The sequence below is a fragment of the Telopea speciosissima genome, chromosome 5, assembly GCF_018873765.1.
Source record: "Telopea speciosissima isolate NSW1024214 ecotype Mountain lineage chromosome 5, Tspe_v1, whole genome shotgun sequence".
Taxonomy (NCBI): domain Eukaryota; kingdom Viridiplantae; phylum Streptophyta; class Magnoliopsida; order Proteales; family Proteaceae; genus Telopea; species Telopea speciosissima.
Genome location: NC_057920.1, coordinates 11397625 through 11469713, shown reverse-complemented (window position 1 = coordinate 11469713; position 72089 = coordinate 11397625). Strand labels below are relative to the sequence as shown.

At 38.8% G+C, this 72089-nt stretch overlaps 3 protein-coding genes and 2 pseudogenes across 4 annotated transcripts; 2 read left to right on the top strand and 3 right to left on the bottom strand.

Moving 5' to 3' along the window:
• Nucleotides 1-27292: 27292 nt before the first annotated feature.
• LOC122661468 (salicylic acid-binding protein 2-like) lies at nucleotides 27293-46587 on the top strand. Of its 2 annotated transcripts, none has more exons than XM_043856860.1 (4): nucleotides 27293-27337; nucleotides 42623-43001; nucleotides 46041-46178; nucleotides 46288-46587. In XM_043856860.1, the coding sequence occupies exons 2-4, from the start codon at nucleotides 42645-42647 to the stop codon at nucleotides 46567-46569; spliced, it is 777 nt and encodes a 258-aa protein (XP_043712795.1). In that variant the 5' UTR covers nucleotides 27293-27337; nucleotides 42623-42644; the 3' UTR covers nucleotides 46570-46587. The 2 variants fall into 2 exon arrangements, with proteins under 2 accessions (XP_043712795.1, XP_043712796.1); XM_043856861.1 differs by lacking the exon at nucleotides 27293-27337 and adding an exon at nucleotides 33184-33195.
• Nucleotides 38743-39708, bottom strand: LOC122661467 (annotated as a pseudogene).
• A 2068-nt stretch (nucleotides 46588-48655) lies between the features above and the next one.
• On the bottom strand, nucleotides 48656-58001 carry LOC122662776 (annotated as a pseudogene).
• Nucleotides 58002-58351: 350 nt separating this feature from the next.
• On the top strand, nucleotides 58352-59655 carry LOC122661466 (protein DMR6-LIKE OXYGENASE 1-like). The gene is made up of 3 exons (XM_043856858.1): nucleotides 58352-58851; nucleotides 58954-59281; nucleotides 59392-59655. Exons 1-3 carry the CDS (start codon nucleotides 58367-58369, stop codon nucleotides 59653-59655), a joined length of 1077 nt encoding a protein of 358 aa, XP_043712793.1. The 5' UTR covers nucleotides 58352-58366.
• A 7550-nt stretch (nucleotides 59656-67205) lies between these two features.
• On the bottom strand, nucleotides 67206-69646 carry LOC122661469 (salicylic acid-binding protein 2-like). The gene is made up of 3 exons (XM_043856862.1): nucleotides 69297-69646; nucleotides 67568-67705; nucleotides 67206-67490 (listed from the first exon to the last, which is right to left on the bottom strand). Exons 2-3 carry the CDS (start codon nucleotides 67691-67693, stop codon nucleotides 67206-67208), a joined length of 411 nt encoding a protein of 136 aa, XP_043712797.1. The 5' UTR covers nucleotides 67694-67705; nucleotides 69297-69646.
• Between the last annotated feature and the right edge of the window lie 2443 nt (nucleotides 69647-72089).

Genomic DNA, 72089 nt, shown 5'->3' with positions numbered 1-72089 from the left:
TTCCTCCCCATGGTTTTCCCATCTTACATTTTGACCTCTTATGGCTAAAAATCCTCTGCAATACCGGCGGGGCGGCAGTGCACATCCGACGGTACAGCAGAGGCCATGTGTGCCATGTGTGTCACCTGGCCTCTGCTGTGCCATTGGATGTGCACTGCCACCCTGCCGGTATTGTAGAGGATCCTGGTCCTGACGGTGTTAGGGTGCTGTTAGTTAATGGTTTGAAAAGACAATATTACCCTTATTCTAAAACACCACAAGTAGAATTACAATGATACCCTTTTCATCATCAACCTTAAAACACACATTTCTTTCCTCGTCCACCGCCACCGCCACCACTACCTTCACTATCGCCACTGCCTCCTCCCCCGCCACCACTGTCGTCGCCGCCTCCTCCTCGAACTGTTATTCCCTAAAACTTTAAATTCACGTTCTGCAAAGATTGAAAAGTAGATGGGTTCATCATCATTGCTTCCATTACTGCGTGAAGAACGCAACAGAAGGTGTTGATTTCAATCTTCCAGTGCTGCAGCTCTGCTTGAACACGCTGGAGCGACTGGGTAACTGTACTCTCATGTGATGTGTGTGAGTGAGGTTTTTGGTTGAATGGTTGGTGGACATGTTGCTTGGCTCTGCTAGCATTCTAGAAATTAGGTTAGTTTTACTCATTTTTTTCACCGCTCCAAGTTACCTCCTCTAGCTGCAGCACGAACAGCTGTTCACCATCTCCCACCTAAAAACCGAAGGAACCTCCTTTGGATACTGCTCCGTTTCTCATTTGCATATGATCAAACCCTAATTTAGGATTGAGCGATGAGCACCCAGAATCGCCAAATGCAAACCCACATTCTTGAACCCCCAATTTCCATATATAAATACCCTTTTGAAAGAAAAGAAACAGAGGACCTGTAGCTTGGATTGATTGTTTAATTTCTGTGAGCTAGCTAGCTTTAAATCAAACCATGGCGGTCGTGGGAGTAGCTCTAGTCCGAGTGAGTAGTAATAGTAGTAAGGTTCATGTGTCTTGCCCGGTTTCTCTTCGCTGCCCGAAGCTCTTGTCGTCATTCGCAGGGAAGCACAAAGCAATAAGGATACGGACGGAGGCATCAATCGCAGAATCGTCAGTGGAGAAGATCCCGATCTCATCATCTCTCCTCCGATTCAGTTTTAGACAACGGGAGTAGCGTATTAGGAAGTTTGGATAAGAAGAATATGGATTATGAAATAAAAGCAGACCTCTTGCAGCAGTTGGGACAGTTACAGAATCTCCAGATCTTGAAATTGATGGAGAAATCTTATGTGGGATACACATTGTGCCTGAATAACCCAAAAGAAGGGTAATAAAAATGTGAATTTATCCATGATGAGGTGGGTGGGGGCAGGTGGGATTGTAGCATGAAGAAGAAAAAGGGTATTGTTGGGTTCAGAAAAGTCTGATTCAATGTCAAAATCAGAGGTTGCAGGAGCATGGTGGGGACGAAGTTGAAAGAGGTGGAAGAAGAAGAAGGGTAAAAGGGTCATCTCACAATGACCAAGGGTTATTTTGGGCATTATAAAAAATCTAACTACGCCACGTCAGCACTTAACAGATAGATGCTAACGATGGAGAAGGAATTAGTAATTTTTCGAAAACCACAGGGGAATCGTATGTAAGGTGGGAAAACCAAGGGGAGGAACGTGTAATTAGCGCAAAGTACAGGGGAGGGGTATGTAATTTTCCCTTTTTTATTTTTATTTTATCAAAAATAAATAAATTAAGTTAATCCATTCAATCAAGTTGTGGGGGTTGGGGCTCACAACCTTACATTTGTATAAATAAAGAAATAAAATAAAACAGAAAAGAAATTTTCCAATGCATGAGCAACAATAGGAGTGGCATGGATTGATCTAACTACCTAAACACTAACCCAAATATATAAGAAAATTCTCTTTCTATCACAAACCAAAAAACATAAGATTCCTATACTGACTTATAAACTAAACTGGACCTGTGATTTTGTTTTGGTTGAAAACTGGACGTGTGATTGGAGTATACTAATTCACGTAAACGTACACTTGAATAATTAATAAGAGAATCACACCTGTCTTCGTTGTGTATATCCGCCATTCTACGGTCCTAAAAGTCGGTTAACCTTTTGGGATTGGTGTGTGGTTTGTGTGATTACATTTTCATCAAAAATATAAAAAAGAGAGGGTTGTTTGGGTTTAGGAATTTTTATCACCCGCGGTTCTCCTGTCTGGTACGGTTCCCTAGTGCTTCTAATAAAAGGGGGGTGGATCCCACCCAGACAGTGTGTTTGGTCAGGGGCGGAATGGTCATTTCATCCTCCTATGAGAGGAACTGCACAACCGTACCGATCAGCAAACCTCAGGGGATAAGGTCCGTGGGTTTAGTCCCACATCGGGTGTATGTGTGGTGTGTGTTGCATTTGTCCGTCATTCCATAGCCCTAAAAGTCGATTAACCTTTTGGAATTGGCGTGTGGTTTGTGTGGTTACACTTTCATAAAAAACAAAAAAAAACACACTTGTCAAAGAATTGGTCAACAACCGATCTCTAAGAAATCCCTAACGTCTCTATCTAATGTCTATCTTGTATAACTTGATTTCCTTATCGAAAGGAACCACTCACCATAACGTATTTTGTATAACTTGGTTTCCTTATCCAAAGAAACCACTCACTGTAACGTCACTGACGTCTCTCAGTTGTGTTTATCATATGTAAACTACTCAGCTGTTTTGGTAGAGTTAGAACTCTCTCCAGCTCTTGTATAAATCCATACGGATACATCAATACAAAATACACTTTTGAATATCCTAATTCTTTAGTCTTTTAATAATAAATAAAACCTAAAACCCAAATTTAGAAAGAAGACTTCGTCCTCGAAGACCTTGTTTGGGTGTCCTAAAGAGATCAAATAACTGAAAATAAAATTCAACTCAGATATTGAATTTATATTATGTTATTTCAACCTTTGCAGTAATATTCTAATAATAGAGAAAAAAAATGTTGTGTGTTGTTTCTGCGCCCAAACACAAGAGCACATAAAATTACCAGTTACCACCCCCATTGCGTGCGGTCTCTTAAAGACAGGGACAACGAATAGAACTATGGTAATTAATGGGAGATGCCCACCACCATGCTGTTCTTCTTGTTCTAAGCATCAAGGGTTATCAGTTGTTTCATCTTGTATGAAACCGATAAATTGCAGGTGACAACGGGGTTGGGGTGGGCATAGGAAGCCGTAAGGGAGCGGAGAGGTGTAGGAGGGAGGGACGGAGGGGGATAGGGAGCCGGACAGCCGAACCCTGGTGAGGGAGGGGAGTTGGAGATGGAGAAGAAGGAGAGAGAGAACAAGAGGGAGAGAAACATTATAAAAAAACACAGGATCTTAAGATGTAGGTAAACAGTGTGGGGGTGGGTAAATAAGTCCAGTTACAACAATGTATTGTAAAAAGGAAAGGTAATTTCTTGACCATCTTTGTAATCACTTGTTATTTCTTTTGGTTTAATCGAAACCAATGTGTTTAATCTTTTACTAAACCTAACCTCCAGAGAATTTTACAGAATGAATATAAATGAAGCCGTTTTTGAAAGCTCTCTTGATCATTCCCATGATTCCCCACCAACTCCCCTCTTTTGTTGTATTTCTCTCTTTTTTTAAGAAAAAGAACTCAAGCTGAGCAAGCTCACACAATGATTAATAAGACAATGACTTTTCTAACTCAAACAATAATTAATAGAGCTCAAGCTGATTTTTTTTTTTTATCAAAAATAAATAAATTAATTTAATCCATTCAATCAAGTTGTAGGGGTTGGGGCTCACAACCTTACATTGGTATAAATAAAGAAATAAAATAAAACCGAAAAGAAAATTTTCAATGCATGAGCAACAATAGGAGTGGCATGGATTGATTCTAACTACCTAAACACTAACCCAAATATATAAGAAAATTCTCTTCCTATCACAAAACAAAAAAAAAAAAAAAAGATTCCTATAGTGACTTATAAACTAAACTGGACCTGTGATTGAAGTATATACTAATTTACCTAAACCTAAATATCTCAAAAAATGATGGAACCCACATCAACCGCTCCTTTCTTCTTCAACACCACCAGCCCATCCCTGTTCTACCTTCCAAGTCCCAACCCACCGCGGCGCCGGCACTGCCCCATTCGCCATCCTCAGCTTTGTTAATTTTCTTATGAAGAGATAAATAACTATAAATTTATAAAATAAAATTTTTAAATATTTTAATCTATAGAAAATATATAGATAGAATTCGAAATACAAAGACAAACTTAAGAAAAAAAAAATGCAATTCCAATTATCTTATTTGATTATTAAATTTTATTTTAATTTAATTGAAATTTCTTTATATTTAGTTTTTTAGTTTATTATTTAGAAAATATTTTATTTGTATGATAACGACAGAATTTTATTTGTACAAGAACGGGAGATGGAGGTCTTTATAGATAAAAACAACGTATTTATAAGATGAATTAAATATTTCATAATTCATAAATTGAATATTTTAAAGGGTTTTACTAATTGACTAAGAAAGTAAAACATTTTTTGGTAGCTTTCTTAACTGATTTATAGAAGAAAAAGGAGGGAAGGGAATGGTTTTAGTGCACAGCTTCGGTACGGGTATTGGTCAATTCAAAAATGGATATGGTAGATGGTTTTAGTGCATGGCATCGGTATGGGTATCGATCAATTCAAAAATGGGTATGGTATAGAATCAGAATCGACATAGATTGGCCGTCTTGGATAAATTTGCCCTTGATTCTCTTTTTAAAATGATTTTTTTTTTTTGACTATTTTATCCCGTGTTCTTACCATGTTATCGATATGGTATTGACACGTTATCAGGATCGATCACGTGCAAAACTGGTATGTATTTATCGCCCGATATGGTTGATACGAAATCGATACCTCAAACCAGGGAGGAAGATGAGGAGGAGGAGCGGTTGATGTGGGTCCCATCAGTTTTTTTTATATAGAAAAAAAAAATGAAAAAAAACCAACCAGGTGAATATCCAGGGGAGAGGAATCGGAGTCGCACGTTTTATGTATATCTAATAATATCTTCCACTCTTTACCCAAAAAAAAATGTCTTCCATAAAAGTCAATTATATTTTGTATTTCAATTATTTCTTTCCTATAATTATATAAGAGAGAAGAAGAAGAAGGAGAAGAAGAAGAAGAAGAAACAGGCCAAGAAAAGAACAGGAGGAGAAAGAGAACAAGAACAAGAACGTACACGCAGAGAAGAGGGAGAGCAGTGAGAAGATAGAAACAAGGGAATCGCCATCACAATCAAGACCAAGTTGGTTAACACCAAGCAGAAGAAGAAGAAGAAGGAAAATTGCAGGAATAAATGATGATGATGATACAAAAGTTGGAAATTTGCAAGGAATTAGTGGAGTTGGGAATAGATTTCATCTTGGGTTTTGCTCAAGTTTTGCAGTTTGTTTTTCATCGTGATGCCTCCAGCTCCTTATTTGCATTCTTTTCCAGCGTCGCCACCACCCCTGCCCTCATTTATTATCCGATATAGATTCCCTTCCATTCTTGGACTCTCCATATCGCCTCTCACATGCGATATGGATCGTGTCGGGTCTCTTATAGAAACCCATTTTCTCTTATATATAAATTCTATATTTTATGTAATCTCTTTTCTTCTCTTATCTTGTATAGTTTGATTAGGATTCCCCCATGTAATCTCTATATAATCTCTTTTGGAGAATTGGTTCAATCAAGGAAAATATTATACAATAACATGGTATACTGAGCCTCTTAATATTCCAACGAGTTCTTTTTTTTTTCCGAACTTGGCTTCTTCTCTTTCAATGGGCAACATCACCACTGGTACTGATCTTCTCACTGCTATACTGCCTTCCACCTTGAGGGAGTGTAACAACCTTGAGGGACAAGCTGAGTATTCGGTCAATCAAATCTCCACCTTGAGGGAGTGTAACAACCGAGAGATATCCTCTCTCCCTATTTTCTCTCTAACAACCAAGAGCTGACCGAGATAATCCCTTGCCAGCATAGTCTTCCACGGTTCCTTGGTGAAGTGGATCTTACCTAATTGGTTATTATCACATGTGGTGCATTATAGTTTTTTGATTATATTATTATCACATGTGGTGCATTATAATTTTCTAGTGTATATGAATCTCTAGTTTCCTACTGCATGTGAATCTCTAAAAATCTCACATGATGTAACTTCCTATCCCATTGGAATCTCTTGTGTTCTCTTATTATATAAATCACTATTATTGTGGAGACAATTAAGATTAATGATCGAAATCAATCACAATTCAAATCTTATCAAATCTGAACATTAGTGATAACTCAATTAATCAGATCAAATAAAACCAGACCAAACCAACTTAAACCAAACCAACTATGGTCATGCATGCATTAAGTGGACTATTCACATACAGACACAGACTGGATGATTATCCTTTCCTTATCTCTTTAGGCCACACCTGGTCTAACCACAACTGGCCACCTCTCTTCAAAGGATGATCATGAGGATAATGAATTTGGTGTGGAGACAGACATTCGACAACACACGTCTCATGTGAAGATCCAGGGGGGAGGAATCTATTTTTTTAGTTGAAGGAGGGGGGAGGAATCGGATTCCCACGTTTTATATATATATTTAATAATGTCAATAGACGTCGTTGATGGCTAGTTTTTTTGTGTCTTTTTTTATTTAAAAATTACTATCTTTTGAAGTTTGAACATCTTTGGATGAGTATTTCCAAAGAACATCACTTTCCTATAGAATGCTACATCCTATATACCATTGAGAGATGTTTTTAAGCTGTTTTTGCCCCCAAACTCTCTTTCAATGAAAATGCCATTTTTTGGAGTTTATCTCCTTGATGCTATGCTCTCATTTTGATATTGATTATTAAACGAAATTTATCACTCATTGAAGGGGGTGGATGGAGGGATCCACATTCACTTGCAACAAAAAGAAGAAAAAAAACAAAAACTCTCTCATAGATTGGGTCCTTTGGCTCTTTGGTCGTCGACGAAAGTGATAGAAAGAGATCAAAAATCCCCCAGTGGACGCAACTCCTATGAAAAAGACCATAGCCATTAAAATGATACTTTGAAGATGAACTATATAAGGACGACTCTGCCACCTGAAAATATCAAAGTGATAGGAAGCGATCAAATATCCATTGCCGTGGACGTAACTCTCTTGATATGTTGCATTTGTCGTCTAGGACACCTGTACGAGCGTCTTCTCCGTCATATGTTGAAATTTAATGGTTTACCTTATGTTTTGTCTCGTCTTAGTGATTTTTGTACGACTTGTCAATTATGCAAAGCCAGTCGTTTAACTTTACCAGTTACTGCTAGTCGTAGTTTGTTTCTTTTTTTATCTTATTTTTAGTGATGTTTGGGGCCTTGTCCCCATCCCGTCTTTATCTGGTTATCATTTTTATGTAATCGATCTTAGTGGATGATAATACTAAATTTATTTGGTTTTACCCCCTTATGCGTAAGTCTGGTGTGCTTCATATTTTTCTTCAATTCCAACCACTTGTTGAATGTCATTTTGGGCACAAAATTAAAGCCCTCCAAACTGACTGGGGTGGGGAATTTCACATCCTTCCTGCTTTCTTTCATAAACTTGGTATTTCTCATAGGCTTTCTTCTCCTCATACTCATGAGCAACAAGGGGCAGTTGAACGTCGTCATCGCCATATAGTTGACACTGGCCTATCCCTTCTTGCTCATGGGTTTGTTCCCAAACATTACTGGAATTTTGCTTTTGAAACGACAGTCTAATTAATTAATCGCATGCCTTCATCCGTCTCACATGGTGTTTCTCCATTTCAACTTGTCTTTCATAAATCCCCGGATTATTCCTTTCTTAAAGTCTTTGGGTGTTAGTGTTTTCCATACCTACGACCATATAATCAACATAAGATGGAATTTCGCTCTCTTCTGTGTGTGTTCCAAGGCTATAGTCCTTCTCACATTGGCTATCATTGTTTACATATCCCCACTAATCGTTTTTATATTGCTCGTCATGTTCGTTTTGACGAAACTCGATTTCCTTTTTCCCGGTCTATCTTGGGTTCTCCCCCTTCGCCTCCTTCACTTTTGCCTATTCCGTGGGCCAGTTCCCCCATTCAGGTTTCTTCTTCACCCTCACTTCCATCACATGATTTGCCCTTACCAGTGTCACCTGTAGCTGTGCCACAAGTTAGCACCTCCTCTACCCATTCCCCGGTACCCTTGGGAGATGCTTTACCATCCCCTACTTCAACCCCGACTTCCCCTACCCGAACCACACCCTCTCCTCCACCAAAAACCAGATCTCTTCATGACATATACTCCAACACCTCTGCTGCCCCTTGGGCTTCTGCCCCAAACCCGCCCTCCACTCACCCTATGCGCCTTTGGCCTCACCCTCATGCTTTAATTGCTACTAATGATTTGGTTGAGCCTATACTTGATGCAACACTTTCACAGTTATAGGACAGAGAAGTTGGTGGATTGTAACTAAAAGAATTCAATTGGGTTGTAGTTTGGAGAACATTGATAGCACAATTGTAAATACAATGAAATTTATAAGGACGGTGGCAAAATTATAATTATGGCAAGTGCAACAACTAACACAAAAGGGAATGGAATCTCACATATAAGGTGAAGAGCAAATTGGGAAGTGGGTGAATAAAAGGATAAAACAGAATTAATAAAAGACTAAGGGGTAGTCCCAGGCTTCGAAAAGTTCAGAATGGTGTGTTGCAATGGTGGATGAATTTAATGCTTTGGTCCGTAACGGGACATGGTCCTTAGTTCCAAGGTTACCTACTATGAATCTAATTGGTTATAAATGGGTGTATCGCATCAAACGCAAAGCTGATGGTACTCTTGAGCGCTATAAGGTGCGATTGGTTGCTAAGGGGTTTCACCAACAACATGGTCTTGATTATGGGGAGACTTTCAGCCCTGTCATTAAACCCACCACTATTTGGTGTGTTCTTTCCATTGTTGTCTCTCAAGGCTGGCCGGTTCGTCAGTTGGATATTAGTAATGCTTTTCTTCACGGACGTCTCCAGGAGGAGGTCTATATGTCCCAACCCCCTAGTTTTATTGATTCAGCTCACCTGCATCATGTTTGCCGCTTCATAATTCACTTTATGGTCTTAAACAGGCGCCCAGGGCTTGGTTTCATAGGCTTTCAAAGTTTCTTCTGCAGATCGGTTTCATTGGCTCTAAAATCGATACCTCTCTATTTATTTGTCGTGCTGGTTCTGATGTAAGTTACATATTGATTTACGTTGATGATATCCTTATTACCAGCAATGATTCCTTTATGGTTTCATCTCTACTTCAATAGTTATCTGGTGAATTTTCTCTAAACGATCTTGACCCTTTACATTTTTTCCTGGGCATTGAGGCCATACCACATTCCAAGGGTTTGCTACTCTGCCAATCATGTTATATATTTGATCTATTACGGCGTACCGGAATGGTTGACTGCAAACCTGTGACCACTCCCATGGCAACTACTACCAAGCCATCGGTTTCAGGGGGTGCGCCTATGTTTGAACCAACTGAGTATCGGTCCGTTGTGGGTGCTTTCCAATATGTCACACTGACCGGCCCTGATGTTGCCTTTGCAGTTAACTGTGTGTGCCAGTTCATGCATGCTACCACTACTGACCATTGGCAGCTTGTTAAGCGCATACTTCGTTACTTGAAGAGTACATGCAATCATGGTTTACTTCTTGAGCATTCGCCTTCCCGTTCCCTTCAAGCCTTTTCTGATGCAGATTGGGTAGGTGATGGTTTCGATCGCAAGTCCACTGGTAGCTTCACAATTTTTCTCGGTTCAAATCTTGTTTCTTGGACATCCCGCAAGCAAAAAACAGTAGTGCAGTCTTCTACTGAGGTTGAGTACAAGGCCTTAGTTGACGCAGCAATCAAACTTATTCGGTTGGACTGGTTATTTGGTGAATTGGGTTATCCTCTACATGATTCCCTTATCTTGTGGTGTTACAACATTGGTGCTACCTAACTTTCTACAAATCCGGTTTTCCATGCTCAAACTAAGCATGTGAAAATCGATTTTCACTTTGTTCGTGACCGTGTTGCAAAGAAACAGTTGCAAGTTCAATTTATTTCCACCCATGATCAGCTCGTTGATACATTCACAAAGGCTCTTGGCACTATTCGTTATCATTGGGTCGCCCGATTCTCCACCTTGAGGGGGTGTATTATCCGATATAGGTTCCCTTCCATTCTTGGACTTTCCATATCGCCTCTCACATGCAATATGGATCGCGTCTCTTATAGAAACCCTTTTTTCTCTTATATGTAAATTCTATATTCTATGTAATCTCTTTTCTTCTCTTACATTGTATAGTTGATTAGGATTCTCTCATGTAATCTCTATATAATCTCCTTTGGAGAATTGGTTAAATCAAGAAAATTATTATACAATAACACTATTCCTCTTGTCGGCATTGTTCCTTGATATTCCTCACGTTGTTATTTTGTATTGGTTCATTACTTTTGTTTTGAAGAGATCTAAGAGATCTTGCCTTTTGCTTTGCTAAATGTCATCTCATCTATTTATGCAATTGTGCACATCAAGGGTTGAGGAGAGAGAGAGAGAGAGAGAATTTCTTGTAATATAATTGGTAAGCTCATCTGTACAGTAAATTTTTTCTGATCATGTTGTACCCTGAATTGCCAAGATTACATGTAATAAGTGAACCTTTCATGATTCATTCTTGGTAGAATAGAACTGTATAGTTTACATGCTCCCATTGAAATGGTTAATTAAAGCTTGGATGAGCGTTCTCTGTGGGGGAGCATGGCCCTTGCGCCCAAACACAGGGGCACACGAAATGATCATCGTGCCCCTATCCCCCTAGTCGATGCCCAGTGCACTCTTATTGGCTGGGGTAGAGGTGCATGAGCCATGCTCCTAGACAGGCTCCTTTCTCCCTTAAGCTTATATATCCTTCGACCTTGTTCATGGAGTGTTGGATGACTATGGGTAAGACTATGGGTAAGAGATTGCTGCTTGGTCATGTAACCCTGAATTAGTGTGAGAGACAATGAGAACATATGCAGGGGCATCAACATAGATGTGATTTTTTATTTCAAGAAGGATGGACAGTAATTTCACACTTTCCTCGCTATATTTAGCTGTAGGAACCACACAAGCAAGCAACACATTCTTTTTTCCCTAAATAGACAGATGATCAATTCTCACCAATAATTAAATAGACAAATAGATGCATATAGTGAATCTGGCTGGCAAGTCGCAACAAATGTTTGCTCCACCTCACTTTGTTTTTGAGATAGGTTCCTTTTGAAATATTTTATTTTATTGGTGTAAGTAAAATACAGAATATTACTTATGTCGACATTAAGGTTGTACTAGACAAATTTTTTTCTTCTCAGGTTCGTTGCTCAGTATGGTTGTGCGGTGTCTCTAATAAGAAGGGGGTGGACCCCACCTGGGAGGGGGTTAGGTCATCATTTTCGCCCCCTATGAGAAGAACTGGACAACTGTACCAGATAGGGAAACTGAGAGGATAATGATACTGCACTAGACATTGGACAGCCGCCAATGACTAGTTTTTTGTGTCTTTTTCATCCAAAAGTTACATCTTTTGAATGCCTTTGGATGAGTATTTCCAAAGGACGTCACTTTTCTATAGAATGCTACATCCTACCGTCGAGAGATGTTTTCAAGCTCTTTTGCCCCTAAACTCTCTTGCGTCGGGCTCCTCTACTACTGAGCTGCCCGTACTATCGTGTGCGCCCCAGGCACAGTAAGGCAGCAAAAAGACCACCTTACCCTTGCCTGAGCGCCTTCCTCGAACAGGGGTAAAGTGGTCTTTTCTGCCTTGCTAGGTGTGGGGCGCACGAAAATAGGGGCAGCTCGGAAGTAGAGGATCCAGATCCAACTCTCTTTCAATAAAAGTTCTACTGTTGCCATTTTCTAGAATTTATCTCCTTAATGATGTGGTCTCATTTTGCCATTTCTCCCTATTTTCTTTCTAACAACCAAGAGCTGGCCGAGATAATACCTTGCCACAGTTCCTTGGTGAAGTGGATCTTACCTAATTGGTTATTATCACATGTGGTGCATTATAGTTTTCTTTTATATTATTATCACATGTGATGAATTATATATAGTTTTTTATTATATTATTATCACATGTGGGGCATTATAGTTTTCTATTATATGATTATCACATGTGATGAATTATATATAGTTTCTTATTATATTATTATCACATGTGGTGCATTATAGTTTCCTATTGTATTTGAATCTCTAAAAATCTCACAAGATGTAACTTCCTATCCGATTGGGATCTCTTGTGTTCTCATATATATATATATATATATCACTATTATTGTGGAGACAATCAAGATTAATGAAATCAATCACAATTCAAATCTGAACATTAGTGATAACTCAATTAATCAAATCAAATTAAACCAGACCAAACCAACTATGGTCATGCATTAAGTGGACTATTCACATACATTATCCTTTCCTCATCTCTTTTGACCACACCTGGTCTGACCACAACTGGCCACCTCTCTTCAAAGTTCAAACTTCTTTTTATTTATGCCCTTTTTTTTAAATATATAAAAAAAAAATGATGGAAGCCGCATCAACCACCCCTTTCTTCTTCAACACCACCTGCCCATCCCTGTTATACTTCACAAGTTCCAACCCATTGCGGCGCCGGCACCGCCCCCATTCGTCATCCTCAGCTTTGTTAACTTCCTTATGAAGAGATCTTAACCGATTTGTAGAAGAAAAAGGAGGAGGGAATGGTTTTAGTGCACGGCATTGGTACGGGTATCCATTAATTCAGAAATAGATATGGTATAGAATTAGAATTAGAATCAGCATGGATTGGTCGTCTCCGATAAATTTACCCTTAATTCTCTTCTAAAAATAGATTTTTTAAATTATTTTACTTCTTATTTTTACCATGTCATTGATACGATATCGGCATGTTATCAGGATCGGTCATATGCAAAACTGGTATGTATGCATCGTCTAATATGGTTGATATGATACCGATACCAATACTTCAAACTAGGGAGGAGCGGTTGATGTGGTCCCACCAATTTTTTTGATATCGAAAAAGAAATTAAAATAAAAAAAATAACCAGGTGTCCGCTAAAGAGATAAAAGGATGATGAGTCTCGAGACTGACATTCGACAACATACGTCTTATGTGGGGAGGAATCTAATAATGTCTTCCACTAAATCAATTATATTTTATATTTCAATTATTTCTTTCCTATAATTATATGAGAGGGAGAAGAAGAAGAAGCAGGCCAAGAAGAAGAAGCAGAACAAGAACAGGAGGAGAAAGAGAAGAAGATCACGCAGAGAAGAGGGAGAGCAGTGAGAAGATAGAAACAAGGGAATCGCCGCCGCCGCCGTCGCAATCAAGACCAAGTAGAAGAAGCAGAAAATTGCAGGAATAAAAAGATGATGATACAAAAGTTGGAAATTTGCAAAGAACTAGTGAATTTGGCACTAGATTTCATCTTGGGTTTTGCTCAAGTTTTAGAGTTTGTTTTTCGTCGTGATGACTCCAACTCCTTATTAGCAATTCTTCCCAGCTTCGCCACCACCGTCCCTGTAGCCATTCCTCTTTATGGCGTTGGTCCTTATTAACAATCACTTTTGTTCTCAAGAGATCTAAAAGATCTTAATTATTGCCTTTTGCTTTATGCTAAATGTCTACTATCTCATCTATTATGCAATTGTAACACATCAAGTGTTGGGGAGACACAGATCGAGAGAGAGTGTGTTTCTTGTAATATAATTGGTAAGCTGATCTGTGAAGTAAATCATGTTCTACCCTGAATTAATGCCAAGATTACATGTTATAAGTGAACCTTTCATGATTCATTCCTGCATTGAAATGGTTAATTAAAGCTTGGATGAGTGCGTTCCCATTACAAAGAAATGCTTCCACTACACTACAGTTGCTCAGTTCATTGATTCTTCTTCAAATTCTTGAAACAGAGACTGGATCTTTCATTAATGGTGGCCTCCTGATTCGGCTGATAATTCCAACGGCTGTTTTTCAGTTGCTTTAGCTTACAGTATTGCTATCAATGGGGTTCAAAGAAAATTTGGGTTCACTGTGGTTGAACATTTGGCACCTCCCTACAGTTCCCAAGATCCATCATTTAATTTGAAAGATTATTCACCATATATAGATTCCCTCTTCCCGATCTACTTATTGGTAGAGGAATCAACCTAAACCCTCTCTGTTTTTCTGCAATCAAGAATTGCAATCAGCTAATCATCTTTTCTTTGAATGCCCTATCATTTTTCACCTGTGGTTTCAATCGGGACTTCTTCACCTGGCCTATTTCTGCTACATCATTTGGTTCATCTGGACGGGTTATTGGGATTTCATTTTCAGAAATCAAGACTTTAAATCTGATTCGTTCACAAGATCGGCAAGCTTCGAGATTTATTAAATGGATCTCTCCTCCCTCTCCCTATGGCAAGTTCAATGTAGATGACGCCAGCAAGGGGAACCCAGGGAATGCCGGTATTGGTGGCATCTGCCGTTCTTCTGCTGCTTCGTTATTGGAGTTGGGTGGAATTTTGCTCTAGTTGTAGAAGCTCTTGCCGTGCGCGATGTGATCTTGATGGCCTCTACTTTAAACATCCAGAAAATCATTGAGAGCGACAATCTGTTGGTCATCAACATTCTCAACAAGGTCACAGATGCCCTTGCTTGGAAGATTGCTCAGGTCATGTCAGATTATTTTCATTTGGCTACTCTTTTGAGGACATCTAGTTTAGGCATACCTTCGAGATCAACGAATTTTTATCTCTATTCTTGACACCTTAGGCATACCACTTACCCACTTGGAACATTTCCAAGGCAATGGGTAAGGTCATTTCCTCCATGTGAGGGATTATAGGGAATTGGAGGGTGTCAGAATTGTAGATGATAATGATCCGAGAGGCAATTGCATTGCTGATTGCTTAGCCTCTCTTGGAGCTAGTGTTCAGGAAGGATTGGACGGTAATTTCACATGTTCCTAGTTATATTTAGTTGTAGGAAGTACACGAGCAAGCAACACTTTCTATTTTCCCTAAATAGACAGATGATCAGTTCTCTCACCAATAATTAAATAGACAAATAGATGCATACATTGAATCTGGATGGCAAGTAGCAATAAATGTTTACTCCACCCAACTTTGTTTTTGAGATATATAGGTTCTTTTTGAAATATTTTATGGTACTGGTTTAAATAAAATACAGAATATTACTTATGTTGACGTTAAGATTGCACTAGAAATTGGACAGCCGCCAATAGACATCGCTGATGACTTAGTTTTCTGTGTCTTTTTTATTCCAAAATTATATCTTAATTTTGAACACCTTTAGATGAGTTTTTCCAAAGGACGTCACTTTTCTATAGAATGATGAAAGTTCTACTGTTGCCATTTTCTAGTGTTTATCTCCTTCATGCTATGACCTCATTTTGATATTGATTACTCATTAAAGGGGTGGGTGAAGAGATTCACATTCACTTGTAATCAAAAGAAAAAAAATAAAAGGATAAATTACATATCACCTCTTGGTTTTCAAACGAAACTCAGATCACCTTCTGATTTTTGAAAAAATTCAAATCACCCCTTCTACAGTAACAGTGTTAGTTTGCTGTTAGTTATTGATGTGAAAAAACCATTTTACCCTTATACTAAGATATTAGAATTAAATTTATAATACTATTTTTCTTTCATCTTCAACATTGTTCAAGGGTAGTTTAGAGATTCAAATTTATTTAACTAACTGACATCATCACTTAATAGTATAAAACTAATGGTAGGGACTAATTATCATATTAGGGTCAAAATCAGGGGTATTTTAAGGTTTTTCAAAAATTAAGGGGTGATTTGAGTTTCATTTGAAAACCAAAGGATGACGTGTAATTTACTAAAAAAAAAAAAAAAAAAAAAAAAAAACAAAAGACGTTCTAAAAAGTTTTGCTAGCGCCACAAAACTTTCATAGATTGGGTCCGATGGCTCTTTGGTCTTCGACGAAAGTGACAGAAAACGATCAAAAATCCCACAAAGCCACTTGTTAGTGGTTTGTTATGTTAGGCATATACTGTAAGACAAAGCAGATATACATAAATAGAGAAATACCTGTTATTGCACACCAGTTGCAGAGTGAAACGAACCAGAAAAGAAGAAGCACGGACAATCGAGTTGAGTCGTATCTGTAAGATACTTTCCTTAAGGATTTAGATGCCCCCTCTTCTGCAACGGGGTTGACCTTGCACCTTACCCTCCAAGATAAATACAACTCCTAAACGTATAGGTTGCGTAACCTAATACGAGTACCAGGGATATCAAACGGCTATACGACCCTCTTAATACTTAAACAAAAATACAAGATTCTGCCTCTGGAACGGATCGTGGCAGGGGACAATACGCTCTGCTTTTCTATATCAAAACAGGCATGACATGGTGTATATATATAATAATCGAGTACCCTTTCATGAAGGGATACATCCGTATGAATACAGGTGATATACGTACAGGGGTGTACCCTTTCATGAAGGGATACATCCGTATGAATACAGGTGATATACATACAGGGGTGTACCCTTTCATGAGAGGTGTGACCGTATGTATACCTCCACGTACAGGGAGGGGGGTGTAACTATTCATATACGAATAGACAAGTGTGGTTCAACCGTATGGATGAACCAAATCGAGTTTTAAACAAAACATTAAAACTCCTATAAGGTTTTGTCCACACCCACACCCACACCCACACCCACACCCCGACCCCGACCCCGACCTCGGCCCGGCCCGGCCCGGCGCGCGCGCGCGCGATTCAAAAGCACCCCAAGGACCCCCCCACACACTAGAGAGTAGGGTGTCTTCCTCTCCAAAAGGCTCACACCTTAAGGAAACAATCCTATATATATACCCCTCAAGTAACTCTCCCACAACCAATGTGGGACTATTCTTGAGCTCAATTCTAGCCTCTTGCACACAAGAGAGTACAACCAATTTCAAACAAAATAGAGGAGGGAAACAAAAAAAGGAGGGAATGAAACAAAACACAATTTTGAAACTTTGACACACACTTGAAAAAGTGCTTTTTGAAACAAGTGCTTTGACCCAAAAGTGCTTCTATAAAATAATAATACAACAATTCCCCCACAAGTTTCAAAATAGTGATACATATCGAGTGATAAGTATATTAGACATAGTAGGACACATCGTTGCAGGTGTCTTCAGACTTGAACCTACACTAGGTCCGATGAACTACGCCACGAGTACAGTGAAGTCGACTTCTTGAACCTTTCCTCATCGGTGTAGCCGACTAGTTCACCAGCCACATCCTACTAGTCGACCGTTTGTGATATCCCTTTTATAAAGATGGACATTTTTTAACTGGCCTTGTCCCCTATCCTGGTCTCATAGATGTTTAGAGAATTCGCCTATAAAATTCTCATCGGTAGACGGCCTCACCTCCTACATCTATTTAGGTCAGTCCATAGTGTGCACCATAGTTAACACACCCCCACTTTACATGAGATCCGACTAGATTAAGAGTCTATAAGACTCATCCTCCTTCCTTTGTGGTGGTACTACTTTTCCTATCTACCTAGAATGAGCAAAAAATGTAGTAGTACTAGACAGGTCATCCAGTGATTTCGTTTGTACCCTTTGAACCTAATTCAGGAATTTACCTCTTCACATAGGTTGGGTGTCCATCACATGACCTATATCACAGGCCTTAAGCTCATTCCCTTAGATGAATCATGAATTATTTTTGTAGGCAACGGTTTTGTGAAAACATCAGCTAAGTTGCTTTCAGATTTCACAAAATCAATAGCTATTGTCCCTTCATTAATATACTGCCGTACAAAATTATGTCTTAGGCAGATGTGGCGCTTCTTTCCATTGTACATTTTATTCTTAGCTTTAGCTATTGCCGCTTGATTATCACAATGAAGTGATATCGAAGGCAATGGTTTTGGCCACAATGGAATATCTCGCCATCAAAGTTCTCGAGCCACTCGCTCAGCCTTCCCGCCTTTTCCAAAGCTATAAACTCAGCTTCCATGGTGGATCCTGTACCACAGGATTGCTTTACCGATTTCCACGAAATCGCTCCACCGCCTAGTGTGAAAACATATCCACTAGTTGCTAATGTTTCCTTGGTATCTCAAATCCAATTAGCATCACAATAGCCCTCTAACACGGCTGGTCTTCCATCAGAGTGAAGGCCATAGGCTATCGCTCCTTTAAATATCGCAATAATCTTGTCATAGCATGCCAATGCTCTATACTTGGATTATGAGTGTATTGACTCAATTTCCCAACCGCTAAAGCGATACCGTCCGGTGCGCTTCATTAGATATGTAATCAACCAATGATTTGTGAGTATTTCTTTTGGGAGACAGGTTCCCCCAAATTCTTTTGTAAAAAACAATTAATGTCCAAAGGTGTTTTAACCGATGATAAATCATTATAACCATACTTCTTTAGTATGGTTTCAACATAATGGGATTGGGATAATATAATCTCTTTTTCTTTTCTGATGATCTTAATTCCAAGAATTACATCAGCCTCCCCCATGTCCTTTGTTTCAAACTTAGACATTAAGAAACCTTTAGTTTGCTTTACAATGTCTAAACTCGTTCCCATTATCAACATGTCATCTACATAAAGTACGATGAACACACCTTTGCCTTTATTGAACTTACTATACAAGCACCTATCAGCATCATTTATGAGAAAACCATTCGACACAAGTACCGAATCAAGTTTTTCATGCCACTGTTTTGGAGCTTGTTTGAGTCCATAAAGTGATCTAACCAACTTACATACCTTGTGTTCTTGTCCAGGCACAACATAACCTTCAGGTTGCTTAATGTATATTTCTTCTACCAAGTCGCCATTTAGAAACGCTGTTTTCACGTCCATTTGGTGTATAACCAAATTATACATAGATGCAACAGCCATCATTACTCGTATAGTAGTTATTCTTGCTACTGGAGCAAATGTGTCAAAGTAATCTATATTCTTCTTTTGTCTAAAGCCTTTTACTACTAACCGGGCTTTAAACTTATCTAGTGATCCATCTGGTTTCAATTTCTTTCGAAATATCCACTTAGTGTCCAACACTTTGGAACCTTTAGGTAAGTCAACTAATATCCATGTGTGATTGGCTAAAATGGAATCTAGTTCACTTTTGATGGCCTCTTTCCAAAACACGGCATCTAAAGATGTCACCGCTTCTTTATATGATAAAGGATCATTGTCTAAAAGATAGACAACCCAATCACCATCCGAAAAAGTAGCTTTCTTTTGCCTTTTACTCTTCCGTAATTGACTTGAATCACTAGATATAGGTTCAATATTCTTTGACACTTCTTGGCCAAAAGATGATACACTACTATCAACCTTCCTTTCTAATAGGTTAGACTTAAGAGGAAATACATTCTCAAAGAATTCTGCATCCCTTGACTCAATGATATCATTTTCGTCAAACACATCATCTATGGTTTTAATAACCATAAATCGATATGCAGTACTGTGAACTGCATATCCAACAAAAACACAATCACATGTCTTTGGTCCTAGTTTCCTTTTCTTTGGTTCTGGTATAGCCACTTTGGCTAGACAACCCCATACCCTTAAATGCTTTATAGTAGGTTTTCTTCCATACCATAATTCAAAGGGTAACAATCCGGTTTTCTTGTGCGGAACTCTATTTAAAATATAACATGCCGATAACATGGCATCCCCCCCACATGTCTAGGGGTAACCCCGAGCTTATGAGCATTGAATTCATCATTTCCTTCAATGTTCGATTCTTCCTTTCTGCCACCCCATTAGACTCAAAGTTGATAAGGGGCGGTGGTCTCATGAATAATACCATGGTCCTCACAAAACCGAGAAAGATTAGAGTATTCAGACTTATCGTTCTAAGCCTTTTCACTTTCCTCCCTAATTGATTTTCCACCTCGCCTTATAGGATATAAAAGCATTACTTGCTTCATCCTTGGACTTAAGAAGGTAAACCATGGTAAATCTAGAGTGGTCATCTATGAATGTAACAACATATTTTTTACCTCCTCTAGATTCAAGTGACTTATAGTCACAAAGATCACTATGCACCAAATCAAGAAGGCCACTTTGTCGTTCCATTGACCTATGTGGTCTTTTAGTGAATTTTGCCTCCACACATGTGGGGCACTTTGTCAATGGTTGCTTAATATGATTGTCTATTAAGCCTTTCTTATGCATATAAGAAATATAAGATGCATTGCGTTGACCTAATCTACCATGCCATAAATCATAATAATCAATAAAGTAAGCGTAAGAAGCACTAGGCTTTTCTTTTATTATCTCGAAACACTTAGTACAAATAAACCATCGCTAAGATACCCCTTGCCCACAAATACATCATTTTTCGAACTACAAGTTTGTCGACTCAAAAAGTAACTTCATTCCTGCCTTGTTGAGAAGCGGCCCGAAATAAGATTGCGTCTTATTTCCGGCACATGCAAAGACATTGTCCAAAACAAGTGTCTTTCCCAAGAGAGCTTCAAAGTAATTTTCCTTTGCCGATAACCTTGGTTGATCGAGAGTTGCCCATATAGACCTTATCATCTAAAATAGAATAACTCAAAAAGAGTTTCGGTCCCCACAGATGTGCCTCGTAGCACTGTGTCTATTATCCAATCATTTGGTTTTTCAACCAAAAATACTTGTATCATTGCGCAAAGACTTCCTCTTCAAAGAAGATTGACTTTTGCCTTATCCGCAAAACCTTCTTCTTGTTCCTGCAGTCTTTCTTGAAGTGACCTGCTTGCCGCACATGAAGCAATTTCCTTTCTTCCTCTTTGAGTTTGAACTTTTCAACAGATTGCCTTTCCTCTTAAGATTTGGTTTCTTCTCTCTTTCCACGGATGGGCATTGGATCGAATGTATCCAATGGGCTTTTCACCTTTGTCTTTAATGCGGTTCCGTTCCTCTATTTTGATGCGAACTACCACCGATCAAAAGACCATCCTTCCTCTTGTGTTTCATTGTAGTTTTGAAATCCTTCCAAGAGTCAGGTAGTTTATCAATTAAAGAACTCGTGACAAACAGATCTGGTAAAATCATGTTCTCTTTAGCCAAATTCCCAACCATAACCTGAATCTGTCTACTTGAGAAGAGATGGTTTCACCTTCATATCCGGAAGTTCGTAAAATTTGACACCACATACTTCTTTAAGCCAGCATCTTCCAGAGTATATTTGTTGACCAAAGCATTCCAAATCATGTAGGCATGATCAAAGGAATTGTAAACATTATACAATTCATTCGATAGAGCATTCAGAATCCTGTTCTTGCATTGAAAATCTGCTTCGATCCAAGCAAGCCTCTTCATATCGAGATCAATATCCTCACTATCCGGAGGCTTGGGATCAGTCAATGCAAACGCCACCCCTATTTGCGTTAATGCAAATAGCATCATCTGCTTCCACCGTTTAAAATTCTGCCCGGTGAACTGTGCTATCTTATCAAACTCTGAGACTATTCTCAGTTTCTCCATACTTGGTTGTATGGTAGCAGCAGTATTTTGGGCAGCGGCAGCAGTAGGGGGAAGGTCCACAGTAGCAGTAGTATCCACAGTATTATTCCCAGCCATAGTCTTACACAGAAAATAAGCCAAATAAGATCTAAATCCTTAAGATTGTTATGTTAGGCATATACTGTAAGACAAAGCAGATATACATAAATAGAGAAATACCTGTTATTGCACACCAGTTGCAGAGTGAAACGAACCAGAAAAGAAGAAGCACGGACAATCGAGTTGAGTCGTATCTGAAGATACTTTCCTTAAGGATTTAGATGCCCCCTCTTCCAACGGGGTTGACCTTGCACCTTACCCTCCAAGATAAATACAACTCCTAAACGTATAGGTTGCAGAACCTAATACGAGTACCAGGGATATCAAACGGCTATACGACCCTCTTAATACTTAAACAAAAATACAGTATCTGTCTCTGGAACGGACTGTGGCAGGGACAATACGTCTCTGTTTTCTATATCAAAAACAGGCATGACATGGTGTATATATATAATACTGGAGTACCCTTTCATGAAGGGATACATCCGTATGAATACAGGTGATATACGTACAGGGGTGTACCCTTTCATGAAGGGATACATCCGTATGAATACAGGTGATATACGTACAGGGGTGTACCCTTTCCCTTAGGTGTGACCGTATGTATACCTCCACGTACAGGGAGGGGGTGTAACTATTCATATACGAATAGACAAGTGTGGTTCAACCGTATGGATGAACCAAATCGAGTTTTAAACAAAACATTAAAACTCCTATAAGGTTTTGTCCACACCCACACCCACACCCACACCCCGACCTCGGCCTCGGCCACGGCCCGGCCCGGCTCGGCTCGGCTCGGCGCGCGCGCGCGCGATTCAAAAGCACCCCAAGGACCCCCCCACACACTAGAGAGTAGGGTGTCTTCCTCTCCAAAAGGCTCACACCTTAAGGAAACAATCCTATATATATACCCCTCAAGTAACTCTCCCACAACCAATGTGGGACTATTCTTGAGCTCAATTCTAGCCTCTTGCACACAAGAGAGTACAACCAATTTCAAACAAAATAGAGGAGGGAAACAAAAAAGGAGGGAATGAAACAAAACACAATTTTGAAACTTTGACACACACTTGAAAAAGTGCTTTTTGAAACAAGTGCTTTGACCCAAAAGTGCTTCTATAAAATAATAATACAACATGGTTACAGGTACATAGTATAATCAATCCATTACCGTGGACGCAACTCCTATGAAAAAGACCATAACCATTAAAATGATATTTTGAAGATGAACTATATAAGGACTCAATCTGAAAATATCAAAGGACCTGTGGTTTTTTTTGCTCCATTTCTTTTTCTCCCTATAAGTCATTTTGTGCACTACATTATTGCAGTTTTACTTTGTACGCTGTTAATTGGATTCGGGTCTTGGATTCGATCCATGGTACCCATGAGGGGCGGCCTGACCCAACCCATGAGCAAGGGGAGGGAGCCGTGTGAATGACTGCAAGAGGGGAGTTAGGGTTTAGGTTATAAATAGAAACTATAACCCTAAGTCCCATAATAACATCAGTAACCAAGATTTCTCTCTCTCTCTCTCTCTCTCTCTCTCTCTCTAAATAATCTTTCCAAGGATTTGTGGTGTGGAGTTCTTCTTCGTGAAGAAAGTTAATAAGATATTCGAAGATTGTGAAGGAGATTGTTCGAGTTCGTGAAGCTTGTAACCAAACCCGTATGAGACCCTCTTCCGTTGTTGTGTTCCCATCTTCGTTCAGATAATACTCTAACAGGTGATGATTTATTTATATTGGCATCAGAACCATTAGGGTTTTGGTTCGCTTTTGTTTTGGGAAGAGAGCGATGCTGCAACAAATGATCATGCTTTTTAGCAAGTTTTTTATTTATGTAACTAGCGGCGGTGCTGCAACTAACTGCTGCTGCCACCCCGCTCCTTGCTAGCATGCCTGCATCCAGCGCGGCCTTGGCCACGACCTCCTGCGCTTTTTTATTTAGGGGTGTCAATAATGCCCGGCTGGCCCGAACCCCCCCGAACCCGCCCTGAGCCCGGCCCGGACCCGACCCTAATTTCCCAACCCGAAGGGCGGGTTAGGGTTTAGTTTTTGGCTGACCCTGGCAGGGTCGGGTCGGGTTAGGGTTAAGACCCCGGGCTTAGCCCGGCCCGGCCCGGACCCGACCCTGATTTAATTATAAACATTTATATATATGAAAATACCAAAATGCCCACAAAATACCCTAATCCCATATTCCCTATTTCCCTTTTCGTTTTCACTTTTCACCCTTCATTCCTCATCCACGAGAAAGTGAGAAACTGAGAAAGCCGCCGCTCGACTAGCCTTCTTCTTCCTCGGTTCCTCCTTCCCAGATTTGCATCAAGGTAGTTTAGGGAGTACTCACTCAGTAGTTGAACTATGCATTACTCAGAAAATTTTTGATTCTCACAAGCGTCTTTATGTTGTTTTGTTTTGTTTTATGTAGGCTGAGAAAATCACAAAACTTGCAGAAACTGAATCGCCTAATCCGAAACTCATACTTCTTCAAGCTCCGAACCTCGATTAGCCTTCTTCTTCACTCACAGAGGTACGCTCGTTCCCTCCCCTTCTCTATCTCAGTTCATCCTTCTGTACAATAATTAAACAACTACAGAAGAAGGGTTCATAAGCTACTGTAATTAAAATTTAGGGCTTTCTCTCTCTCTCTCTCTCTCTCTCGCCGACCCCACACAGACACAGAGAAAGTTGAAAAAAAAAAAATTAATACAGATAAGGGGAATTGAAGTGTGAAATGGGGCTAGACCTTGAAATCCTTTTAGGGCTCTACCGACCTTCCGAGCACAAGCCTCACAATACATATCAACTTTGAGAACGATCTCCTGAGGCTCTTCAGGTTTCTTCTCCTCTTCTTTCTTTTCTTCTTCTTTCTTCTTCTCTTCTGTGCCTCTTATCCTCTTCTTTTTTTCCTTCTTCTTTGTTCTCCTGCCATAATGTTAGTCAAAAATACCTTCTAGATCAGCCCTTCAATTCTCTAATTACCAACTACATTCAAAACCCAAACAAAAATTATATTCCAGATATCAATAGTGACAAGAAATTTCTGCTCAAAAACTAGTGTAATATACTTACTTCACCCATCTGTATCTAGATAGGGAGCAGCAAACTGTGCTTAAGACTCTCTTCTACCAAATAATTTCTTTGGTGCAAACTGCAAAAGTTGCAGAGCACTACTTAGAAATGCAAAAATCAAAAAAACCCTTCTTAGATGAGTTGGATTAATCAGGGCCAACCCGACCCTATCAGGGTCGGGTCGGGCCGGGCCGGGTCAGAGAAAACCCTGGCAGGGTCGGGTCAGGGTTGAGGGTTTCTTGACCCTGTCAAGATTGGGTCAGAGTTAGGATTTATGTTAAGACCTCTAGGGTCAGGGTCAGGGTTTAGGTAGGCCCGGTCCAACCCGACCCATTGACAGCCCTATTTTTATTTGCTTTCTCTTTTTTATCTTAAAGAAAATATATTCAAAACGAAAGCAATCATTATGATTGGACAGTGATTATCTTTTAATTAAAAAAAAAAAAAGAGTAAATCTTAAATGAGATAGGGCTGTCGGCACTTTGCGGCAGCCATTAAAGACCGTGGCTTTAGAATTTTGAAATAAAAAAAAATGGAAGAAGAGAAGAAGAAAAGGGTTAATTGTCGGCCATTAAAACCTTCGCAGCAGGCTTAAATGGGCCCAAGCCCAAGTAACAAAAGTTTCAATTATACTGTTTGATAGCGTTACACATGTTTTCATTTTGTTTCTTATTAAAAATATATTTTGATGTTTTTGTTTGTAGAATAATATTTCTAAGGTACAAAATGGTGTTTGATAAACTTGTTTTAAGAATAGATCCTGAACACTTTTAGTTTAGTGTAAAGATATTTGATAAAATCTGTTTTTTACAATAGTTTTGTAATGATTACTATAAATTATAAAAAATTTATTAATACTATAATTTATATAAAGTCAATGATGTTAAAAAACCTGAGAATGAAGTCTCTGGAGCCAATCTCTATTATTCCCCATCGTACTACTTCATTTGGCATTTCAGGAAGTGGTGTGGACATGCTAATAATCTCCTTGATCCAACTCAGGTTTGAAAGACAAGTGGATCAGAGAGCTGCATCTTTTCAACTCTCTTGAACCTAGTGATCAAAGCATAGAAGTTTCTATTCCTGAGTTTGACAATTTTTTGAGATTTGATTCCTTCCAACAAAAATATAATAAGGTGTTGATACATTCAAGATTCATCGAACCAGTCAGCGGCTGCCACGTGTCACAAAGCGATTAGCTCCAGAACCAAGGAGAACCAATCGGGGGTCCCATCCAGGCACGGCCTACACCCAGGTGCGGCCTGCACCCAGGCGCAACCTCTCACCCAGGCGGGGCCTCACCCAGGCGTGGCCTCACACCCAGGCGCGGCCTCTCACCCAGGCGTAGTCTCACACCCAGGCGCGGCATTGTGGACGCAGACGTGATGTACACGGACACCGAGACCGCTCGTCTATGACCTAATCGTGTCACTACAGACTTATGCCACCACCAGGACTCTGGGCCACCGCTTAGAAGTCACGTCACCCAGACGGATTCAAGCACCAATGACGTTATCACCACACGCGAGTATCTATCCACCAAGGATCTTGATACCACCAGAACACTCCCTCCCGCGGAGAAATGGCCAATCAGGATAGAGCACTGCTACCCAGGGCCTCTATCCACTCAATGGCACACTCGCCATCAAACTGGGACTCTCCACACCGCCATACACTACTATAAAAGGCAAGGTACACAACCCCATCAAAGGACATTTGAACTCATATTGAATAATCACTATTCATCTGTTTGCTCAGGAGATCTAACTTTGGCATCGGAGAGCCCTAGGTCGGAACCACACCGGTTCTCTTTGTTGACCCCTTGGTCCACTTGTAGATGACGGCACTCGCAGGACCGCTCGACGATTTCTTGACGCAACAGGTGTGATAGGAGTTTTTAATATAACTAACTATATTATCACAGTCCAACAAGACGAATGAGCATTACAAAACCCAATTTTACTTCAACTAGGGGTCTTAGATTAATGCCAAATAAGGCTACAACAGTAGTTATAAAGGAATTGGAAATGACAGATTTAAGTTTGTGAGTGTTAGGAAATCAGAAATCAGAAAAAATCCTTGAACCCACAAATTGGAAATTGAATACCATTCCATGGCATTTCCTAGGCTCATCAAATTCCTATTCCTACTTTGAATTTGCAATTTAAATCAAGGCTTTCAGATTACTATAAATGCCCACCTGAACCCACAAGCATGACAGAAGCAGTCACTGGGAATCCCCTTCAACAAGTCACAGTAAAATAGAGAGACAGAGAGATAGCGAGAGAGAGAAAGAATGAGATTTGCTTATTTGGACTTTTGGAGTAAAATCCCTAAGATTTGCAACATGAAAAGCCCTAAAATCAGCCCTAATACAGTGAATCGAAAATTATATAAGAAAAGCCTTAAAATCAAAAGTGTAAAATCCATACCTTGGGAATAGTAGTCCAACATTACCTGAGATAATGTCGTTTACAGGAGATTTTACTGAGAGAGAGAGAGAGAGAGAGAGAGAGAGAGAGAGAGAGAGAGAGAGAGAGGCTACTTGGATCTCGGACCGTTCTTCAAAGAGGTTGAGAGATAAGGGCTTTCAGAGAAAGGTCGAGAGTTGCATCTATTGGGTGTTATCGGGCAACAGTTTTTCACTTAAAACCACAAAATGGTAAAAACAAGTATTTGTTATTTCTATAAATCTGTTTCCGTTAGCATAAATTTTGATTTATGATACCAAAAACACATGAAGCAAAACAGGTTTATCAAACGGTTTTTCTGTGCTATTTGTGTGCTAGGAGCACAAGTAGCACAGAAACACCAGAAACATTATGTTATCAAACGGAATTGTACTCCTTGGCTCATTCGAAATTTTTTTTTTTTTTTGATTTTTCTCCTCAAGGGTTCTTCATAGATGGTATTTGAAGGTGTATTCTCAGATGGAGTCTACACATAGTGAAGGGAGAGTACGTCTCTCCTTTAAGGGTCTACACTCTTATAGTACCACATCCTACATGTATATAGCTCTCTTTTTATCCATCCACAAGAAATGTGAGACTAAACTCTTAAGGCAAAACACTTAGGTTGTCTTTGGTATAGTTTTTATTTTTTATTTTTGTTCTTAACAAAAAATCATTAATGAAAATCATTTTTTATCAAAAACTAAAAATCGTTTGGTAAACATTAGACAAAATAGAATATAGAATGAAAATGGTTTGGTATGGTCATGTGTATAATAGTTTTTTGAAGAAATGGTGTGTGAAGATATTCCCTCTTCACCCAGCTTCCTTTCTGGAAAACGGAAAAGGATGAGAAGAAGCTCAAATTAATCAAATTAATCACATTGATACAGTAAATTCGATTAATAAAAGAAGAGAAAAGAGGGGGAGAGAGAGAGGGTTAGTGGAAGCCGATAGAGTGAAAGGGAGCGAGAATCGAGCCAAAAGAGAAGAGGAGAGGGAGATCGTGGAACAAAGGGGAAGAACCAGAGGGACAACAGCTTGGATTCCAAGTTTATGCAAAAACAGGGATTGGGTTTGGACTGAAATTTGAAGCAAATCAAAACAAGAGAACTGTGATTCTTCAAGAGGTAAGGGTTCTTCAAAAATAAAACTTTGAATTTGTGTATTCCATGATTTGGTTTTAAGTTGGAGATGGGTATACTCTGTTCTTGCTTCTATTTGAGTTGGGAACATAAAAAATAAAAAGGGATTTCATGGATTTGGGTTCTAGGATTTCAAATAGCAGGGGAAATATTAGGGTTTCTTACAAAAAAATAAAAATAAAAGAATGGAGAAGAAGCCAGTGACCACATCCACGCCACGGTTACAACTATGACCCAAAACTCTTCACTCAATATTTCATTCAATTCTTTCAAAGGCATTGAAGAGATGCTAGACGTATTGGAATTGTTGGCATTTTCATCGTTGAAGTAGAACTGGTTGCGGCGGTGGTGGTGGTGGTGTTGGCGCCGGCGGTGGCAGCTGCCGTAGCTCCACCTTCGTGGCCCATTCTTCATTGTTTCAAAGTTTTGTTTCATTGTGGTTTCCCCATTCTCTCTCTTGATCGATGAAGAAGGAGGACAATGCTCATTGCCTCTTTTAAAAAACAAAAATAATTTATTATTCTACCTTTCAATTTTAAGATTTATGAACACATGCTCAATAAAGTGTCCGCACAAATAACGATAAACTGTTTTCAACGAAAAAAATCTACATCATATGTTTTTGGTTTTTGATTTTTTTCAATCTTTTTTAAATAGAAATATGCTCCATAAACTATACCAAATGCAACCAAAAACATTTTTAAAGATAAAATTTCAAAATAAAAAATATACCAAAGATGCCGTTAGTATGGGATTATGAGGCACAAAAACAGCTATGCACAAAGGGCAAGTAAGATGCACTTTTGAAAACTTAAATTTTAAAACTTCCAACTGAATTCATTATAATTTGTCCTTTGTATCTACTACCAAGCTCAATCCCTAGTTACCTCTGTGGATACTTTTCGATGCGTCCAAGAGGCTGAAGGACAGTCATCAAAAGCTTTAGACAGAAGATGAGTACCGAGTGGTCCATCATGAGCAGTGCAAATGTGCAATCTGAACTATAATTTAATCAAACACGAATGCTTCGATACACAAGTTGTCCCAAAGTTTTCATTGGGAACATTTTAATATTTCTAGCTACAGTATATGTTTTTTTTAATTGCCAACCAAAACCACAACGCTCCTCTCATGTGATGATTCAGGGATCGTGATCTTCTATGGTGCTCTGCCCATAGCGGTCTGTGCGGCGTAGATAGAGCGTCACACGCAATGTCCAAGGCAGACATTGCGCAATCGCGCTTGGCACTTTATCTGAACCGCACAAGCTGCTTCGGACAGCGCAGGTGGGGAGTGCCCCGTCTTTGAGGATATCGTTTTTACAAGCCCAATAAGATAAGGGAAAAAGTCAAGTCCAACACTTATGTATATCTAATAAGTAGGGAAGTAGTTCTCCACTAAGTCATATCTTCCACTAAGTCAATTTTCTTTTTTATTTCAATTATTTCTTTCCTATAATTACATGACAGAGAGAAGAAAGAAGAAGAAGGAGGCCAAGAACAAGAACAAGAACAGGAGGAGCAGTAAGAGAACAAGAGCACGCAGAGAAGAGGGAGAGCAGTGAGAAGATAAAAACAGAGGAATCCCCACCGCCACCACCACCACCACGACGTAGAAGGAGCAGGAAAATTGCAGGAATAAACGATGGTGATACAAAGGTTGGAAATGTGCAGGGAACTACTGAATTTGGCAATAGATTTCATCTTGGGTTTTGCTCAAGTTTTGGAGTTTGTTTTTCAGGACGCCTACAGCTCCGTATTAACAGTCCGTCCCAACTTCGCCGACTACGCCGCCATCCCTTTTGCCGCCCCTCTTTTTCTTTGATATTCCTTCCTTTGTTATTTTGTATTGGGTGGGTTGATCACTTTTGTTCTGAAGAGGAGATCTTGCCTTTTGCTTTGCTAAATTTCATCGCATCTATTATGCAATTGTACACATCAAGGGTTGGGGAGACACAGATAGAGAGGGAGGGAGAGTCTCTTGTAATATAATTGGTAGGCTGATCTGTTCGGTAATTTTTTTTCCCGATCATGTTCTACTCTGAATTGCCAAGATTACATGTAATAAGTGAACTTTTCATGATTCATTCGTGGTAGAACAGTATAGTTTACATGCTTCCATTGAAAAGGTTAATTAAAGCTTGGATGAGCATTCTCTATGGGGGAGCATGGCCCTTGTGCTCAGACCCAGGGCACACGAAATGATCCCCATGCCCCTTATTCCCCTGCCCAGACACAGGGGTATGCGAAATGATCATCGTGCCCCCTGTCCCTCTAGTTGATGCCCCGTGCACTCTTTTTGGCTGGGGTAGAGGTGTGTGTGTGGGCCACGCTCTGAGACAGGCTCCTTTCTCCCTTAAGCTTATATATCCTTTTGTCGTGACCGTGGAGTGTTGGATGACTATGGGTAAGAGAACATGCAGGACATCAACACAGATGTGATTTTTGATTTCAGGAAGGATTGGACGGTAATTTCACACGTTCCTACTATATTTAGCTGTAGGAACCACACAACCAAGCAACATTTTTTTTCTTCCTAAATAGACAGATGATCAGTTCTCAGTAATATATGTATATATATATATATTGATAAGAAAAATTTATTAACGAGGGAACAAAGTTTCCAAAAGGTCAGGCATACAGCGGGAGAGAAATACAATGGAGAGGCGAAAAGTGCCAAACATTGTGGGACTATCATCTAGCTCCCAAAGATGCTAAACGGTCAGCTACTGCATTGGCTTCTCTAAGGCTGCGTTTGGTAACGGTCTGAACAAAGAACGCCCGTTCTTGACTAAAAACGTTCTTTTGCGTTCTTGGTCTAGAACGGCGTTCTGAAACCGAAAATGGCCGTTTGGTAACGGTCTCAAGAACGCCATTCAGAATGAAAATGGTGTTTGGTAAAACCTGTTCTTTCTTATTTGATATTAATTACAATAATGCCATTTCTTTGTCAATTATACCAAAAAAAAAAAAGACTCGTAAAATCCTTTTCACTTACCAACCTTAGCATAAAATTAAAATATCTCATTAACATAACCAAAGTAAGTATAAAAATATGGCACATTTCAAAGATGCCATTAAAATTGGGTTCTTGTATGGATTAGTAGCATGACTGACTATGCTATGAACAGTTGAATAAAGAGGGCCTTGGTGGACTCGAACCACCATCCTTTTGGAACATGCTCATGTTCCAAGTGCTCTACCAATTTGAGCTAAAGACCCATCAAGTTGTCATGAATTAACACAACAAATTAAACCAAATTATATTCTCCTTTCTTTTTTTGAATTAATTTGCAATGAATGAATTTTAGTGGCCCAAGAAGCACCAAAAGAAATCACTCAACGAAGCTGTGGCAAGGGAAAGCGTTTTTACCCCCATCAAGTTGATGAGAGAAGTGAGAACCACCAGATAAGGCGATGGCAAAGAACCCCCTCTCCTTCATTGATATCTCACATAATTCAGCTATATAGTCCGCCAAATCAGTGGCAAGTTCCTCCACATCTTCATGAACTCTCAACTCCCTTCCCTCCTTGGGACCCCAAACATTGCCATTGTTCTTTAAGAGTCTATGAATCAAAAGCTGATCCTGCAGTGTGGAAAACAAAAATGTTTACCTGACAAAAATCTAGTTAAGAAAATTTTATAGTCTGAAATCAAAGGCAAATAAGAATCAAAACCTGTCTTTGAACAAATGTAGCAGAAAAGTTGATGATTGTTAGATAGTTAAAAAAATGCTAGAAAGGCTAAAACTTCAAAACCACCATTGGATTTATTGAAAGAGAGAAAGAGACAGCCATAGTCTTTCGACCCACAAAATGAAACCAAATTGAAAAGGCTTATTCCACAAACTCAGAATAAGATAAACCCCTAAGAAACACCAATATCTCTTCTAACTTTTCTCTTTCACCCTACCTTCCCTTCCATGTCCTTACTCCCAAGTGTTAGACATGCATGCAACTTGAGAGACATTGTCCACAAGAATGTGTGTGTGTGTGTGTGTGTGTGTGAGAGAGAGAGAGAGAGAGAGAGAGAGAGAGATTGGCTTTTAGTATCAAATTAAGACTGTGCAAATAAATCAGAAACAAAGCCCAAGAAAAATAGGTCAGGATTACAAATTAAATCTCAGGAAAAAAGATTGGAGCTTTTAGCAACTAATAAAATGACCTGATGGATAAGAGAAACATCCACTACCATGATACAATCCAAAGAAAGAAGAAAAAACCATTTCCCTAAAGAACACTGCAGAGTATCAAAATTGATCGATATCATAATAGAACAGTTGCCTGAACAAATACATAATCTGAAAAAGAAAACCCAATTAATTCGTTCATTCTATAGAATAACCTTATAGCAATTGAAAGCTCTGCGAAACCAACCAGATCAAGAAAATGAAAACGGAAGATCGACATAATATGAAGCAAAATCCTAATTATAAGCTTAAACAGAGAGCGAACGCGGGACGTAAATAGAGAGAAAACTAACCGCGAAAATTTTAAAGATGAGAACGGCCAAATCTGGCAACTGGAGTGAGATCAGATATTTCGCGGCTTTCACCCTCAACACCTCAATAGGCAACACCTCCCACGGATTCAAATATACCTTCCGAAGCCCTCTGTTTATACACTAGAAACTCAGCCAAAAATCCCAATTAATCCAGTACAATCAGTGACGTAGAATCGGTAGGAAGAGGGAGAGGGCAAGCGAAATAGACGCTGGGAGAAAGACCTCAACTAGGGTTTCAGTAGGTTCGCACACAAAGAGAAGGAGAGAGTGAGACAGAGAAAGGGAAAGAGCGAGAGAGAGGTGCAGAGAGTACGAGAGATAGAGAGGGAGAGAGAGAAACAGAGAGAGGGAAACAACGTTACCAGAGCATGCGAGAGATAGATCGAGAGGGAGAAAGAGCGGGAGAGAGTGAGAGATCTCACCTAGGGTTGCAGAGTGAGCCCTTCGTCGTCTCCCAAATTCGTGGTAGCAGAGCGAGAGAGATGTGAGTTTCGTGATTTCTCTCAAAAAATCACGGGTGTGTGACTTTAGTCCGTCGATCGTTCGTTCAGAGACGGTCTGCAAAGAACGTTCTTTTGGTGCTCAAGACCTCCGATTCGTTCTAAAAGAACGAAAAAACGAACCGCAAAGCCAAACACTTTTTCATGTTTTTTTGTTCTTTTTGAACAAAATAACTGTTTAGAATGCGATTCTGAACGTTACCAAACGCACTCTAAGAGTATGGTTGAAAATGACTTCTTCAAATCTAAGAGATAATTCCCAAAAGTCAGAAGTTATTTTCCAAGGGGTGGACCAGGAATATCTATTGAGTACAATAATCTAGACAAATAGATGCGTAAAGTAATTAAATAGACAAATAGATGCGTACACTGAATGTAGCTGGCAAGTAACAACAAATGTTTACTCCACCCCACTTTGTTTTTGAGATATTTAGGTTCTTTTTAAAATGTTGTATTTTATTGGTTTAAATAAAATGTAGAATATTACTTATGTCAATGTTAAGGTTGTCTATAATATGGAAAAACTTTCCGACGACGTCTCAGTGCAATTTCTCTCTCACATGGGTTCTTTTATTAATTTTTCTCTTATTATGAATATGTATGTCCCATGTGAGACTTGCGAGAGATTATTAACTCTCCCATTTCACATGTACATTCATCTACACGTATATAATCCATTCTCTTTTAGAACACCGTTGGTGTGACATGTGGATTCCTCCCCACACTGACATAGTGGGGAACCTTATTCCATATAATATATAGTAAAGAGGTAAAATGGATTTAAAATTTAAATAGTTTTTCTCTCCTTTTTATATTGAATTACAAGGTTGACATTGAGAACGTAGAGTATAAAAAAGATGAAATAGGGAAAAAAAACTTATACATTTCTATTCATCCAGGCCTTTTAAGTGATTAAATAAGAAATAAATAGAGAAATTAAACCTTGGAAACTCCAATATATAATAGCTAATCAACTACATGAAAGAGTTGACCAGGAAACCTGAGAAGATTCCAACTACTCCAAGTTTGGGTTAAATAAGAGATAAATAGAGACATTAAACCTTGAAAACTCCAATAATACCTAGTCAACTACATGAAAGAGTTGACCTTAGGAACCTGAGAAGAATCCAACTACCCCAAGTTTGGGTTAAATAAGAGATAAATAGAGACATTAAACCTTGAAAACTCCAATAATAGCTAGTCAACTACATGAAAGAGTTGACCAAGGGAACCTAAGAAGATTCCAACTATTCCAAGTTTGGGTGGGGGAGAAGGAGACATGGAAGTTTGCTTTATTGGATAACCTAGAAGTGAAGTTTGTCATAGGAGAGTTTGAGGGTGAATCAGAAAAATTCCCTTTTTAATATCTAATATTTTTTAATAAATGGAAATTTAATTGCAGTTGTGTGTGTAGTTTCCCTAAACTAAATCTAAAAAATTATCTCTTTAAGACCAACTTCTGGTGTTTTATCTATCAGATGGAAACTTTCATGTTTTAAAATTTTTGGGGGAAAACTTTCTGACTTAGAAAATTTGAGAGATGGCCAATTGATATGTCTCATCTCATCCATCTGATGGTTAGAATTTATCTTACCAACCCTTCATTAATTTGATTGCGAAAAATATAAAGGGAAAATTCCAGTAGAGTATAGATATACAGTTGTGGTGGGCTATGTCATTTGATGAGTACACAACCAAAAGGGTGATCTTCTATCCAAAAGTCAGATTGGGCAAATAATTAAGCCTCCAAATGACATAGCCATGTGGCTCATCAAGAGATTATCTAAATGTGCTAACCACCGGCCAAACATCCCTTTGGAGAAAATATACTCACTTTTTTTAATCCGAATATTATCTGGGACTCGGGTTGGCTCCAGGTGAGCAAGTATATTCACTCTAGGTACCTCAAGAAAAAATGGATTTGGTCTCTCAAACCACCTACCCATGCTCGACCTCCAAGTCTAGATACCTCAAGAAAGAATCGATTGCGGCGTGCTGCTAACACTAAATGGGTGAAATGGGAGCCCCCTCCTAATGCTTGGATGACCGACCCTCAATACAGATTGCTGAAAGAGACCAAACGGAGCTGGATATGGAGTTATAGGCCGAGATCATAACAAGAAGACTATTTTTGCTTTGGTGCGAGCTGCTAAACAATCAAAATCACTTATTTGTTTTGAACTAATTACAGGTACAAGAAGGAGTCTAAGGTTTGATTTGGTTTGATTTCTATTTCAATTTCATAGGGTGATTTCTATTTTTGGAAATTGTTTGGTGTGATTTTTGCACCTTATTTCTATGAAATATATATCAAATGGAATCGAAACTCTGAAATAGCCAATGAGTTGTTCTGATTTTGAAATTGAAATTGATTCCAGTCTTGCTCTTTAATGAACAATATTTCATGTTAAAAATAAAAAAACCACTCTTCTTCTTCTCTTGATGGTCTCACCACCACCTCACCACCACCACCCGCCACCATCTCCTCTTTGCCACCACTCCAAAGAAATATTAAGAATTTATTCTCAAAAATCGAACTGCCAAATGGATTTCTTATTCTTGAAATATTTCATATGCAAATATTTCAATTTCTTGACCAAAAATCTATTTGTTGATTATTTCATGATTCATGAAATCAATCCAAAATTGAAATAGAAACCATACCAAATCTAGCCTAATTGTGGCACCTGACAAGGGGTACAGAAAAGTCCATATCTACTTGGATTCAAAGAATGCGATTCAATATATTAAGAAGAAATCAAGAGCTCCATGGCAAACTTGGTGGCACCTAGATCAGATTAAGTATCTTTGTTCTATGTATTTTTTGGAATATACATTTATGCTTTGTATATAGAAAAACTGATGTAGGCCTGTTCCAAGACCACCAAATAATTGTTGGAGATCGACTCGTATTCAAGCTCAAATCCAGTCCAAAGCCTCACATTTAGGTTTGGCCCATAATACAAAGCAAGTCCATGACTAACACTTTTTTAATATGCAATATAAATGATTAATCTCAGCCATTAAAGGTTAATTGAAATTAATGACTGAGATATCATAGGAGATTCTAAAGTTTGATATGTGAAAAGCCTTATAGTGGAAGATGATGTGGCATCTTCCTTGATGATGATTTCAACTACCTTAGTGAAAAGATGATGTGGCAGCCTTTCTCCCAAAGATTTTCTTAGTCCAAGCTCCTTCAACTACTTCTCCTAAGAGTCTTCCTTGAAGATTACAAAAGCTAGAAGCATCTAATACAAAGTGCAGCCCCTATGTTATGCTTTGGGTTTTGTTTTCTTCTTTTAATCTTAACCATTGGTACATCATTAAGATCAAGATCTTGTAGTCAATTTTAGCGTTTACTTTATTTACCTATAAAAGGCCTATCTATGTTGCTTGTAAGGATTCCATTGTGATTTTTGAATGAAATTTCAAGTTGCCTAGTGGCATCTTATGAGAGCCTAGAAGAGTTCTAAAAAAATCTTGAAGAGTTTTCCTTGCCTAGAAGAGTAAGGTCTTCCTTGTGCAGCCTTGAAGAGCTTACAACCTCAACCTTGAAGAGTTGAAGGGCTTCACTTCAAAGATCCACCTAGAAAAGTAGATATCTTGAAGCTTCTTGCATCCCTACTTTCTCTTTTCTATACTTCTTTTATCCATTAACGTAAGCCTTTTTTCCAACCCCAAACCAAGCCCATAACATTTTACTTTTCATTCTTTAGTGCACACTGAATTCTGAAACTTTCTTTTTAATTTCTCAGATTTGGATTTATGCAGTGATCCTCACTTCACGGCCCCTTATCACCCTTTTTTGTTCTTATTTTGCTAAAACTTTAAAAATCAAAGTCGTAGCCCTTTTTGTCTTCTTCAAAATCCATTTTGAATCACCTTAAACCCATATTCCAGTACAAAGTTATCCCTAAAATACTACCCAAGGGTCAATCTGCCAAAATTTCTAGTTGATATTTGAGAAGAGAAATACTCTCCCGATCCGTCCTCAAGCAATCTCATAGTGGTGATTGCTCCAGAAACTAATAAGGCTGTAGACCTTTTATCAAGGTTGCAATCCAATGTTAAAGAGTAGTTTTTTTATATTGACTTACTAGAGGATCTCAGCAAGAGCATTGCAAGAAATTCTTTGGGGGGCTCTTTTTGTGAGAATGTAAGCCTATGTATGTCTCCTAAATCATTTTACGAAAAAAGAACTTTGTGTATATGGGGGGTGGGGGGGGTGGGGAGGGGGAGAGTGTGACCCTTACGCCCAGACACAAAGGCAGCAAAATGATCGCCCCGCCCCTATGAAAGGTGGAAATACACATCCTATTGATGCTTCCATGTGCACTCATACGGGGTCACGTTACCCCCATAGAGAACTCTTCTTCATTTTAATACAATATTTTTTTTTCTAAAAAACAAAACGGGTAAGAGTTCTTTGTGGGGGAGTGTGGCCTTGCACGTACACGGGCCAGTTAGAATGCACAAAGACATCAACAAGATGGTCATTACTTTCTTTTATAAGGGGTGGGGTGGTCATTTTGCCCCCAATGTATTTGGCATAGTGATACAGTCCCCTACCAAGAACATTTTTCTAAAACAAAAACTTGAAAGAAAAGGCTATAAAAGGGGACACTCAAGTGATCGTTATCGCCCCCAGTACTGGGGGGTGCTGTGCGCATCGTGTGGTGCAGCACTGCCCATGTGTGCACGGTGCTGCGCCGCACGATGCGCACAGCACCGCCCCCAATACTGGGGGTGATAATTTTCCCAAGCCTACATGGTCACGATTTTTTTTGGGTAACAAAAATGAGTCACCATCTAGTATTGCCGCTTGAGTGTCTCTTTTATGGGCTTCTTTAAAAAGTTTTTGTTTTGGAAAAATGTCCTATGTAGATGTTTCTACAAAAAAAAAAAATTTCAGAAAATTTATGAATACCCTCCTGAGGTATGGACTTATTACCGATGCATCCATCTTTTTTTTTCACTATTTATACGTACCTCTCCTATTTTTCAAAATAATTAATTAGTTAATCCAGTCCGTTAACTTGGGATAAAAAACATTAAAATTTTTACGATACTGACCATATTGCCCTTCCTGCTAAGATTAGGTATTTTTACATGTCCTTGATAGGGCAGAATGACATTCTTGCCCTCATCATCTTCTTCTTCTTGGTTCTCACCCTCCTCCTCTTCTTCCCAGTTCTCACCCTCCTTTTCTAAATCCTAACCCAGAGCCAACCCACAGCCTCCTCCCGGTGATCCTCTGCCGTTTTTTTTTTTATTTATTATTTTTTATCCAGATCCTTTAAATGATTTGTATTCCAAATAATTGATAGCTCTGTCCATATGAAACCAGTCAAAAAATGATGATCTATACTTAAAAAATAGTATAGCATTAGTTCTGTGAAAGTTCTTGGCCACGTTTTGCAGCAGCTACAATGGCATTCATCAATATCCCACGAAAGCCACCCTTCCCGAGAGAACTCGTGAATTCCAGCAATTGTGGTCCCCCCAGGTGATGCAACATCATCTTTTAGCTGACCTGGATGCATACCTGTGTGTTGATGGCCATAGATGCTGCTCCCAGTACACCCTGAGAAGCCAAACCCCGTGCCAGATCACCTGGTAGACCAGCAGCTACTCCTCCATCAGCCATAGCATCTATTGCTAGAAATATGTATGCTGGGCCACTACCACTCAAGCCAGTGATTGCATCGAACAATTTCTCGTTGGCTCTCCATATATCTTGCCAATTGCTCCAAACAGAGTAGCGCAACTAGTTCTCCATCTTCTTTTGTTGCAGTTTCCCCTAAGCTCATAACTGATGCTGCCTCACCAACAGGCAACAGCAGCAGGAGTATTTGGCATCACCCTAATAAATCGACTATGACCAGCCCATTCCTGCAAATCGCTCAGGTTTGTTCTTGCGGCAACTGAAACCAAAAGCTTCTTCTTTGAAAGCACCGGCTTCAACTGTAAAACCACGTACCTCCTTAACAAATTGAGGTTTCACAGAGAAAACAATCACATTGCTGTCTTCAACTACCTCCTGATTGGTATCCAAGACTTTGATACCAAGCAAAGAAAAAGCCTCCCTGCGACTAGCATCCTTATGAACAGCAGTTCGAATTCTGGAAGCAGGCAAGACGCCAGACTTCACCACTCCTTTAGCGATACTCTCCGCCAATTTTCCAGCTCCAATGAATCCCAAGTTGAATGTGTCGAGAGGAATCGGAGTCGCCATGGCTGCAGTTTCTTGAGACTGCATTACCAAACTCATTCAATTTCAAGAGCGCTCTTTCTTTCTTTCTCTGAGGGCGGTAAGTAAATAGGATTTTCCCAATAAGCAAAGCCCTCCGCTGATCCTCTGCCGTTAGGGAAGAAGAAGAAAGAAGAAGAGGACATTATTGTCATTTACACAGTTTATGATTAACGGAAACAACTAACAGTTTGGACTAACTTATCAATTAATATGAAAAAATAAGGGAGGTACGAGTAAAGATTGCCTACAGATGGATGCATCGGTAAAAAATCAATACCACAAGGAGGTATTCGTAAATTTCCCTTCTTTTTTTTAATAAGAACGTAGACGATTTTTCTAGACAAGAGAAAAGTAGAGAACATTTTTCCAAGACAAAAGCTTAAAAAAAAGAAGCGTTTTTTTCCAAATGTCTCCTCAAAATGCCCATTTGTCCAAATGCATTCTTACAACTTTATAATTTACATGTGTCCTACTTTCAAAACATCGTAACACTTTAGTTCAATCCATTAGTGTGGGACGTTAGACGTTAGTTTAAGAAATCTAATGATCAAAATGCCCTTGTGACAAAAAACCCACCAAAATTAAAGAGTAAAGTGATCAAATTGCCCTCATCTTCCCCAAATTGTTTAAGGTATGAAACTGAAAATCAAACCCTATACAACTATACCATTTGGGGAAGATGAACCCTAAAATCAATGAAGAGATTCTTCTCCTTCAATTTGAAATCTCCTGGACGCATCAGTGACATAATTCTGAAGAGTGAAGCGAAATTTCATTTCAGGATAGATTCATTGATTTTAGGGTTCATCTTCGCCAAATGGTTTAGGGTTTGATTTTCAGTTTAAAACCTTAAACGATTTGAAAAAGATGAGAGCAATTTGATCACTTTATTATTTAATTTTGGTGGGTTTTTATCACAAAAACATTTTGGTCATTAGATTCCCTGATACTAGTTTAATGCCCCACACTAACGGATTGAACTAAAATATTACAATGCTTTGAAAGTGGGGGGACACGTATAAATTGTAAAATTATAAATATTACAATGCTTTGAAAGTGGGGGGACACGTATAAATTGTAAAGATGCATTTGGGCTTTGAAAGTGGGGGGACACATATAAATTGTAAAATTATAAGGATGCATTTGGACAAACATTCACCCCCCCCCCCCCCCAAGAGGCGGTCACCATCTAAGGCTTGTCACTTGAGTGTCCACTTTATAGGATTCTTTTAAAAGTTTTTGTTTTGGGAAAATGATCTTCATAGACGATTTGTCTAATCGAGAGAAAAGTGGTCCATTTTCATATTAATATGTCTCAAGCACAAATGGACGGAATTTTGTTGCTACTCTTATAATAGGAATGCTCTTATATAAGGCTTTATTTATTTATTTATTTATTTATTATTATTTTTTTTTGGAGACAAGAGGGATATCCGACTTTATTTATTTTTTATTGAAAATTTCTACAACAAGGTTGGTAGCCAAGTAAATGTGATCTAAAGGGTATTTTAAGAAAAATAAATAGTAAAACCTAAGAAATATTTATGAATAAAGGGGAAATGAATTATTCCATTTCCATTTCCTGGTTGGCAGTCAAAATTTTTTTCATCACAAATGGCTCGTTAACCCAGTACAGTTTCATTTAAATCTTAGGGAAAATTATATGATTAGTCACTTTTGGGTTTTCATTTACAAAACTGTCCACTGTATGTTTGAGTTAACAAAAATAGATAAAAACAAGTTAAGGTTTACAAAACTGGACAAAATAGTGTCTCTCCCTCCTTCATTTACTTTTGTAGACATTTTTACCCCTACCATTGCCTTCTCGCCCAGGCATCCTGGGTAATCACAGGGAAGGGAAGGGAGGGGCGAGTTTGGGTAGCAGAGAATGGTAGTGGCGGGGACAAGGGTGGGTTGCAGAGATCGAAGGATGCCTGGGAGAGAAGGCAATGGCAGGGGTAAAAATATCTAAAAAAATAATTTTAGGAGGGAGATGCATTCTTTTGTCCAATATTGTAAATCTTAACTTGTTTTTATCTATTTTTGTTAACTCAAACATAAGGTGGGCAGTTTTATAAATGAAAATCCAAAAGTAACTAATCATGTAATTTTTCCTAAATCTTATCGCTAAAGCTGCCTATACAAGGCAACATCTATTATTGATAGGACTGTGGGATGGGACACGTGTAAAGTATAAAATTATAAAAGTGCATTTGGACGAATAGGCATTTTGAGGAGAGGCGATCACCATCTAGGCTTGTCACTTGAGTGTCCACTTTATAGGCTTCTTTTAAAAGTTTTTGTTTTGGAAAAATATTCTTCATAGTCGATTTGTCTAATCGAGAGAAAAGAGGTTCATTTTTATATTAATACCTCTCAATCACACATGGACTTATTTTTGTTGTTACATAGGAATATTTCTACTACAAGGTTTTATTTATTTATTTATTTTTTTTTTATTGAAAATTTCTACAAAAAAACTGGTATTCAAGTAAATGTGATCTTAAAGGATATTTTAAAAAAATATATATATTAAAACCTAAAAAATATTTATGAATAAAAAAAAAATGAATTATTTCATTTCCTGGCTATTAGCCTTGTGGTAGCAAAATTTTTTCCATCATATCGTTAGGGCTGCGTATACAAGTCAAAAGCTATCATTGATAGGACCGTAGGGTGGGCACATAGGCAAATCCAACACAATGGGCCTCACTTTAGAATTGAGGACAACTCTGTTTTCTGTCTCGACTGTAAAATACAAACCCATTAGGCTTTGAAAGTTTGATAGACACATGACCCACGTGTTTAGAGTTCAAAGGGTTTCTGACTCTTTCTCTCCATATAAGGGTTCTAGACACATGGGCCAGTCATTCAGGGGGGCTGGGTAGTCATTATGTCCACCCCATGTGTTTGTGTGCAGTCTATGTCCGGGTCTATATATATAGAGGACACTACTTCTAGTTCCACAAAGAGAGAGAGAGAGAGAGAGAGAGATGGTGCATTTTGTGTTAGTACATGGTGCATGCCATGGAGCATGGAGTTGGCACAAGGTTAAGGCATTGTTGGAGAGTGAAGGACATCGAGTGACGGCGATAGACCTTGCAGCTTCAGGGATCAACATGAGGAAAATAGATGAGGTACGTACCATTGCTGACTACACACAACCTTTGATGGAGTTCATGGCCTCACTTCCTTCAGGAGGAGAGAAGGTAACACTAGTTGGACACAGCTTGGGTGGCCTCAACTTGGCTCTTGCCATGGAAAGTTTCCCTCATAAGATATCTGCATCTGTCTTTCTTACTGCTTTCATGCCCGATTCTACACATCCCCCCTCCTATGTCTTCGATCAGGTATCTCTCTCTCTCTCTCTCTCTCTCTCTCTCTCTCTCTCTCTCTTAGTTCACGGTATTCAGTATACCTACATCCATGCTCTCTCTTTCTCTCACACACATTCATGATTCATGGGTGGAAAATGGATGATTTCCAAAATTTTGTAGTCTCATTATATGGACCAGGATCCTCTATAGTACCGGTGGGGCGGCGGTGCACATCATATCCGACAGCATAACAGAAGTCAAGTGACACACATAGCACACATGGTCTTTGCTATGCCACCGGATGTACACCGCCGCCCCGCCGGTACTGCAGAGAATTTTAATCCCTCATTAAATACATTTTTGCTTTAATTTTGAAAAAAAAAAAGGGGAAAAAGAAAAAGATTGATGTGGTCTACATTCTCATGAGCCCATATACGAGGGAGTGAAATGATTCCCTTGTCCTCCTATTGGATGTCCCTACGTGCCTCCTCATTGGGCCTCGCACTAGTGCAGAAATCACACATCAGGATAGCAAACCCTTTCCTTTGAAAAAAATTACGCCAAAACAGCCTATTTGTAAAAGAATCTTTAGAGGGATGCTTCCTTCTAGCAATGTGAAACAAGGACACAACAATTTTAACCATTAGATATCCAAAGAATGACATGTATTGATCCCATATCTAATTTTTAGAACCTCTTTCAATCAAATAACTTTCAATGTATTAGGAAACTTAGGGTTTATTTATCTATAAAATTTTGACCAACCTAAACTTCCATATAATAGATATTTATAAAACCCGAAATATATCACAAAAGAAAAATATTCTCAAAATTCAAAACGGATGAGTGAAACTTGAAATAAAGAATAGACGTGTCTCTTTCCACTCATCACTAGAGAGAATCTCTTCATCGACTCCATTGACCCACACATTGTATTGGAGACAAAATATTTACAATCATGAATAATAGGTGTCGACGTTAATGATGAACCCAAAGTCTAATCATAATCTTTTATTGAAAAAACAATCCAACATAATCTCACATTACTATCGGTGAAGATACTCCAACTAAAGAAAATTTATAAAAAAATTGATGAATTATTGGATCAAGAGAAAAATAGATACCATATGAGGTAGTTCCACATAGGTAATAACAAAAATCATGACTGAAAGTTGAATCCATTCACCCACATATTAGAATTTTTTTTCCATAAACACCCACATATTATATTAGAGAAAGATAATTCAAATCTTGAATAATAAGTGTGGGAATTAATGATGAACCCAAAATCTAATCATAATCTCGAATTACTATTAGTGAAGAGGCCCCATGTGAAGAAAATCCATAAAAAAAATTGATGAATTATTGGATCAAGCCATACCTTTCACCTTAAAATATCTTCCTTCTATTTTAATATTGTTTAAGGTCCACCTGTCAATGGAGGTAGTGTTTTCTCTGCTGGGGGCGTAGGCTGCATCCAGACATATGGGGGTGGGCAAAATGACCACCTTGCCTCCTGAATAGCAGGCCCATGTGTCTGGGCGTAGGCTACGCTGCAGCATAAAGAACATCAATCCATTAATATTTTAAGCATGGAATAGATACAAGAGAATTGAATATTCCTATCCAAAGGTTGAAGTGTTGATTGCATCTTTCAAAAAAAAAATTCATGATTTTAATTTTGGATTAAATTTTTTCACCTATGGTGAAAAGAGAATCTTCTCACCAAAAAGATTTTAGCATGATGAAGGGTATTTTCGACTTTAGATCCGAGTTTATGACAACATAAGAGTCCAATCATAGTCACGTCACCAGTGATGGTGATGAATAACTCTTTCTTCTCCATTGTGAAGGAAAATTTAATCCTTCATTACAATTTTATGAAATATTTTTGGGTCACAAATAGTTTTATAAACTGGTGAGATTCAATCAATGATTGGCTATCCATTTTTGGGGTAACCAATAAAAAGTAGGAGAAAATTTCGATCTTATCATGCTTGCCAGCACAGACAAGTGACAACAGTGACCTCTTACGAGTAACTTTTGATTTAATCGAACAAACCTGCTTTTCCTAGATTTGTCGTATGTGTGGATGGTTACTTTAGTAATATGCTCACCTCACTATGAAAGAGATAAGAAAAAACAAAAGATGTGGGTCTTTGTTTGTTAAGTGACACTATTTACCTCCATTGGGAAATGTTGTGTTATACTTTTTTCCTTGTTTGACCTTCAGGGAAAATTAATGGTACTTGGTCACATAGAAGCATGTGAAAATACCTCCTTGTTTCTATGAAATAAAAAAACGTATTGATGCCCACACTGATGCAGGTGCTACAAACAAACGGTCACTTGCCCTTGTCTCTCAATCCAGTCACAGTTGAAATTTTTTTAAATAAGAAACCTCAGCCCAATTTTATTTATATGGTTTACTCGGATAAACTTTGGGGTTAGTCCACATAAGAAACCCACATGAACCATACAACTACAAACAAATATTGAGGGATGAGATTAGGGACTCAGGTAGAACTTATCCTCAAAAACTCGTCTTTAAGGACAAGGTGTCCAAGTGGACAAAATTTTGCTGCTACATGGGTTGCAAGAATGTTCTTACTACCCGGTTCATAGCCAAAGAAACAGAATCTAAAAAGGTATTTTGGGAAATACAAAAATCTATGAGGGTATTTCTGAATCCAAAGGGGAAGTGAATTATTCCATTCTTTGGGTGCAAGCCCAGGTAGTTGGAACATTCTTGCAACCTAGGTAGCAGCAAAAATTTTTCCGTACAACCCCAAGAGGCAGCACAGTTGGCAAGAGACAAGGCCTAAGGAAGCTGAAGGTCCTGAGTTCGACTCCGCCTCCCCCCTTGGGGCCACCCGCCTGAGAGGAAACTCCCTGGTGAACATGGGGGCCCCAGTATCTCCCGATTCGTATGTGTTGTGGAGTACCTATATATAAGTCTCTGCGTCAAGCTACTCACTTCCGATGTGGTCTTATTACTATCACCTTTCACATGAAACCCCAACATGGGATACTTTTATAATTTGCAATTTTGTTTCATCACCGTGACAACAGTTTTCGAAGCGGATCTCAGCAGAATATTGGTCAGATACACAGTTTTCATCCGTTCTGGACCCCTTGAAGCCAACCACTACAATGTTTTTTGGCCCAAAGTTCTTGGCCTCCAAGCTCTATCAACTCTGTCCTTCACAGGTCTCTCTCTCTCTCTCTCTCTCTCTCAATTAAAAAGCTATGGATCAAATCAATTTACTTTAATGGACTTTTTTCCCCCCTCATATATGTTTTTTTGGGTGACTGAAAGGATTTGGCACTAGCAATGTTGCTAATAAGGCCAGGATCCTTGTTCCTAGAAGATCTATCAAAGGGGAAGGCATTCTCTGAAGTGGGATTTGGATCTGTTAATCGAATTTACATTGTTTGCAAGAAGGACTTAGGAATTACGGTGGAATTCCAGCGTTGGATGATTGAAAATAATCCAGTTAAAGAGGTAATGGAGGTCGAAGATGCGGGTCATATGCCTATGCTATCAAAGCCCAATGAACTGTGTTGTTGTTTGTTGGAAATTGGCCAAAAATATACCTAATTGATTTTAGTCTTGTACTCTTGTATGCACGTAGGCAGCGTTTGGTATGCATTCTTGGAATGTATTTTAAGTCAATTTTGCATTCTAAAATGATAAAAATAGTTATTTTTATCGCCCAAGAATACGAAATTAAACTGGGATGTATTTCAAGAATACATACCAAACACAATCTAAAATAGTTAGCCGCAGAAATAAATAAGAGTCAAGGAAAAAGGATGTTGATGCTCTAGTCATCTTACGATCTTATCGTGTTTTCTGTTCCCCCTAATATTTGTATTCTTCTTCTTCCTCTTCTTGATTTTTATAATTTCTCTTCGTATCTTTCTGTTTTGTTACTTTTAGAATTTTTGAGTACAGGAGAGATGGTAGGGGAGGGGCCGGAGGGCTAAGTGAACATGGCATTGAAGTGGATTAATAGAAGTATTTATTTGGATCTTCTTCTTCTTTTTTATTTTTAAGAGGATCTAAATGCTGGCGGTATGGAATGGAATCTCCCACACCAAAATCAATGGGAGCATAATGACAAGGGTGTTAAAATCAAATTAAACCAAACCATTTAAACCGAAACCGTAAAAGTGTTTAATAAATGGTTCAATTATAATTTAAAAATGAAGACTGTTTAAATTAAATGGTTTAATCAAAACTGAACCGTTTAACACCCTTATTGCACACATCAGCAAGGAGAGTAAATATAAGAAGGAACATGATACACGAAACATAGCCATCATTTGTTTGAGCTCTTAAATGAAATGAACTGTTTACCCATGTTTTGAACCGTTGCAAACGCTTGCTCATTAAAATCCTCATTGAAGTGATTAATTTGAAATAGCTCCTCATTTATTTTAGAGATGTAAAGATGTGATCCGATCTAGATATCCCCTGAACGAACACGGATACCCCTAACACAAAAATGTGAATTGAATCCGGATTTTTGACTATCCATTTATATCTCTAACTTTTGAAATTAACCTAGACCTTCGTCCCCCAACAGTTATTAGTGTTGGAACAGGGTCGGGTTGGGCCGGGCTTTATAGAACCCTAGCCCAATCCTAAGTCCCCTTAGCTAGGCCCAGGCCCGCCCGACCCTAACTCAGGGACAGAAAAATCCAACCCTGACTGGCCCTGATCATAGAGAGGGGGAAAGAAATGCATGGGTTGGAATGGACACGGAAGAAAATTATCAAATTTTAGTTAAATAACACTGTAATAAATGTATTATATCACTTATTGTTTTCATATATAATATATTATATAACAAAATGTGGATAACGTTTATAGTTTATAAAATATATGTTATATCAATATATCTTTTATAGTATAATTTAAAACAGGGTCGGGCCGGGCCAGGCTTAGCCCAAGGCCTCAACCCTGGCCCGACCCGACCCTGACTCAGGGCTAGAAATTTTCAGCCCTGACCCGCCTTAAGGCCAAATATCTCAGCCTAGGCCCTGTTCGAGCTCAAGGTGGATTTAAACTGACTGGGCCAAACTTGCACCCCCTAACAGATATGATTCACCCATAATTCAAATCTCTAGAATTTGTCGAATCTTCAAGAACCCTTAAGATCATTAACTACTTAATTTTTTATTATTAATTGGATTATAGATTGGAATGGAATAGATTATGTTTAGGATTATTTCAGATATCCTTTAGCCGGATACAGATAACACTATACGGTACAAAAACGAATCAAATTCAGTTTTTTGACTATCCGATTATATCTCCAATGTCAGGATTTCTAGTTTCAACTTCAACTAATTCATTAAAACATAGTAGGAGAAAGTTTTCCCCCACATGGCTTCACAAACCCTACAAGGGTTTAATATGTTCCCTAAAATTCCCTCCTGATACCTCTTGCATACATCTGGAGTCATGTACATGGTCAAGGGATCATGGCTTTAGGAGAACTAGGTCCACAATAGAATGAAAAATCATACCAAATACTCTGTAAATCAAAATCACTTCCAAGAAATTGAAATTAAAATCATACCAAATAGACACCACAGGACATACAACCAAATGGATTTCTGGGTTCCACAACCTGCTTTTATGGATTGAAAATAGATAAAAATAGAAGTAGAAATGGAAAAACTATTCCAAACTCTGCTTTAATTAAGAGTAACGCTCAGCGATGTCGAGGAGACAGGTGGAGAGCTCCAGCGGTTTAGAGAGCATGACCATGTGACCCGAACCCGGCAAGACCATGATTTCCGTAACCGGATTATTGTGGATCATCCACCGCTGGTAATCCTCGTCAAGCGCATTACTTTCCTGGCACACGATGAATATCCGGCTAGCTGATCCACATTTCTCCATGGATACCAGCGTTTCCGCCTCTAAATCTGGATCACTGTGGAGATTAATGGGTCTCATCAGCATCATTGCTAGTGTCAAATCCTGTTACCCAACAACCCAACTTCTCTGTCATTAATGATAAAGACTCTCTTCAAATTAAAAGGCCATGCAAGCTTCTATATTAATTACCCCACGATACATAGAGTTACCTCTGGAGGGCAGAGACGAATAAGATGATAGAGCTTGGAGGACTAGAACTCCGGCCCAAACAAGATGGCGGGTGGTGGGTTGTGAAGGACTTCCTTCATCAGACCAATACTGGCAGTCCACCATTGAACCTATTCTTCTATGAAACTGTCAACCAAAATTGGTAGGAAACAAACCAAAAGTCAGTACAAGGAAAATTCCCTCCTCCCTCCATTGATCATGGAATGAGATAATTGGTATTGGATCGGTCGGATCGGCTTGGTATTGGTCGAGGCTGATACTATTACTTGATCGATCCTGGATCAGGTATCTGTATTGGATCAAGGGTAAAATCAAAAATAGAACTAAATTGATAAAATTGCCTGATCCGAGCCAATACTGACTGATCTGGACCGGTATCGATACCAATATCTCAATCCCTACCTTTGATTGAGAGATACTCTACGTTTATTTCTATCATTAGGGTTGCCAAAAGTTGGCAAGCACCAGTAGGCAAGACTTGAACCGATTGCTTGAAGCATGAGGCTGGCCTGATGGATTATAAAATGTGTCGGGCTCAAGCATCGATCGATTAATAATTGAACGTCTCAGTGCAAGGTAGTGGCTCAATGGTTGTTCATCCGGTAATGATCGAATGTTATAACCGATTGATACCCGACTAGTTATAATCCAATTAGCCCATTTAATTAAGGACCATTTGTGGCCCATTAAAGAACTGTTTATAGCCCAATTATTCAATTATCTCATTTAAATCTTGATTATAGTGCAATTAGCCCACTTACCTTGAATTCGATTATGGAACCAAAACCGACTGACCGAATAGAAATTATCCATGACCTCTCGCCTTTGAGATAACCAAGTAGAAACGGTATAAGACCTTAAATTGGTGAGAACCGATTAGGCTGGACCAAAACTGGTCAGACCGATCGGTTGACACTCCAATATATTATATGTCTAAATTCCTACGACTACCTGTACGTACCGCAACAAGATTGTATTTGTCAGAGCTTACCTCTTGATTAAGGGTTGGAACGGTGAAGTCCGGACCAGGCATTAGAGCAGAGGCGAAAACAGCGGCGGAGATTTTTTGCAGGGAACCTCTCCTTGGCAGCTGAGATGCTAACCCCACCCTTGCCGTGGCCCACCAGTATGACCTTCTCGTCTGGAGGAAGGGAAGCCATGACCTCCATCAACGGCTGGAAGTAATCAGAGATGGAAAGGATCTCTTCCAGTGGTTTTGAGTGGGCTCCACCAGCAGCTAGGTCAGGAGCAGTGACCTTGTGACCCCCCGACCTAAGCAACGTGGCAAACTTATACCAACACCAACTCCCATGACAAGCTCCGTGCACTAGCACGAAATGGTGCTTCTTTTCACCCTTCATTTCCGTCTCTTAGATTTAATTCCACTTTTCTTCCTCTTTCGGGCTCTCCATGCACCCACGCCTCTTCTCTATTTAAAGTCTCAATCCCTCGTTGTTTGGAGGAAAAACTTCGCGTCCCTCGTCAAGTCAATAAATTAATGTATTATAAAGTAGTAGTAGTAGTAGTAGTAAGGGTGTAAATCGGTTCGGTTTTGGTTTGATTATAGAGAGACTGTGGTTGTGATTTAGAATTCAATCGAGAATTGAATTGGTTCTAAAGTTTGATATTCAAATCGAACCTATTTGATTTCGATTCTTATTCAGTTCAAAAATTTGGTTCTTACACAGTTTGGTTCTAATTCTTCTACTCAGTCCATATATTATAATATACATATTATAATATAATAATATTATAAAATTTATGACTAACATTAATAATATATATTATAATATTAATATTATAATAAAATAACATATTGTAATTTACTATTATCCAAATTCGATTCTGTTTCGATTCCTATACTTGATCCAAAGTCAAACCAAGAACCAAATCGGTTATAAAATCTAATTCTCAAATCTAATCGAATTTTATTCGATTCGGTTTGATTTGGCTTTTTCAGTCCCGTTTCGGTTTCGATTCCTTTACTAATTTGACACCCTTAAATTATTTAAACAAAGAACATCAAAGCTGCACCATTGGAACACGTAACTCCTGAACCGGATATAGAGAACTGGTGTACGGGAGAAGCCCCAACCATAGGATCTGGCAATGAGAATTTAAACACGTGTACAATTGTCAGGTGCAGGGAACCAAACTATACTAATGGACAGAGCGTAGACAAAGGCGCATGTTCCGAAACTCATGTGCGCAATTGTCAACGGAAAACGAAAAAACAAAAAAAAAATGGGTTTTTGGTGTGAAGGACTGAAGGAAGCAATTTCATGGATAAACAAAGATGACTAACACAGAGATGTTATTAAAAAAACAAAAAAAAAAAAAGACTATGCGGAGACAGGTTGTGTGCACCGGCTCAAGTTCATGTGAAAGACGAAGGTGGCTAATTAAGACAAAACACCTCAGCCATGGAATCAATTACTTATAGTTTCAAAGTCAACTTTTATGGTTCGAGAGAATCCCCGTCCCTTCTTGGTTTAATTTCAAATCTAGCTAGATAAGTCTGATCTATTGTGTTTGAATTTCATTCTATTTGATTTCATATGTATATTTTTTTAGGGAAAAAGATCTATATTTGGTGGTGTTTTCTACACCGGACACTATGAGATGATGCCTCTGCCCCTGGCTACATACTCAAGCATGTTCACCCATTGGCCTAGAAGCTTGTGTAAAGATCATATGACTAAGTAGCGATCTCAGACCATTTTTTAAATAGATCCTATTCTATGAGGAGGGAGGTGATGAACAAAAAGGCTTGACCCAAGACCTCCTAGAGTCCTGGTAGGATAGGCTTTAATGTTTCACACATTACCAAGTGTGCTACGCACTTGTTCACAATTTCATATGTTCTAAGTTATACTCTATGAAAAGTGGGTATGTAAAATTTGGGAAAGAGAACGCCACCCATTTGCGCAGCACACGCCGCCCTTGCACCCAAAGACAAGGGCACTCAAAATGATCATTGTACCCCTGGTCATTTCCATCCTTCTAAGGGGATGTGACGGTCATTACACATGCCCCTATGCTCAGACACAGGGGCAACGTGCACTGCACGACCATGTGGCGTCCTTTCTCCCATAAAATTTATGCAAGGGTTTTTAAGGTGCCAAGGTGGCCTATGCTCTTTCACATTTAATATTTTATTTATTTTTTTTATATTTTTAAAAGGGGGAAGCTTACACGGCCGTATATGAAAACTTTCCCCTTTTTAAAAATTAATAAATTAATGTGAGAAAAGGTAAAGTACCCAATGGTTCAGAATACTTTTCCTATAATGTTTAAAATAAATAAGGGAGAAATAATGCTAAGTGGACGTGTGTGGTGCGCTACCAAAAATACTTTTCCTATAATGTTCAAAATAAGATAAGGGAGAAATTAAGAATGCTAATGGACGTGTGTGATGCGAGCCGCACGATATAGAGACGTGCAAAATAACCATCACAACCCAATGGAAAAACAAATTTTATGTTCAAATTCTAGATATGGTGTAGAATAAGATATATGAAATAGATTAATTAATTTAGTAGATTGCATCTAATGCATATTTCTTTAAAAATTCCTCATGAACACAGATAATAAAAACAAAGCATGTGGATTATATCAAAACTTGGGCACCAATAATTATAATTTGTCATGGGTAGCGACACTATTGCTGATGTAAAATTAATTTCTATATGAACATAAATAGAAAAGAAATAGGTAATAAGGTTTATGGTCATTGTTGCCTTCAACCGAGCGACAACAATGTGCCCTAGTTGGATATACAAAAGTATAATTCAACACGTTTTATGTTTGCAGTTTCCGTCATCATTATTCCATGCTTCTAATATTCTTATATTTTGCTTTATATTTCATTTTAATCTTTCTATTTTTTCCTTTATATGACAATAGTAAATTAGGGTTTATTTCTATTAACTCTTTTGAAAAAAAAAATTCCTTTTTTTTTTTTTTTTTTGTTGGTTTCTAAACACGGATAGGTGATATCTTCTAATTCTTTTTTTTTTTTGGGTAAATATCTTCTAATGCTTTCAATGCCATGATCATTGCATTCATCTAAATAGGATTTTATATTTTACTTAGTAGTGGTATTCTAGTCATTTAACAAATTTTTATTCAGCTTTTATATTTTTTTTAAGGTTAAATCATGGTAGTTTGAGTTAGTTTTATTTTAAAATAATTTTTGCATATATTTTGGCTTCTAGAGTAAAATAGGTAATGTAGGGATAGTTTTGTAATTGTAACCATATTACTTTTTAGCAATTTTTAAAATTAATTTTGGGTTTTTTATGCATTAGTAGAGCATTTTTTTATTATAAAAGCATTAGTAAATCTGATTAAGATACTTTTGGGCTTAATTTAACTCTTGCATTTAGGATGTTTTTTTTTTTTTTCTGTATTTACGGTTTCATATAGAGTTAGGGGTATTTTCATGATTTTCTGTATATTTTCAAGTCCAACTTTTCTGATTTACTCATTCTTTTTTTCAAGGGATTACGCATTATTAGAATGTTTTCGTGTTAGGTTGATATATTGTTCTTTCTTTCTTGCAAATTTTATAGTCTCTATGTGTGTGGTTGCATTCTTATAACTTTCTCATAAATGTCACTTTTCTTTTCTTATTTCAGCATTTTAGGGAAAAAAGATCTCTACTTGGTAGTGTTTCCTACGCTCTCCAATGGGTGAGCACGCCTAGGTATCTTTTTAGGAGCCAGAGGCGTCAATGTGTCATCTCACGGTGCTCTGTGAGAGGACGTAGGAAACACCACCAAGTAAAGATCTCTTACCCGCATTTTAGATAGGCACTAGGTTTAGTTTGAGATTTCATGCCCTTAACTTTTCGTTTCATTGTGTAGTGGATATAGCTTTAGGCAATTCCTTCTTCCCTTCTTTTCAATTGATTTGCGTTAATAATGGCTAAAAATCAAATTTGAAATAATGGTAAAATGGTTTTGTCATATAGGCAAGATTTGGTCCAACCAACCAAAAAAAAAGAAAAGTAATGATCCAGCCTTGGTTCACGGCCATATTTGAATCGGGTCCAAAACACCTTGGCCAGCTCAAGTGAGCCAAATAAGTTGGCTCGGGCCAGCATTTACCAGGAAATAAATGGTGTCATTGATACTTGTAGACACCCTATTTTGTCACCCTAAGAGACACTCAAAGTGATGATGTACTTGACTCTTGGAATGGTGAAAAAGATCCAATTTTAAATGGAAACACCCTTTAATCTAAGAAGACTAATCCGTTTGGTACCCTCCTCTAAAGCGGCTTCGAAAAATTGAGTAGAAATGACCAAATTGCACATGGTAGGGTTTCACCAACCAAATGATATTGTAATTAATTGGCCCAAACTTTACAAGTATATGTTTTTTTTATCATGAAAAACCAATACTAAAAAGAGTGTTCTTACCATCATTTCATGGAAATCATATCCAAGCAAGCATTAAACCCGAAAGTATTTTTAAAAATGATTTTAATAAGAAACAAAGATGATTTTTGTTCCATTAGATAATGCTCATAATTATCTTTCCCAAGAGTCTGTAAAATTTCAACCTAGGATTCAAAAGTTATGGCATTTTTAAGTTTTCTATGAAAATCAGTTGAGCCGAGCCGCCCCAAGACTCCTAGGAGCCGCCTAAATGCCTCCCCAAGCCACGGATCATTATCCCCTCTAATTTCGTACCTAGTTCAGTTCCCCAATGCCCTTAACAAGAGGGGGGGGGGCAATGACCACCCTGCCCCTTTCCAAACACTCTACTTGGATGGGATCCACCACCCCCTTATTAGAGGCAATGGGAAACTGGGCCGAGCAGGAAACTGGAGGAGATAATTTTTCCCCCAACCACATGAACCATCCCAAACCCCAAACCTCTTTCCTAAATGAGTGTGAACGGGGTTTAGGTTATTCTTGTCAATATATTCCTTAAAATCTGAATTTTGGTTTTAGAAATTTTCTAAAATGGTTTTCCTTATTAATTGGACACCTAAAAACCATTGGATCTTCCCTCCCCCATTCTATGGCCCCAAAAATCTCCCTAAACTTTCGTAAAGCATGATTACTATTTTGGGGATCTCAATCCCAACCCTCCATTTCCAAAAACCAATTTCAAGTGTTGGGATTAATAACCATGTGTTACCCTAAATCTACCTTATATTGCCATTGAGATCCCTTCTCTCGTTGATGTTTAGAATTATTTATTTGTCACAATGACGGAGATTATGGATTATTATTATTAATTTTTGTTTTGGTAAAAGCTAAACTATCACTTTGGATCTTTTGTCTTTTATTTTTTTGGTAACTAGTGAATTATTCAACTGAAACGTGTGAACAAGCGGTGGCACCAGACCTAATCAAGTCCTGAAGTCACAGAGTGGAATCCGGCCAGTCTATCAAACACACACACGACAGGGCCTTCCTAGCCAAGATGTCCGCAACATGGTTGACACTCCTTGGAACATATAAAAAAGAAACCATAGTGAAAGATCTAGCTAAGGTGAGAATATCTTCCAGGATCATTGCCACCTCTAGATGTGGGATCTTTTGTCTTCAAATCTAATGATTTAAACATTTGTAAACATGCTTATTTGAAATCATTGGAATTTTAGGGTAAAATTCTAAGTTCATATTGAAATGTTCATCGAGCTTAACCAAATTTTGGTGAAATTTCGACCATTTCAATGACACATTTTGATATTTGGTCAGGTGAAAATAGCCACCAAAATTGAAATCATGAACGATGGTTTATCGACTATGTCTTGTCTGTTCAAATTTTTATTTTAACAAATCCTAATTTAATTTTAGATGCCTTAATTTCAAAGGTTTCATTTTCATTTGATTTGTTGTTTGAGAAAATCTTACAATATCCCCTCAAAAGTGAAAACAATTAACAAATTGGACCGAGTTTTCCTTCATTCATGGTGAACGAAGAATTTCTACATCCACCACCTTTATTACTACTCTTGGGTAGAGATGTAAACGGATTGAATTCGGTCGGATAGTGGCATTATCATATTCGTATCCGATTATATTCGGACGGATTCGGATAATATTCTATCGATTTTCGGACGGATTCGAATAATTTTCGGATAGTGATTTTTTGAATACAAATTCTCCTAAATGGATATGAACATGGATCGAATACGAATTTTCGACTATCCATTGACATCTTTACCGTTTTTATGATGAGGGCTAGGGTTGAGACTTGAGAGTTCAGCAACTCCCCTTTTTTCTATTCTTCTTAGTCTTTGATTTTCTTACGTTTTTACTTTTGATTTTTTCTTGTATTTATTTTCATAGATATGTGATTCCATGTTATAACATTGTATAAAACAATATATATAAACCATAGAAAATCTAGAAAAAGAATCACATTATCTTAACTTATAAATTTATAAAAATAAGATAACAAAATCCAATAAGATAACTTAAAAGGATAGACGAACACAGAGATATATTTTAGATATTTTATTACTTTTAGATTGCTAAACAAATCGAATAATAATCGGTCGGATAGGGGGATTATCATATTCATATCCGATTAGTTTCGGATGGATTCGGATTCTCCTAAACGGATACGAACGCGGATCGAATTCGAATTTTCGAATATCCGTTTACATCCCTACTCTTGGGACATCCAAAGGATAGTTTCAACCCATAAAATAAAACAGACTTTGTATAATAACTCAATAAGTGGATTAGTTACTATGAGGAAAGAGTCGGACCAGGATCCTTTGCAGTATCGACGGGACGGCGGTGCACATCCGAATGTGTACACATGGCACACATGGCCTCTACTGTGTTGCTGAATATGCACTGCTGCCCCACCGGTACTGCAGAGAATTTTAATACGAAAGAGTCTAAGCATAACTAAGGACTATCTCTACAAGACAGGCACACAAAACCTTGGGCTTGGAGGCCATGACCATGTGTTCCAAATCCGGGATTTCCATCACCTCATCCGTTGGATTATGCTTAATCATCCACCGTTGGAAATCCTTCTTCATAACCTTGTCTTCCTCACACACGATATAAATCCGACGAACCGACCCGTATTTCTTCTCTGACACAGCCACGTCCTTTGACATATCGTCAATGCTGTACAAACGTATGGGTCTCACCAACATTGTCGCCAATGTCGAATCCTGTGTCATCACAACATACACATTCGGTTATTAAAACTCGAGATGGATTTCGGGTTCGGGTTCGGGTTTCTCAAGTCTCTCACCTCGACTGGGCTAAGGTGATATACATGTGAAGTCAGATACTTGGCCCCAAACACGAATGCGGTTGGAGGATTATCCGGCCCATTATCGTAAAAGTAACGGCTGTCCATTAAAGATTCTTGCCTCCGAAAAGACTGTTAAGAGAAAAATATATATATGTATATGAAATTACTATTTTAACCTTAGGATCCCAAACGCTAAAATCCAATTACCTCTATGTGAAATGGTGGAAACGTTGAAGGCTGGACCAGGCATCAAGGCGGTGACGAACACAGCGACGGCGATCTTATGTGGGAAATTCTCCATGACTTGAGAGATTCCCAACCCACCGAAGCTATATGGCCAACGAGGATCACTCTCTCCTCCGCAGGGAGAGAGGTCATGAAGTCTGTTAGATGTTGAAAGTAGTCGGAGACCAAGCGAAGATCACTGACTTGCCGTGGATCTACTCCGGCTGCGGCCTGATCAAGAGCCGTTTCTCTGTGACCGGCAGAGCGTAACAAAGTTGCGAGCTTATACCAAGACCAGGCCCCAAAACAAACGCCATGAACGAGCACGAAATGTTTCTCGCTTTGTGGTTGTGCTTTTGATTCTGTAATACCCAGAACCAGAAAGGAAAAGAGGAGAACCAGAGAGACGAAATTCCTTTTGCCATTCTTCCCCGTCTTCATTTTCATAATAAAATGACTTGATCTTTGGAAACACAGTGGAATTGAAGTTTTTTGAAAGATAATCAAAGATCTGAAGTGGTGGATCGGAGGAGGCGCTTTTTTATGATTTTTTCTTGGGATAGCAATCGTCATTGAATGGAGTCTGTTTATCGGATCAACTACTCCCGAGTGTGACAAGATGCTTTGAAGTAGAAAACGACAACTATAGTCAATAGCAAAAACCTGTCCAGGTACAACTAACTGCTCACCAATTCAATCTCTCAGACGTACCGAACTTATAGACCTCACTTATAAATCTGTTTGTGCCTGCTTTAGAATGCACGAAAGAGAGAGACGCATTTTTGAGTTTCCAGTGTAGAAGATATATGGGTGAAATAGATCCAGCCTTCATTCAAGCCATCGAGCACCGGCCTAATCTCAGCGGGGTGGAGGCCGGAGGGATCCCACTGATCGACCTCTCCCTCTTAAGCACTCACTCTTTGGAGGGATATTGCATAGACCATCCACAGACCATATCGGATCTAGTGGAGGAGATAGCGAGTGCATCCAAAGACTGGGGGTTTTTTCAGGTGATCAACCATGGCGTGCAGCCCGATCTGCGCCGGAGGGTTGAGACGACGGCGAAGGAGTTCTTCGATGTACCTCTGGAAGAAAAGCGTAAGGTGATGAGAGACGAGGTGAATCCGTTGGGTTACTACGACAGCGAGCACACCAAGAATGTGAGGGACTGGAAGGAGGTGTTCGACTTCACTGTAGATGATCCTACCGTGATCCCGCTTACCCCTGAACCGGACGATCAGCGCCTGCGGCAGATCAGCAATCAGTGGCCTGATTATCCTACTGATTTTAGGTACTTGTAAATTTTAATTGATCATCTAGAGTTGTTCTTGCTCGTGAGATTGAGCCAACACCAAAATTGAAAATTGAAAATTGAAATGGGTGTATAATGCAGGGACGCCTGTGAGGAATATTGTCGAGCAGTTGAGAAGCTATCGTTTAAACTGCTGGAACTCATCTCACTGAGCTTCGGCTTGCCTGCAAAACGATTTAATGACTTCTTCAAAGACCATACCAGTTTTGTCCGTCTCAATCACTACCCTCCTTGCCCGTCACCTCATCTCGCTCTCGGCGTTACCCGACACAAGGATGCGGTTGCCCTCACCGTCCTTGCACAGGATGATGTAGGGGGTCTGGAAGTGAAGCGCAAGACGGATGGTGAGTGGATCAAGGTCAAGCCCATCCCTGATTCTTTTGTCATCAATGTCGGAGACATTATTCAGGTAACATAGATGACAAATCATCATCTTTCCCTCTTTTAATTTGGCCATTCTCTTGAATGTGTATAGAGTAGCTAAATGGGAACTGGATTTCAACCTTCAATTAACAACAGGTCTGGAGCAACGACAGGTATGAGAGTGTGGAGCATAGGGTAGTGGTAAATTCGGAGAGGGAGAGGTTTTCCATTCCATTCTTCTTCAACCCTTCACATTACGTGATGATAAAACCTTTGGAGGAACTGGTGGATGAGGAGAAGCAACCCGCCAAGTATAAAGAATACAACTGGGGGAAGTTCTTCAGTACGAAGAAGCTTAGCAATTTCAAGAAGCTTTACGTTGAAAACATACAAATTATTCACTTCAAGATATCTGAATAAGTACACAACCTAGGCAAGGTTACAAGAGTTTTTTCTGTAATGAGAGTGCAGGATAAGAATGTCTATCCTCCCCTTGTTGTACAAGTTCCTCTGTGTTGTTCCCTCTTGAGACCATCCGAATGCCTCGTCTAGGGGATTGGGCTCCTCTCCAATGAGGGCATATAAAAAGCCAGTGAGTTGCACAACAATGCAGTGCCAGTGAGCTTGGAGAGTTGATCCTTTGCTTTAGGCATGGATGTAGTAAGATCAACTGGTATTTTTGTGGCAATTGGTAGCACGGTCATGGTAAATGAGTTTATAGGGAACAATTTACATGGTATAAAAGGGTTCTTACGAATGAATAATCTATAAACCAAATCAAAAGTCATGGAGAAGAAGCATACCCATGTTGTAGTTGCGATGTAGAGGCCAATCAAAGGAACAAGTGAACCATACAATATTGTAACCAATTGTCCATTCACACAACCTCCTTTGCCCATGTTTGCTTTTTCTTCTTCTTTCTCCTCCTTAAACAATGGTCAATGCATGAATGGAAAATTTTGAAGCTCTTTTAAAATGGTTCTTCATGTTGGAAAACCTTCACGATGTGCAGCGTACATCATGCGGGCTAAGGAGGCCTTGATCCCAAGAAGTTCTAGTAGTTTCTTCTTAGTAACTCTTTCCTTTTTCCGGTGGATATAGAATCCCTCCCCTGAGGGCTAAGGTAAGATGCCCGCATCCCAAAAACATAAAAGATGGGATTCCTTCCATGTGGTAGCATATCATCTTAGCTGCAATTTTACTCCATCTATTGGTTCATTTTGCCTTACAAAAGGAATCATGGCCCCATTGATCTTTCATTTTCATAATGAACTGAGAATCACTTTATAAAATGACCTTATGAGACGATAATTTTGTAACATGTCCATCATTTTATGATTTAAACTATCTATGCCAACATCTTAGCCATTCAATGATTTGGGCTTCTAATTTGCTTGAATATCGGACATTCTTTTCTTGTTATTGTCCCCACCTGCCCGATAGAATATTAGAAGCATACGCAAAGGCTTCCCAACATGAAGAACCATTTTAAAAGAGCTTAAAAAATTTTCATTCATGCATGTAATGACCATTGATTAAGGAGGAAGAAGAAGCAAACATGGGCAAAGGAGGTTGTGTGGATGGACAACTGGTTATAGCATTGTATGGTTCACCCGTTCCTTTGATTGGCCTCTACATCGCGGTTGCAACATGGGTATGTTTATTCTCAATGATTTTTGATTTGATTTATGGATTATTCATTCGTAAGAACCCTTTTATACCAAGTAAACTGTTCCCTATGAACTCATTTACCATGACGGTGCTAACAATTGCCACAAAAATACCAGTTGATCTTACTACATCCATGCCTAGAGTTGAGGATCAGCTCTCCAAGCTCACTGGCACTGCATTGTTGTGCACCTCACTAGCTTTTTATATGCCCTCATTGAGTACTATGGGCACATCTGAGCTTTATGGAAACATGGCAGCATTGAGCGTGATGGTGATTACTATGGTTGTTAATGTGTGTATGCAAATGAGCACAGGTGTAATCTTTGCTTTCAATATAGAACACATCATTATCATGGTTTGCATCTTAGTATTGCTTTTGTTCATGTGGTCATCTGCTACAGGGTTTAGAAGCAGAAAACTCATTTTTTTAAGGAGATTCAGGGGTAATTTGTCAGATACAATCGATACCGTATTGGTTTTGCAGGTTATCGATACCCATTTTGATACCGTGCACTAAAACTATGGAACAGATCGACTCTCTTCAAACACCCTACTTCTCTCTCTTCCTCTTTTTATTCAATTTACCTTCTCGTATTTTTTATAATTTACGAAACACCCCCTGAAAATGAACCGATATTCAGATCACCCCTTGTTATTTGAAAATACTCAGAACAACCCCTGCATGAGAGTCCTATACTCACAGTAGTACATTAGTCCCTACCGTTAGTTTTACACTGTTACGTTAGCAAGTTAAAAAAATTTAAATCCCTAAAATGCCCTTGACCAGTATATAGTTATCATTTTACCCTTTAATCTGAAAACCCCTAATTCGATCCTCTTCCTCGCACCACTCTCTTCCTGTGTAAGTTGTGCGCCGGAGTTCAGGGAGGTTCAAGGTACAAAAACTCCATGAGATTATAGAATTTGTTTCACAATCCCCTACCCTATTTGAACCAACAAGAATCCATCTAAAAAATCAACAATCAAAAGGTTAGATCTGAAATCAGGAACCGGCGGTAAGTTCAGAACCAGATTCAAAATCGGTTCTGCAACTCTCAAATCAGCAAGCTCTTGGATCCAAATTTGTTGGAATGGAATCGGCCTAAGGTAATGACTCCAGCCTCCCAAATTTGATGCTGAAAGGAGATGATACGAGACAGACCCTTCTGCTCATTGTTCTTAGAAGGTTTTTATCTTTGTCTATCAATGGCGGCTCTTCTTGCGGTAGTACTTGATAAAAACATACTTATAATTGGGTTGCACCAGCAAGTCTTAACCATATATACAAGCTTTTTTGTTGAGCCTTGGTTTGATCCTCTTCAGGTCATGGATCAAACTAGAGAAGTAGTCGAGCGAGTCTCTATAGCAGGATGCTTACGAAGGGTTTATCCAAGAGGAATACACCAATGCCAAATGGGCGGTTGCGGTAATGTCTGCTAAAATACTGCTAACCATTCTTTTAGCGGCCGTCGTTGCGGAAACAGTAGGAATGATTCTACTCCGGTGCTCCTTCTCAAGCGCCGATGAAGAGAAATCCCTCCGCCCACTACTCTTCCCCTTTCCCCATAAATAACGGTAAACCAGGGACGGTTTTACCTTTTTTTTTTGGGTGAAAGCGGGTGGTTTTACATTGAATGGTTAAGATTTAATATAAAAAAAATCAATGGTTTAGATTCGGGTGGTGAGTGTAAGGTGTGCCTTTAAACTTAATGGGTAATTATGTCATTTTAGTTTTTGGTTTGATGTTAGTTAACACCGTTAATGTAGAGGGGGACGGATGAGTATTTTCAAATAAGCTGGGGTGATCTGAGTATCGGTCTATTTTCAAGGGGTGTTTCGTAAATTATCCTTTATTTTTTATTAACCTACAATGCGATTCTCAAATCGTCACTCTTCTTCTCCTTCTTCATATTCGCAGAAGCAAAAGGCAACCCTCCCTCTCCATTACAATTGATCTATACACGACCATCTTTATCTCTCCTCAACCTCGCAGTCATGGGATAGAACGACACAAGATCAATCATCGGATTGTCTCTGCCTTTTTGGCAATTTCAATTGAGAATCCATGAAAGATGGATCTGTTTCAGAGAAGGAAACACACCTGTAATGGAGATGAAGGAGAAGAACTGGATCACGGTGAGGATCAGGTCGATCTGTTTGAAGAAAAACGATGAGGATGAAATATTGAATAAAAAATTAATTAGATTGAAAATTTGAAGAAAAAAAAAACTAAATGGAGTAAAAAAACGGGAGAGAGAAGCGGGTGGATGCTTTCATTTTTTACTATTTTAATGGCAAAAATAATAAACAATAGAAGAAGAATGGTAGGTTAATTAGATTAACAAGTTACTAGGTGAAAAGGAAAGATAATCTGGGTATTTAAAAACATGAGGGTAGAAGGAGATTTATAAGTTTAAAAGATGGAGAGTATCAGAAAAGAAGTTAAGGTATTTAGTTTTAATAAATATACCTAAGTGTAGGGTAGTGATAGTAATTGCCCCTTTTTTGTTCTTTCCCTTGTATCTGTTGAGCTATGTAAGATTCCAGAGGAGAAAAAGTCAATAAACTTGGGCGGTGATCCCGTCCATAAATTCATCAAATCATTGATGCAAAGCACGGGCGATCCGTATTGGTATCGCTAGTCACCAATCCCCATACAATACAGTTTATGTATCGGTGAAATGGTACTAACCAAAAACAATCAAAAGTACATTTCGGGGCCAAAGTAGGAGATTCGGGTCCATTTATACAGATCCGTCGAACCCAACTGTAGGGCTGTCGATCAAAATATCTATTTTCCTAACACTATAAATAGGACACCCCCCCCCCTCCCCCCGCCCTTTCATTTTCAATCTGAATCTCAGGGTTCCAGACCCCTTTTGAAGCTTTTTCTTCCCTTTTTCGATGTTGCCTCGATGCCCCATTACTCTGCAGATAGTCTCTCAATAAGCCCTTGATGTCTCAAAATTCGTAAAAATTGAAAATTTTTCTAAATTTGATTTAGAAGTACGTGTGTGATCTACTTCTAAACTTAACACTTTTTTTTTTTTTTGAGAGAGAGAGAGAGTCCTTCCCCCTCCACCTGAACTGGGATTTTGCCTGAATTTCTTTAAAAAAGTATACCTCATAAGCTGAAATTTAGCCGGAACTTCAACGAAGTTCTTACGATAAGTCGGGTTCTGTCTGAATTCATCAACAAAAGTTTGTTTGATAAGTCCAATAGAGCCGAAGTTCCGCCGAAATCTTTGCATGAAAGTTCTTTCCTTTCTAATCCTTGTTGGAGGCCAAACTCATGTATCTTCACCTCCTCATTTCATTTTGAAATTGGCATAATGTAGGCCATCAAAGTAACTTACTTGAATGTACATATTAATATTTCTTAGGGTTAATTTCATGGATACCCCCTGTAAGTATATAATATATCACGGACATACCAAACTTTGAAAAAATATCACAAACCACCCTTACTTTATGTTTTTATTTCAACCTAGTCCACTCCGTTAAGTCTGTGCAGTTAACTTGCTTTTAATTCTTTTATAATGGCGCAATTACCCTTACCACAGGTGAACTTTCCATAATACCCTTTAAGGTATTAAACAATGGGTTTTCCTATCAAACCAACACGAACCGGTTCGATCAGACCAATAGGACCGAACAGATATTGAATCCCAAGACAAAACCCTAGGTCATCCATCGTCTTCTTCCTCTCAGATGAATGGGTTTTCTTCAAGAATAACTAATTCCTTCTACTGTCTCTTTTGCCCACCACCCCTGTACTCCACTCCCCTAATTAATTGTTTTTTTAAAAAAAAAACTTTAAGTCGGTTTATTTGAACTTTGAATCTTAATCTTACTGTTCCGGGTGAGGATGTTTTGTATATATAGATTTGGTGCTTTGCTTTGGTTGGCGGAGATCCCTTTTGCTGTGGTAGATTGGAGATGAGTGCAATGCGAGGTGTTATCAAGAGCTGCATCTTAATGTTGTATCGGGTGAAGTGTCACTGAGTTTTCTGTAAGGACATTCCTGAAAGAAATACAATGTATGGGAGAGCTGGACTTGATAGATTCAAGAAAGCTCAAACGGTAGAGCCATTCTCTGTGACCCTTAATTCAGCTCCTAAAGCATCTGGGGAACCCATTTCTAAGGCATCTACCCACAACTCTGCTCCATCCTTTAAGTCTCAACCGCTCCACCCACAGACGCAATTGCAGCAGCTACACCATGTTCCTCAAAAACCATCTCGAATGGGATAGTTGTGGCTTTCTGAGCCACCTCATGTGCCTTGCTCGTGAAATTCTTGATCCAATTGTTGCAGAGGAGTGAAGATTAAGAGGTAGAAGGGTTCAGGAGTTCCAAACAGCAAAACAAAGTCTGAAATTTATTTTAGGGTTTCAAATCGTTCATTCAATGACTCTGTGTTAAAAAACCAAAACGGCGGGGGTAGTGGAAGTGGTGGTGGTTGGAGTTTGGAGTAGGACTAACCGTAATAAGGCACCTCGAACGTCACTTTTCAAAGCTAGGATATCTCAAATGTTATTTTTCCAAACTTAAGGCACCTTAGATGTAATTTATCCATTTTTTATTTATATAACTAACTAACTAAGGGGGTAAAATGGACATCTCAATTTTGAGTGCTTATTATGCTTAATGTCAGGGGGGTGGCTGATATTTTGACAAGGTTTGATATGTTCGTGATATATTGCATACTTACAGGGATGTCTGTGAAATTAATCCTATTTATTAAGATTTTTATGAAGTTTCTATACGTATACTTGTCCATCATGCATCATAACTATGCATAAAATGTTATATATGTCCTTTAAGGGTATTTTGGTAATTTATCAAGTGCAGTTCTGAAGCATCATTCTAGTCATACCATTTGGTATGTCTTGTCATCTTAAGTTGATTAACATCACTTTCGATGCCTACTATACCCCTAAGTGTCTGTTTTGACACTTTTTACCATTTGGCCCTTAGAGGCATTTTGGTCATTCTGCGGACAAACTTTGTTCAGGATCCCGGAAAGGTTCCTGCCACTTGTGCTACATGTTTTAAGCATAAGACAACATTTTTCTGCATTTTTTGCATTTTTTGCCTTCTAGGGATATTTTGGTAATTTTAATAGTTTGTCTTTGTTTGAATTTTAGATATTTTTAATACCTCACATGCATGATTTTAATGTAATTAATCATGTTTTAATCAATGGTGATGTTTAATGTGACTTTATGTACTTACCTTGACCTCCTATCAATTTAGGTCGTTAAAGTAACATTTTTTTTGTGCAATGTTTTTTAACATATAACATATTTGAATTCTTGTGAAGCATGATATCTAATCATTTGTTAGTCTCGTATGTTAATATAGGACATTTTGTTTGAGAGAATATTTGAATCTTAGCATCTAGTATAAAGACCGGTTCATCCGGACAGAGTGGAGTGTGTAAAACCTTCGCCCCTTCGTATCTTGACCTCTTACCCAAACTGGCCAGACCTTATGGAATCAATCGTAATCCTATCCTTTAACCAAGATTTGATCTACCTCTAAATTCTAGGCCCTTATCAACCTAGGTGACTACTCACTTCCTTTATTTTAAATTGTGCATCCCCACACCCCAACACCATTTCATTGTTGTTAATTTCACACATTTGAGTCACTAACAAAGGGAGTGATACCCTCTGAGGACACCCGCAAGGTATACCAGCCCGGAGGCATTGAAGGTATACCAGCCCGGAGGCATTGAACCTTTCAAACATACACATCGTTTCTCCTGTGTTTGTTTAAATCGTATTCTAATTTTATGTATTAAATCTGCGTTATAGGGTTCTACATATGCAAAACCCAAGATTATCTAACATCCCAATCCGAACATGCAAGGATCATTAGATAGTAAGTAGTTTTAGGGTTTGATCTTCTAAGAGTGGTTATATAGAGATTGGTTTCTCAATCTTCTAGAGTGGTGTAGCTAGACCACATTGTAATCTGCTCAAATTATCCTGTTTGACATCCAAGAAGGATATATTCGTTTCCGCAGCTACTGCAACTCCCTTCCAAATCCATTTCCATTTTATTCTAAATACATCATAGAATTGTATGGGCTCCAATGAATTGAGAAGTTTCTTTTACTTATCCCTTATTTTATTTTAAAATTTTTTTAACGGCAACCAAACTCGGATCTAGATCGTCTACGGCGCAGCTACCCATCCTGCCTGTGCTGTGCTGCCTGTGCAGACACAGGCTGTGCGCAAAGACCGTCTTACCCCCCGCCGTAGACGATCCAAATTGACCAAACTCTACCTTTTTAAGAATAACGCTCAGCAATGTCGAGGAGACAGGTGCAGAGCTCAAGCGATATACAGAGCATAACCATGTGGTCGGAACCGTGGAAGACTTTGACTTCCGTCACCGGATTATTGTGAATCATCCACCGCTGGTAATCCTCGTTCATCACCTTATCTTCCTGGCACACGATGAATACGCGGCTAACTGACCCATATTTCTCCATGGACACCACCGTTTCCTTCACCAATTCTCGATCGCCGTAGAGACTCAAGGGTCTCACCAGCATCTTTGCCAGTGTCAAATCCTGTTACCAAACAAAAGCAACTACTTCTCTGTCAAATTCTAAAGACTCTAAAATAGCTTCAACGTCGTAATAGTTACCTCCGGAGGGCAGAGCTGATAAAGCTTGGAGGCCAAGCACTCCGGCCCAAACAAGATGGGAGTTGGTGGGTTATCGGGTCCATCTTCAAACCAATACTCGGTATCCACCTTTGAACTTGAACCCATTCTGTTTTGATACTGTAAATCAAAAATTGGTGGACACCAAACCGTTATGTGGGCAAAAGAAATAAAATAATAAGAAGAATTTTCCACCTTTGATTTGAGATATCCTCATCCTCTATCTCTACCATCTATATTCTTAGAGTTACGACCACCTGTGTGACAAAATGATGAATTTTTATCCTCTCAAGTGCAGTTTTTTTTTGTTGTTAGGTAGAAAGAATCGTACATTAAAAGAACCAAAATGGGTTACACACTGTCTCCCATAACAGGCGTTACAGAAAAACATGGATCAGAATTGGGCCAGACAGTCCTACCCGTAATAGACTGAGCCCTCCTGACTAGGGTATCTGCTAATTGATTCGCAGCCCTAGCAATACAAATAAACTGACACATGTTGAAATAAGAGGCCAAATGTACAATATCATCAATGATTGACCGAATAGTCAAAGGTGATGGTTTGGAGTAATTTTGTAAACATGAGATCACCTCCAGATTGTCGCTTTCCACCATAATATATCTCACATCCTCAGCCAGAGCTGCCAAGATCCCTTCTCTAATAGCTAAGGCCTCTCCCACCAGCACCGTTGTGAAGGTATATGGATCCGATGCTGCATATAGAGTGTTCGCCGTACTATCACGAAGAATGAACCCCAGGCCACTACGGCCATTTATCGGGTTGAGTGATGCGTCACAGTTTAATTTAAGGTAATCTGGTGGAGGAGGAGACCAGCAGGCTTTAGATGAGGGAGGGGAGCGAATAGTAGGAGCTGGTGGCAAAGAGGGTTCAGCATCAAGGAAATACCTAGTGCACCACACTTGACCATCCCATGGTGGCCATGAGATTGAGAAAATGAACTTTAAGACCCCATTTGTTTAGAGGGGATTTAGGTGGGATGGGGAAAAACTGATGTGGCACTTCGAAATCCCAACCCAACCTTGTGTGGTTAGTTTGGGGAGGTGAATTTACAAAAGCTCAAGAGAAATCATTAATTGCTTTCTCTATTCATGTGACACTTCAAAATTCCACCCCAAATTGGTGAGACTTTGGTTACTGTTCATTGAAAAATAACTTTACCTCAACATTTTCACCCCAACAAAACCCCACTAACATGTGGGTCCCATCTTCCTAACAATCCCAATCCCAACCCCTCCTTCCCCGAGTTCGGTTCCTCTGCACGTACCAATAGGTGAACGTACATGTGAGAGCCAACCACCTGTCCTATTTTTGCCATTTACAAGGGGAGGAGGGGTTTTTATAGAAACAAAATTAAAATGTGATTGGCTCTGAGATGTACGTTCACCTGTTGATACGTGCAGATGATCCATTCTCACCTTCTCCTCGGATAAAAATCCTCTGCAGCTAGGTGTGCGATGCACATCCTACGGCACAACAGAGGCCATGTGTGCCAGGTGTGCCACGTGGCCTCTATTGTGCCACAGGATGTGCACCGCACAGAGGATCTTGGTCCCCTTCCCCTCTAAACATACATGACCTAAAGGTGCATTGCCGTCGGATGCACAAGTGAGGTGTCGATGGTGAAATGCTCAGTGCACCACACTTAAGTGGATAAGATTGCCTTGTTCTGAGTATAAATGGTAGCTTTACCTCTTGATTAAGAGTTGGGAAAAGTGAAGTTTGGACCAGGCATCAGAGCAGAGGCGAAAACAGAGACGGAAATCTTGTGAGGGTACCTCTCCATGGCAGCTGAGATGCTAAGACCACCGAAGCTGTGGCCCACCAGTATCACTTTTTCGTCTGGAGGAAGGGAGGCGATGACCTCCATCAATGGCTGGAAGTAGTCAGAGATGGAACGGATCTCTTCCTTTCGCTTTAAGTTGATTCCTGAAGCAGCTAGATCAGGAGCAGTGACCTTGTGACCCGCCGATCTCAGCAGCGTGGCAAGCTTATACCAACATCAACCTCCATGAAAACCTCCGTTTACCTGCACGAAATGATACTTCTTTTCTCCCTTCCTTTCCGTCTTGAATTCCAGTTTTCTTTCTTTCTTTGGTCTCTTCACCTTCTGCTTTGCCTTAAGCGTGGCTTCTTATCATTTTCTTTCTTCCCCTTGTGGCCCACCACTATCACTTTGCCTTAAGCTTGTCTTCAACTTTGCATAGGAGAAAAGTAAAGAAACTTTGTGTCTTGATGAAAAATCATCACCTCAATTTGCCTGCCCGTTAATTTTCTCAATTCCTCTAATAGAGGAAGGTGAATTCCATCTGGGCAATGTGTTCGGGCAGGGGATAGGGTGATAATTTCCGCCCCCCTATTAGATGAAATTGAGAAAATTGAGAAACAGACAAATTGAGGGGATAAAGATCCATGTGTTGATTGGCGTCCTCCAAGTTTTGATGCATCTTAGGTTGAACCTTTGAAGGAGTGTTCCTGACTACTCCGGCTTGTAGCTAAAGAAATAGAATAAGTCACTTCTCCTTTGGATTCACAAATACCCTCCTAGGTTTTAATATTTTTCAAAATACCTTTTTAGATTCTGTTTCTTTGGTTGTGAATAGGGTAATAGTAATATTCATGCAACACGGATAATAGTAAAATTTTGTCCCATTGAGGGGCCTACAAGGTCACAAGTTTCTGATTAAAATCGTCTCCAATTCCCTAAAAGTGCAATGAGGTGTAGTTCGGGGTGAGAGCTCGACATGTGGAATATGTTAAATCCAACAGTGCCATGCAGAGCTTGACACCGTGTTGAGCTCTCGACCCCAAACTGCACTGCACTGCACTACCCTTTTAGGGAATTGGAGAGGATTTTTTTTCCCACAAGTTTCCTACTTTAAGATAGTTTTTCCAAACCGACTTAAATGTTGTATTTGGTTGTCGCGACATCGATAGAAAAGAAAAGAAAAAACCGAAGATTCGGTATAGTTTTTTATTCCTTAAATATTTCTAGCCATTTGGAATGGTACCTGGATGGATGATTCATCTTTTAAATTTTGAAATTTGTCTCGCGCCGCCCTCAAAACAAGTCTCGCCATTTTAGCCAAATAAATGGATTTTGTCAAGAAAACTACTGTGCAAGAGGGAGAGAGAAGTGAAGAAGATATTATGGAGAGAGAGACGTGCATGTACAGAGAAACATGGAGACTTTGCGGGAGAGTTGGGCTTCATGATAGGGGTGAGGGCCGTGAGCCCTAACAATGAGGGAACATAATAGCTCATGCATACATGATATGTACAATTAAATAAATAAATGGCATGGTACGTGTTGGGATTGTATCAATCATTCATCATTGATTGAGCTGCAACTTGATCAAGCCTTCGGTTGTTCCCACTAGACATAACCTCATCTGGTAGATGTCGCTCCTCCATCACCTTTCATCTCTCCTTCGAAAGCGCATTATATGAGCTCCACAAAATTACATGTCATGAATTCAAAATGAAAATTAATAAATTACAATCCTTTTAAGAAAATCTTGAGAAAATCAATCCCCTCCAAATTAGGGTTGCCTAAGGGGGAGTACATTTATTAAAAAGGGGAATTTGAGAAGGAGGAAAGAGAGAGAAACATAAAATAACCATGCATTACATACATTAACCATAAATCTCATGACCAGTTAACGTCAATACACAATCATCATTGCATATACAAAGCATTAATAGCCAATTTTACATCTAATGTAACATTATCCCTTAACCAAAAGCCATCAAGTAATAATCATCATAATACAATCCTCAAGAACCAAATGTAAATTAGCACTTTAATTTCCAACAAATTGCTTCTAACTATTAGAATAATAAAATTACTATTCAAATGACAATCCCATAAATATAAATACTTTATATTTCAATTTAAGTCTGTGCGAAAATAGTTTGACGCTTGTTCATCCAAAATGGTACAAAATCAGATCCTCAAACTACTGCCATTGCATCTCGAAGGGTTAAAAACCCTTAACCTCAAGATAAGAGACTCTCACTCCCTTGGAAGAAATGACAATCTTTATCTTTATTTTTCTTTCAATAATTTTTGAATTTCATAAAACTCTTTTAATTATATTCAATTACAATGATGACAAACAAAAACAACAACTTGCTTTAAAAATTTAATGTATTTGTCTTTTTCGAAAGTGTTTTCTTCATTAACATATAAAGACTTGGGAAAATGAACGCTAACAGGTGTTTTCAGAAAATCTTTTATTAAAAGAAGGCATATTTATTTTTGCTCACCATGTGCGTGAGATTAAGCAGTGTGCAGATTTCTTGGCACGGTTTAGTTATTCCTGTCTAAGAGATAAGATTTTTTTTAGTCACCTTAATTAGCAAAATCCTTTAATAAGCATAGGTATCTATAAAGCATAATCTTGAACCGTCTGTTTATTATATTACCTATTACAAATACACTTAGGTATCAAATTGCAATCCAAAAAAAAAAAAGTGTGCTTA

What these genes read in the sequence shown, in the direction of transcription:
- LOC122661468 (XM_043856860.1), top strand. Translation starts at nt 42,645, where the DNA reads ATGGTGCATTTTGTGTTAGTACATGGTGCATGCCATGGAGCATGGAGT. An exon ending in CCTCCTATGTCTTCGATCAG is followed by an intron (nt 43,002 to 46,040) that starts GTATCTCTCTCT and finishes CCGTGACAACAG; the next exon opens with TTTTCGAAGCGGATCTCAGC. An exon ending in ATCAACTCTGTCCTTCACAG is followed by an intron (nt 46,179 to 46,287) that starts GTCTCTCTCTCT and finishes GGTGACTGAAAG; the next exon opens with GATTTGGCACTAGCAATGTT.
- LOC122661466 (XM_043856858.1), top strand. Translation starts at nt 58,367, where the DNA reads ATGGGTGAAATAGATCCAGCCTTCATTCAAGCCATCGAGCACCGGCCT. An exon ending in GATTATCCTACTGATTTTAG is followed by an intron (nt 58,852 to 58,953) that starts GTACTTGTAAAT and finishes TGTATAATGCAG; the next exon opens with GGACGCCTGTGAGGAATATT. An exon ending in ATGTCGGAGACATTATTCAG is followed by an intron (nt 59,282 to 59,391) that starts GTAACATAGATG and finishes AATTAACAACAG; the next exon opens with GTCTGGAGCAACGACAGGTA.
- LOC122661469 (XM_043856862.1), bottom strand. Translation starts at nt 67,693, where the DNA reads ATGGGTTCAAGTTCAAAGGTGGATACCGAGTATTGGTTTGAAGATGGA. An exon ending in ATCAGCTCTGCCCTCCGGAG is followed by an intron (nt 67,491 to 67,567) that starts GTAACTATTACG and finishes GTTTGGTAACAG; the next exon opens with GATTTGACACTGGCAAAGAT.